The sequence below is a fragment of the Podarcis filfolensis genome (genome assembly GCF_964270895.1).
Source record: "Podarcis filfolensis genome assembly, chromosome: 10".
In the NCBI taxonomy this organism is placed as follows: Eukaryota; Metazoa; Chordata; class Lepidosauria; order Squamata; family Lacertidae; genus Podarcis; species Podarcis filfolensis.
In genome coordinates, this window is record NC_139612.1 from 23,760,604 (window position 1) to 23,832,692 (window position 72,089).

The 72,089-nt window shown below is 42.4% G+C and overlaps 2 protein-coding genes across 12 annotated transcripts; both read left to right on the forward strand.

Annotated features, from left to right (window-relative positions):
• The first annotated feature begins 24,474 nt into the window (after nt 1–24,474).
• On the forward strand, nt 24,475–31,311 carry SMIM30 (small integral membrane protein 30). 2 transcript variants are annotated; one of them, XM_083573535.1, is made up of 3 exons: nt 24,475–24,625; nt 24,947–25,040; nt 28,104–31,311. In XM_083573535.1, the coding sequence occupies exons 1-3, from the start codon at nt 24,532–24,534 to the stop codon at nt 28,327–28,329; spliced, it is 414 nt and encodes a 137-aa protein (XP_083429661.1). In that variant the 5' UTR covers nt 24,475–24,531; the 3' UTR covers nt 28,330–31,311. The 2 variants fall into 2 exon arrangements, with proteins under 2 accessions (XP_083429661.1, XP_083429662.1); XM_083573536.1 differs by having other exon boundaries at nt 24,517–24,625; nt 24,950–25,040.
• Nucleotides 31,312–45,194: 13,883 nt separating this feature from the next.
• Nucleotides 45,195–50,150, forward strand: GPR85 (G protein-coupled receptor 85). Of its 10 annotated transcripts, none has more exons than XM_083574680.1 (3): nt 45,298–45,734; nt 46,008–46,155; nt 47,282–50,150. In XM_083574680.1, the coding sequence occupies exon 3, from the start codon at nt 47,466–47,468 to the stop codon at nt 48,576–48,578; it is 1,113 nt and encodes a 370-aa protein (XP_083430806.1). In that variant the 5' UTR covers nt 45,298–45,734; nt 46,008–46,155; nt 47,282–47,465; the 3' UTR covers nt 48,579–50,150. The 10 variants fall into 10 exon arrangements, 9 of the variants coding, with proteins under 9 accessions (XP_083430806.1, XP_083430808.1, XP_083430804.1 ...); XM_083574682.1 differs by having other exon boundaries at nt 45,298–45,666; XM_083574681.1 differs by lacking the exon at nt 45,298–45,734 and adding an exon at nt 46,994–47,124 and having other exon boundaries at nt 45,961–46,155.
• The last annotated feature ends 21,939 nt before the right edge of the window (nt 50,151–72,089 follow it).

A 72,089-nucleotide genomic window follows, 5' to 3' on the forward strand; every position in this document is an offset into this window, starting at 1 on the left:
TCTGCTTTGGTTACACCAACCTAAAATTATGGTGCATGAATGAATCTCTCCTGCAAAATACTGGCAATCTGGAGGCTACCTTAATATAAGGCAGGTTCTTATTGTGACATCCTCAAATGTGCCTTCAGAGCACATGCACAAATAGGCACATGTTTTCAGAAAATAAAGTAAGGAGTAGATTTCTCCTTCCTGTTCAGGACATCGTTTTATCTCAGATCAGGCTAACCTTGCCACCTCTAAAGATGCTTTGGCTTTAATGTGTGATTTTAGTGGGCAACTCTGAAATACGTTTTGACAAGCCTTTCCCCTTGGAATTTATCGGAGGCAAGGGCTTTTTTCCAATTTGTGATTCAGTTTCAAAATTAGCATAGAGATTCAACAATAGCTGGTGCCAACCTCTCCCCGCTCCCCCCTGCCATTCTTTGTTTGGTTACTACTGCATTTTCCTATCTACTTTTTGACCTTTTTTCCCTTTAATGCTGGAAAGATGTTGGACTTGCTTGATACAGCCAGCATCAAGCCAATGCGTTTCCTTAATTGAACCCCTCTACAGTTTCTCCAACGCTGCATTTTATGGCAGGTGATGAGTGTATGCATGCTTGCTTGGAAAATTCTCTGTATTATTGAAGCCAGAACCAACTTGTAAGGTTTACTTATATTACTTTACAGGGGACGCGGGTGGCACTGTGGGTTAAACCACAGAGCCTCTTGGGCTTGCTGATCAGAAGGTCGGTGGTTTGAATCCCCACGATGGGGTGAGCTCCCGTTGCTCGATCCCTGCTCCTGCCCACCTAGCAGTTCGAAAGCACGTCAAAGTGCAAGTAGATAAATTGGTACCGCTCTGGTGGGAAGGTAAACGGCATTTCCGTGCGCTGCTCTGGTTCGCCAGAAGCGACTTAGTCATGCTGGCCACATGACCCGGAAGCTGTACGCCGGCTCCCTCGGCCAATAAAGGAAGATGAGCGCCGCAACCCTAGAGTCATCCGCAACTGGACCTAATGGTCAGGGGTCCCTCTACCCTTTACCTATATTACTTTACATGCTGCAAAATAATTAAAGGATTGTTGGTTGTGTAGTTACTCACATTAAGCGATTATGACTAAAGAATGGATGTTTTCTTCTCTTAAAGAAGTATATACCATGGTTCTCATGGATAAGCATTTTTGCATCAAATGGCTGCAGTCCAGTCCATAAGATATGGAGCATTCCACTGCTGCCACGAGAAAGCACCACGTATATGCATAATCACACCTATTGAATACAGCAAAAGCAGCCTCATGCACGTGCCAGTTCTCTATGGGTAAAATCCAGAGGTGTCCATCTGTTAATGGAATGGAATTCCATTTGTGCAACAAGACTTCTGTTTTCTCTCCTTCCCCTCTGCATAAGCTCTGGAGTTGATTTGGGTGTGCAGAGGGGGAAGGATAGGAAGCGGAAGTCCCATCATGGAAGCATAATTCAGTTTGTGTAGTGTTGGATGTTGCCCAGTGTGCATGTATATTTCAAATATTGGGACGCACAAGACATCAGCAGTCTGAGAAGATCCAGAGAACTAATGTAGCATTGTGGCTAAGGGACTGAACTATCAATGAGTACCATGAACTTTCTAGCTTGCGTTAGGTAAGTCACTTTCTCTTTCTCAGTTTCCCCATGTGCAATATGGGGGGTAATAGCAACGACTTACCTCAGCAGCTTTCTGCTGGTTGAAAGACTGGCTACTTCTGGAGAATACAGATATTTTGGACCTAGAAGGGTTCAATAATACTTTTGGGTGGCATGCATATTTGTGGTACGACAAGGTTAAAGCTCATAAAGCTTTTAAAAACCATATTGTCAGGAAAGCATTGTATAATGTCTGGATTAAGTATAAAGACTTGCTGGAGAACAAAACTCCCAGGTGGTTGTCCCCAATGGAGGCAAAGGCTGTGAAAAAACTTAATATGGAGTCTAAATGGCCAAAATATTGGGAAATTTTGGAACAAGAAGGGGATATACTGAAATTGCAGAGTTATGAGAAATTGAAAGATAAAGTGCGAGACTGGCTCCATTATTATCAAATAATGGAGGTTTTTAAGTTAGACAGGAAAATTGGTTTCCAGGTGGAAAAATCAAAATTGGAGACAGAATTGTTAGAATCCAAAACTAAGAACTTGTCAAAAATGTATAACTTGCTGTTGGAATGGAATACACAGGATGAAACAGTTAAATCAGCTATGATCAAGTGGGCACAAGATATTGGTCATAACATTATGTTTGAGGACTGGGAACAGTTGTGGACCACCGGTATAAAATTTACGGCATGTAATGCCTTAAAAGAAAATATTATGAAAATGATTTATAGGTGGTACATGACTCAGTCAAGCTCGCAAAAATTTACCACTTGCCTGATAATAAGTGTTGGAAATGTAAAGAGACTGAAGGTACATTCTTTCACCTTTGGTGGACATGCCCAAGGATTAAGGCTTTCTGGGAAGTGATTTATAATGAAATGAAAAAGGTATTTAAATATACCTTCCTGAAGAAACCAGAGGCCTTTCTCCTGGGCATGGTCGGCCAATTGGTGTCAAAGAAGGACAGAACATTTTTTATGTATGCTACAACAGCAGCAAGAATACTCATCGCAAAGTATTGGAAGACAGAAGATCTACCCACCGTGGAAGAATGGCAGATGAAGGTTATAGATTATATGGGACTGGCAGAAATGACCGGCAGAATCCGAGGCCAGGGAAAAGAGACGGCGGAAGAAGATTGGAAGAAATTTAAGGACTATCTTAAGAAACATTGTAAAATTATTGATTGTTAGAACGATGTTGATTCAGAAATTAAGTGGTTATAAGCTGTAATGATTATGTAATCAAGAAAAGAAAGGTCAAAAATTATATAGAAATTAGGGGAAGGATTTGCTGAATTGAATTAATTAGAGATTGGAATACAGAAAGGGGAGGTATGAGGAGGTCGGGAAAGTAAGTTTTATGAATATAAGGGATTGAAATTATACTTGTTGTTGTATGTGTTTTGTATGTATTTTTGCTGTTTCTGTTTTTTGTTTTTTCTATTTTATATAAACTTTTAAAACTTTAATAAATATCTTGTAAAAAAAAAATAGCAATGACTTACCTTACAGGGTTGTTGTAATGAATACAGCTGGATCAAGCTTGCAACGTGCTTCAAAAACATCTGCATCTTCCTTTCAGGTTAAGTTGCAGTAGTATTACAGTCCCAACAGGGACATGCCACATGCTTCTTCTGAACATACAACTTGGTTCTTCGTGCCTGTTTCACATTCTGTTTTCACTGGAGAAGCACAGACAATGTAACTGAAAGCCACATGCCGGTGGCTCTATATTGGCAACCCAATGCATTTTTTCACAGCTTCCAAGCCACACTCAATAATGGAGTGCTCCAGTGCACACTGTTATTCCATCCGTCTAAGAACCTGCTGGAAATTCTGGAGAAATCCGTCTAAGAACCTGCTGGAAATTCTGGAGAGAGGAGTAGAAACCCTGCCATCTGATCAGTTGGTTTCTTGCAGCAGCGAGAGGTGGAGGAATTGCACGGTCCTGCTATATCCTGGAACATGGAGACTGGAAGCAGCCATCGGAGCATGGCCTCGTCTTTTCATCTCAACGCGCTGCTGCTTGATCTGGGCCAAAGGAAAGATGTATTCTGGTGGCTTGTTTTCCACAATACTGTTGCCTTGTGATGGCCCAGATGTCTAAACCAAGGGGAAGCTGGTCCGTTTGGGCAAATGGGCCACTACCCAACCAACCTCACTCTGCCCTCACCCAGCCTCCACTTGCCTGCCTGCTTACTTACAACCAGACCAGTTAGTGACACTATTTGTCAGCTTTCTTCTCTTGTGGTCTCAGTGTTCCCCTTGTAGAATTCAGAAGGAAGGAGGATGGGGACAAAACTAGAGTTCATTGGATCGGCCTATCATTGGCTCTGGCCCCACCTGCCATTGACTCTGGCTCCACCTACTTTTGGTCTCCACCCTACCAGTCCCTCTGGCCACTGGCCACCATTCTCTGAACCTCCTATTAGACACCAACTACTATGGACAGAGCATTATGTATTAAATATTCTATGGGTGTGTCTAAACTCAAGAGGGGTTTGCACGCTGAGACATATAATAGCTCCTCTTTCAGAGGATTTAACGATCAAACTTGTCAGTCCTGAGAATCCTGGCTGAACCACAATGAAGCTTTGTATTTCAAACCTGCTAGTAAACTAAGGGCCCGAACACAATATCTGAGGAAAAAATCACTGTTGTCTGTTCCAATTCATTTCCAAGACTTCATAAGCAAGTGATTGATGACACTTTTTAATTATTCTCTGAAGCTGCTGTGTGTTACGTCAGATAAACAAAATTAATTTGCTGCTGAGAAACACGTAGCGCTTTCCAAACATACTAGAATAGAAAAGATGAAAGATGCATTAATAGGACATGTAGCTTTGCCCGGATCTTTAAAATATGCACGGTCTTCCTGTGTTTACTGTGGGTGGGGTCCTTGGCTTTTTTGTAGAAACATAATCAGATATCAAATCTTCATCACACAGTTTCCTGATGATACACCGTTAGTTTATCTTCATCCCATGACATGGAGTCTTGACCTCATCTCTGCGGCATCCAGTATCAATCCATCAAAGCACTAGACAAATCAACTTCTAGTTCAGCTGAATGCAGAGTTTTCCAGAGCTATAAACAGGGCTTGTCCTAGTACTTTACTGCATGTTAACTGGTCACTAAAAGAATACCTAATTAATCCTGCTGCCGCTACAAGAGAAATATGCAAGGTCCCTATTTCAATTTTACACATTGGAGAACAATATCGAAAGGTTAAGTCATTTCTCTAGCTGCTGTGGCAAGAAGCCACAAATCAAAGGCATGACTGCTGCAAAGCTGCAAAGCACTTCACTCATAGCCCTCCCACACAATCATCCCTAGCAGAAATCCGGGATTTATTGCCTGCTATAAAGAAGCAACAACAAAACTTCCCTCCATTGCACAAAGCTTGCCCTTTAGGACTTTTTCCTCGCCAGATGCAGCAGTGGCAGACAGCGGTCTGAATAAAGCCTGGGGAAAGAACCCAAACATGGGGTGAAAAATAGGAATCTTGGAAAGCCACAATGAAATGTACATCCACATGCACCTTAAAGTCTTTGTCTGTAAGCATTTGCCAAGGCATGTCCCCAAGTCTGTGTTTCTGGATGCGGCTTCAGGGCTAAGCGGGAAGGGACTGTAGGAGGAGAAATCCTCCACACCTCAGGACTGAGGACCGCTTCTCCCCATATGAACCAATTTGGACCTTGCGATCATCATCTGAGGCCCTTCTTTGTGTGCCTCTTCCAAGAGATCCCTAGAGAATGGCAACACAAGAGCAAGCCTTTTCTGCAGTGGCTCCCCACTTGTGGAACATTCTCCCCATGGAGGCTCGCCATGATTACATATCTTTAGGTGCCAGGTAAAAGCATTCCTCTTCTACCAGGCCTTTGGCTAATTAAACAATCTATGGCCTTCTAAACTGGGGGGAGAGTTATTGGTTTTGTTTCTTACTATGTTGTGTATTTAATGATGATGATGATGATGATTTATTTCTACCCTGCCCATCTGGCTATTTTGAGGGTTTTTAATATTATAAACTGCCCTGTGATCTTCTGATGAAGAGCAGTACAGAAATTTTAATCATCATCATCATCATCCTTACAGGCTGAGCAGGACTGTCATTGACATATTTCCCCCTTAGCCCCTCACCAGAAGTGTCATGTGAATACTGAGCATCAGATTTAACTCCGTGGAATAAGTTTCAAGGGAAGAGCCATGATAGCGAATCAATCACTTGATAATTTAGGGGGGGGGGTTGTACTACGCTTAAAGTCCACTTTAAGGAACTCAAGGTGGCATATGAAGTTCTCCCCATTTTAAGCTCATTACAACCCTCACTGGCTCAAGAAGACCCACTGAGCTTCCTGACTGAGTGAAGATTTGAACCTGGGTCTGTCCAGTGCTAGCCTTACCACCCCATCATACTTGAGTAAATGATGCCACGTGTTCCAAGCTATAATTGCAATAACATAAATGTTACAATAAATGCGACAGCCACACAGTGCAATTTGCACATAAGAAGAAACTGGACCTAAGAAGAGCTAGCATTTCTTTTTCCTGTAACATGGTTCTGTTTTTCTTTTCCCAGCCTTTCTGATTTTAAGAGCACATTTTAGTGCTTTGATGATCTTTAGCACCAATGTGTTGTTTGTTGCTGGTTTTGTTTCGTTTATACTCTGGTGCTAGTTTAAATTTGATCCTTGATTTTATGTCTTTGCTGTTTTTATGGAGTGATGTGGTTACACACACACACACACAGACGCTGCCCAGAATTTTTGTTGTTAAGGGGCAGTGTAAAAATGCTATCAATAAGCAAATAAATTAAGAAGGCTATAGAAGCAGTCTAGTTACTGAGCAGAAATACGAACAGCAGAGTATGAAGAGGTTAGATTCTGCGTATGCTGTATGTGAAATGCATGTTAATGAAACTTGTTCCATCCATAATTTCCTTCTGAGGTAGTGACTTTACTCCCTTTTTCTTGGCTATACCAAGGAAGCAGCTAATGATATGGAACAGTTTGGGGCTTGTGTCACCAGGGAAGGAAAACAAAGCAAGTAGCACGTCTTACACTTCAATACCTCGAGAAATCATTGCTGCCAAACCACAGCAGGAAAGTCGATCTAAACTCGCAAGACAAAGGTAATCTTAACAAGAAAGGAAAGCCAGAAAAGGCTGGCTCCCTTTGGTCCTGGCCAGGCCTCCTGCCCAGCTATTGGTTTCACCACCTTCAAAAAAATGATGGCTGCATACAGGATATGGATCCCCCCATTGCCTCCACGCTGCATGTTTGCTTAGCACACTTCTGTGCCTGAATAAGGCACCAAGCCAAGAATCTCCTCCCTGCTCAGAAAATCGTGTCTTCCCTCAAAGAGGGCATGTCTTGCGGTGCGACCTGACAACCAAACCCTGTGTTGTGGGTGGGTACAATTGGATACCCACAACACCCTATTGGTAAGTCCCTCGATGCTGGGTTTAATCAGGTCAATGGGACGCTAGCCAAATGGATTGAGGGACCTATATATGCCCATGCACGTGACCCTGAGCTTCCTCTTTGGGCCAATGCATCGGAACACCCGCCCACCTCTCCCTATATTTAGGGCTTGCGCTTGGCCTTGCTATGCCATCATGTGTCATCTGTTGTTGGGACAGGGGCATGGCAGGAATTTTCCCCACTTGATTGATTGGCTGTTGCCATTTGGGTTTCACCTGCCGCGCAGCAAATTGTCACAACTTGTAAGCTTGCAGAAGGCAGTGGTTCAGGTGATAGGGATGGGAGAATGCTCTCGCCATCCCTATGAGAAGGGTATTCCGTTAAAGGAATCCAGGGACTCAATGGTTTGGTCAACCCTGAGAGGGGTTGTGCCCGTGCCTGAGTCCAGGGGGACATCTGGGTGGTGGACTAGCCTGACCCCGGCTTTCCGCTGTTCCAGGTGTTCACCCTAGGCTGACCTATGCTGGTGCCCTGGGTCAGTGCTACCTGCCACAGTGCAAGGAGCTAGTCGAACCAGAGCCTATGCAACCACTCACTTGATGTAATCAATAAAGTTGTGGCCTAAATTCTGCCAAAAACCAAACCAAAATTTGAGTCTTGTCTGAATTTATTTAAGGGGGAGGTTAAAAAGTCTAAACACGTGACGTGGTAAGCATGCAACAATACATAGCCCTCATTCACACATAAGGCTAGGCTAGTGTTGCCAGGTCAGGAGCCTCCGAGACCCTGAGATTTCAGGGCCCAAACCTGAAACCTAGGGACGGCGCCTGGTGATGTTATGGGAGTAAGCCCTGGAGACAGAGGTTAATTGGGAGATGGGAGCAAACCCCCAGGGTGTCTGTGCTTTAATCTGCAGCCAGCTCCTGCCCAGCTGTCGCTTGCAATTTGCATGCACAATTTTCTAGATGTTTGTTATTAAAGGCCCTCTTGCCAACCTGGAGATTCAAGGCCTCCACCTGTCACCTGGAGGGGGCCAGGCAAACTTCGAGACTTCAGGTCAGACCTGGAAGTCTAGTAACCTAGGCTAAGCCAAACTGTGACTTATCATGAGTGAGCAAACATGCAGGCTCCCAGACAAGAGATGGTGTCTACTTTGCTGTAAGGAGACAGCCGAAAGGCTGTTTTCATTACCTTCCTACCAAATGCAGTTATACACCGAACCGGGTAGGGCGGGGGATGTATTTCACAGCCTTGGGTGAAAGCAAGAATGCAATAGTTTCTTTGGAAATGTTCTCTTTGATTTGCATTGTGCTGTTTGGGAGGTTTGAATTATAATTGCAAATGATTTTAACAAGCAATGCTTTTTGTTTCAATTCTTCAATTACTTAAGATCTTTAGCTCAACTTACCTTATTAGTAGTGCTCAAATATCTTAGCAGGTTGTTGTTTTTTCTCTTTTTTGCCATGATGCTTCCAAAGCACAATCTATACAACAGGAATCTATGCTGCAGTCAATGTGCGTATCTCAGCTGTGTTCTGTACATTTCTCCAGGCAATATACATAATCTCAAACAGGCTTCTTTTCCCAGCTTGGATAGCCTTTCTTCAGGTGGTCAATTCTTCCCTCCCCTGTGATCACAGTAATCGATCCCATGCTAGTATTAAGCTTTTTTCCTAAGAACAGAAGCAGTACGGAGGATAATTTTAATCAGGAATGTGGGAAGGGGAGGGAAGGTTTAAAACTCTCCTCACCCTGTGATTCCCTCGCTGACTGGAAAATAGCTGAGAGTGGGGAAAGGAAGGCGAGACTGTAGAAAAAAAGTCAATATTTTTGAGGAGCTCCATCCCTTCTTCCTGTTGTTTGGTGAATCATTGGGAGAGCATGTTGTAAGTTCTTAGTTGGCCAGAAGCAGCCTGGGGATAGGGGTACAATTAGGGTCACCATATAAGCCAGAAAATTCCGGCTATGTCTGGGGACCAGGGACTAACATGGTTGCCCGGGGGGGGGATTTTTAATTTAAAAGTAAGTGTCCAGGATTTTGTCTGTTCCGCAGCGGAAGCACAGTGGAGAGGTCATTTCCTTGTCACCTCCCAGACAGTGATTTTGGAAGCCCGCTGTCCGCCACTGCTGATTGGAAAAAAACCTCAACAACCTTTTGGATGATCTCCCCCCAAAAAACCTCCCCAGATTTTTACTTATTGAAGTATGGCAACCCTAGGTACATATTACACACTTTGGAACTAGTAGGAGAAATCAAGGACATGTCACTATGCATAGTGACCAAGAATGTGCATATTGCCCAGAAAATATGCAAAATGCAGTCAAGATGCACATTTCTTGAGGCCTCTTGGTGATTATGTATATTGGCCAGAGAACATACAAAATTTTGTTGAGATATGCACATTCCCCAAAGCCTGTTAGGGATTCTAAAAGAGAGAAAGAAGAAAGAACTAGAGAGAATTTTCCAAAATTCATTCTACCCTGTAATATGCAGGATACTCAAGCCCCATCCTCTACAAAAAGACTTACTCCTGAGGAAGTGTGTACAGGATTGTGAACAACGACAGAGCTGAATGACCATCTGATATTCCAGATTGTACACCGAGATTCATTCATATTTATGAAAGGAAGGAGCTGGTAGAAGCACACAAAGACAACACAAAATTTACATTTTAAACACATCTTCTCTTGGAAAGGACAAGCTCTGACCTTTGATGTCTTCATAATGCCAATATTTACTCACAATAAATGCAGCCAAGTTTAAGAAAAGCAAGGAGGGTTGAGTAGGTAATATATGCATTTGTTTTCATTTATTTACATTTTTTCATTAACTCAATTGTTATTGATTTTGTCCTTCATAAGAATTCAACAGGACGCAGGCAAACAAAGTTCAGAAAGAAAGCATTTCCATAACAATATTATATCTTGCGTAATCCTGGCAAATGCGAGGTCTGACAAAAAGAAAAGTTCCCCCTGAAATCAGTATTCTTATGGGTGAAGCGGCTAGTTCCAATACAATATATTTCAAAGTTATGTTGTTTTATTCTCCATAAAATCATATTCTTCTTAAAGCCAGGCTGTGTCATTCAGCTTTCTGTTTCTTGCTTCAAGTTTCCCCATAATAATGACAAATTAGAAGCAACTGGCTTGAAAAGACATGGAGTCTCTAGTTTGTCAGGAGACGTTTTGACTTTCAGAAGCCACACAAATATAACTTCTGTTTCCTTAGCAGCTTTAATTAATTAATGTTTTCTTAATTGGTTTTAAAGTGTATTTTGTGCATCACTTTGATCATTCATATAGAAAGCCAATTTATTTCTGGCAATGCAATCTGAGACCTGAATTGGTTCTTAAGAGTTGTTCAGAACGAGAGTAGGGATTGGCTGATTAAAATTGCCTCAGGTTTTGGAGTGATTCCGATTTAAAGTCATTATAGATCTGTGGAAGCCTTTGAGATAGTTCAGAATCCTTTAAACTGCTTCAAAGGGAGTTAAATGCGGGCCTGGCCATGGCAATTTTGGAGCATCTGGACTGAAACCACCTGAAGAGAAAGTCATCGCTCGAAAGTGCCCCAGAGACCTATTATTTCTGAATCAGAAGTACAATAATCCAGAATAATTTTAAAGCAGCTATTCAGGTCAGCATGTCCTTTTATATTTCTTTATCTGCGCAGGATTTAATTCTCCATTTGTAGACAGAACAGGACCACCCTGAGGCTATGCAGGATGTCTGTAGAGGACTTTTAACGAACAAATCTGCACATGCAACTATAGATTGTTTTCTGGATGATTCTGTATCTGTGCCTATAAGATGGCCAAAAACCTCATATGAAAGCATTGTATCTCAGAAAGCAATAACATAACACATAACAGAGAAACCTCTCAGGAAGAAAGGAGAAGATCAGACCCATGTTTTCTTGTGATCTGCATGTCATTTCCCCCTTTTACACGGCAAGTCATTTCTTAACAACCATCACAGTAGAATCACGATGAAATAAGATGATGGCTATTCTATTTATTCAATTTCTTAGATGTCTTCTACTAAAAATAGTCTCAGGTACAGTACATGCTGCAAACAATGGATTGTGCCCAAGTAAGTTTTACTTAGAGTAAACCCATTGAAATGAGCTAGTCATGCACATTAATTCCTATAAGTCTAATTTGATTCTGACCTACATAAGATACAATCCAATATTAAAAAATACAAGGATGAAAAATGTAGATAACAGCAACCAGCACATTTTTTCAGTGTGATTCTAATAGCAATGCTACTGCCCACCAAGAAAATACAGATATTGTAAGTGGCACAAGGGAAGCCAATTTAAATGCCCAGAAGAATACAAAAATGTTGACAGCCAAATGCCTGGGGAAATGGGGACGATGTTGCCTCATGCCAAAAAGTTGTTAAAGGGTCTCAGAATCTGTCCATAGGCTTCTGGTAGGCTTATGTCAGAAGAGACATTCTGCAAGATAGTGGGGTCTTGGACAACTGTAAGAAGGCTTTATAGGTTAAAACCAACCCTTAGGTTTGGGCTGCAGAAGATACTGTTAAGTGCAGCCAGAACAGCATTGGTATAATACGGTCAGACCAGCTGGTCCCTGCTAGCAGTCTGGTGGCTGTGTTCTGCACCAGCTGCAGTTTCCAGACTATCTCCAAAGGCAGCCCCACATAGAGAGCATTGCAGCTATTTAAGCTGCAGGTCACATGAGCACAGTCAACTGAAGCCAAGCTGTCCCCACCCAGATAGGGATGTAATTGGGCTAAGAGACAGCAGAAGGTTACAGGTGCCATTGAGGCCACCTGTCCCTCAAGTAACAGTGATGGATCCAGGAATCAGGTGACTCTTCGAGCTATGAATCTGCTCCTTCAAGAGGAGTGCAATCCTACCCCAAACTAGTTGACCACCACTTCTCTGGGCAGCATAAATCATTTGATAAATACACAAAACAATCCCACAGGCGCCTTCTCTGTTGTCTTTTTGGCACCTGCTAAAGACATTTCTCTTTCAACAAGCCTTCTAAACTATTCCAACTCGTATCTGTCTTGGAATATAATTGATTTTTATGTATGTGCTGCTGTTTTTAAGTGTTTTTATATTTATAATTAGTTTTTGTTTTGTTTTTGTTTTTAAATATGCAGATGTTCTTAACTACTTTAATATGTGTAACTATTTTATATATGTTCTGTTATTGTAAATTGCTTTGGGATGCCTCATGGGAAGTAGTTTATGAACAAAAATAAATTATTATTATCATTAATTTCATTCTCTTGCACTCCTCTACAAAGGCTTTTGAGAGAGGTTTAATCTCTTGTGCATTAAAAAATGTTGGGTATAGCTACATTTTGGATTCTGGTGGCTTTAAAGCCATATTTCCAAATTATTACTGGGTAACTGATTGTTTATGTCCACCGTTTGGTTTCCTCAGCAACTAGTTGTAAGGGGGAAGGGGACACTTTTGCTATGGCAACCAGAACTGATTGCTTATTTTACAGCTTTGCTGGTCTCCATTGTAAAAGCAGTAGTTAGATAATACGCGCACAAAGGGCCAAATAAACATATGTTCTCTAATGGCATGCATTTGCAAGATTTCTCTTTCTGGGGGATGAGTAATCAATAAGAGCTACTAAGTAGCTTATGGGTTCCAGCACTTTAAAGCGAAAACACCAGGTTTGGTTATGCTTTGCTGCTTGTGGATTTTCATAAAGGCAGAACATGCTTGGAGATTAAAAGCTATTATTTGCTGGATACTAATGATGAGGTGGGGGGTTCTCCTCTCTGTTCCTCCTGAATTAAAGAATTTACTGCACAAGAGCACATTCATGCTGCTTCTTCAGGAATTTTGCCCACCCAGGTGACCTTCATAAATCCCAGAGAAATCGAACTTCTTACATTTTGACATTTTGTGACAGAGCTCTACAGAACCCCAGTTGATACCTGCTTGAGTCTAATCCAAAGTGCCCAGTAATGTCTCTTGCATGAACATTAGATTTTCTGCATGCCCATGCATTTATTTACTTTATTCTATACATTTATATTCCGCCTTTCCTCCAAAGAGCTTGTGATTGAAATTAAATGAAATAAAGATTGAAATGTGTGTGAGAGGGGCTGAGCAAGTGAAGGGTGAAATGTGAAGATTGTGTTTGCAAAAGAACCATGAGAAAAGGATGGAATTACATGTACACGGGAGCTATTACTATAACTGAGGACAAAAACAAGAAAGTTGTTATGCCTCATGATTAAAACCTGTAGAAGCTAGTAGAAAGAAGTATTGTCACATATAATCACCCCTTTGCTTCCCTTTGCTTGTAAGTGTTTAATGCCTGTTGTTGTTATTGTTGTTGTTGTTTTTCTTCATGTTTGAAGTGCCATTGCTCAACTACTTGCTGACAGAGGTTGTGTTGCACCAGCCTTGCAATGCCTAAATAAATGTCCTGTTTGACTGACAATTGGAGTCTGGATTTTATTGGCCGCCCAGGCCGAACCCACAGGGTATTGGGATAGTGAACTCCAATATTTCCCAACAAGCTCAAGGTGGCATACATCATTCTCAATTTGTGTTGCTTTGTTGGCCCAAGGTCATCCAAATAACTTTGTTTGTGTGATTATTTGAACCCTAGTCTCCCAGGCCCTAGTCCAACACCCTAACCACTACACCACACTGGATCTCAGCACCTCCTTGTGATGGATCTGAATCGGCACCTAAAGTCCATTTCATTTCCAGAGTGGAAATGAAGACACATGGGCTGTGGGAAGACACAACAGAGGGTTTTGGTAAGAGGACCTCAGAAGCCTTAGTTCATAGACTGAGATTTCCACATGGTCCTTTGGATTGTGGTCTCCAGCTATTCATACAGTCATGTGGAATAACACAGTGTTAGAACTAGAAGGAATCTTGGACGTTATATCATTCAATCTCCTACCCAAATGCAAAAATCTTCCAATTACACCATCACTGTTAGATGATGATCCAGGCCCTACATAAACACCACTAGCGAAGGAGCATCTACTACCTCCTAAGACAGTCCACTCCTCTCCATTTCCCCAATTCAGCAATGAAGCAACTCACACTAGGAGCTTATATAGGATGTGGAGGCCCCACTGTTTCCTGGCTCTCAGACAGGCCCTGACTTGGGCAAGTGCCTTCATGTACTTCCCCACCTCTCAAGTAGCCTAATGTGCAATTAGTTCTGCCTCATTCTCCCCTGGGCAGCAAGGTTGGCATGGTGTAAACACACAGGCGGGAGCCCTGAATTGGCTCCAATGGCATGTTTGCACCATGCTGGTCTCTTCCCTCCGCCACTCCATCCAGGTATGCAGCAGCACCTCAGCCCAAGGGAGGTCAGATGAGTGGTGCAACCTCACCATGCCATCTGTTGTGGGTGGTGAGGAGAATCTAAGTCAGTCAGAAATCCAGGCAGCTAGTATGGGGGCCTTCAGTCCTGCAGCAGGGATACTCAGATCTATTGACTTTTCAGGGACCCTGGCAGTGGGGAGCTCTGTTCCTCTTATGGGGCTTCAGGCTCAAAGTCTGAGCAGGGCCACACCCTGATGACTCCACTAGCCTCTCTTCTTGTTAAGACGTTCCTCCTAATGTTTAGCCCAAATCTGTTTCCTTGCCATTTTCACCAATTAGTTCTAGTTCTGGCTGCTGGAGCAGCAGGGAACAAGTCTGCTCAGTCTTCTACGTGACAGTCCTGCAGATATTCTGAATTATTCCTTTTCCTCCCACTCCAAGGCAGGCAGGCAGACTGAGACCCATTTCTCAATCTGCAAAATAGCAATACTTATTACTAAACCTGACTGTTGAAAGAATGTATGAGTGTGATAAAGCAAGTCGCATATTAAAATTGCTACCTCCCGTCAGATAACACTGTATCCATTATGCTTTTGCTAATATATGGTACCAGGAAGACTGACGGCTCCATAACACTGTTACATTTGTACACAGAAGTTCCTCATATGTAGAAAATTGTGTGATTCCTGAATATGACAATCCACCACCTATGTAGATTGCTGTGGGTGACTAATTGATTGATTGATTGAGTTTACTTATATGCTGCTTTCCACAATGAGCTGTGCTGTGGCTGGTCTTATTACACTTATTATGCGTGTATATGTTTTCTGTTCTGTTCTGCTCATGCGGAAGCACTGGCTGAACACAGCAAGATAGGCTGCAAGTGGTCAGCACCACGGACAGCTCAATGTGTGTGGTTGGGGGCAGCTGATGGTTATGAAGTCAAACCAACAAGCAGAGAACTTGGAGCGTTACTCTTGACAATTATCATGAGCCAACTGCAAGATTAACCTGTCCCACAGCCATGTGGGTATCTCAAGCTTTGCTTTCTTATAGGAAAACTGCTTGGGCTTAAGTAGGCTATGCCATATTCTGTATGTGCCTACACTGCCAAGGAAGACACTGGTGCCCCTATAAACCATAGTTTGTTCTAAGAATGAGTGTTCTAAGTCAGAGACGTAGGATATGGCAGGACTGCCTCCTCAGGCATAGCAGATGGCAGTACTGCAACCCCCCAGAGCTCCCCTTCCAAGTCAGCCTCTGGCAGTGGACTTACTTTGGAAACTGTCTCCTAGGTTGGTTCCTGAACCCAGTTTTCTTCCCATCCTGTGTCATCCTCTGAGGGAGCCTGAGAATTGGTCCCTAACTAGCTGGTACAACCCTATAGGTTGTGTAGAATTTTTCTACATAAAAGCGGCATGTAAAAGTGACTATGTAGGGATTTTTCAATGTGTGAAGGATCCCTGATTTCCAATCCTTATTCCAAACAAAAATTATAATGATTAAAACCATCACTATCCAGTACTTCATTCGTTAGTGTGTTGGGTTTCTAATGTTCTAGCCCCTATGAACTTTTGCCTATAGATTTTCTAGGAGTAAATAAGCCTCATTGGATGTTTAACATACATGGAGAAGCAGAACCTTAGGATCTTTGTTGATCATTTGAAACTCCACTCAAAGTGGCCCAAACTTTGCAAAACTATAGATCCTTTGCAAGTCCATACTATCCTTTGACAATACTCAGAAAAACCAAAATCACAACTGGTATACCAAATAAGGATCATGTTACTTCTTTCCTTAGTAATTCCGAGTACAAATCTGTGTCACCCAGAAAAGAAAGTACTATCTATGCAAATTGTTTCTTACATATGGCAATATACCTAAATAGAATATAGGCCAACTTCAGAAATGCAGCTTTCCTTTATTGCATAAGTCCCCCTCTTGCTTAGGAATTAGGTAGGAGAAATGGAGGGGAAGGCTCAGAACACATTTGCTAAAAGAAAGATTTGGCCAATTGCAGAAATGACCACAGCATGGCCCTTAAACTGCTGTTCCTTGGCTGTGTCATTGCAAAGGGGGACAAAGAATGGGCAGAGGGAATCAGCAGCATTAGGCAAGCAATGTGACAAAGCCAAATGAAGGAGAAGGGAAACAAACTCCTAATAATGACACGGGCACATATGCTAATATATTTTATGGCACGCGTGCAGCATAATTTCACACTCTCAGAAATAAGCCCAGAGGCAAACTACACAAAGGAAGAGAAGTCTTATTTCCAGAATCATTATTATTATTCTTATAGTTGTTCCAGTGGGAGTATGCCACAGATGCCAAGTCCTTTCAGAAGTACATCGGTAAGCACAAACATTATTCTGTGAACTGCCCTGAGACCCCCGAGTATAGGGCGATATATAAATTCTAATAATAATAATAGTAATAATTGCTGGAGTTGACAAAAGAGTGTACCATTACTGGCAGGGAACTGGGTCTGTTTAACATGCTGCACATCTGCACACCTTCATATCTGGTAATCTCTTTCCTGCTAGCCAGGGAAATGTCAGCCCACTTAAAAGCTGCAGTTCCCCCTTTCTGGATAGGTGAACAAGCTTTCATCATCAGCTGAGCTTGGAAGCAGCTATTTTTAAGGTCAAGCCTGATGTGTAGAATACTGGTTGGTTGGTTGGTTGGTTGGTTGGTTGGTTGGTTGGTTGGTGTGACAATCACAAAGCAACCTTCTTTCCACTTTCCCACCCAGCTATGCAGAGCACTGATTGGCAGGCTCTCATGGCAATCATGAAGCCACTTATGCTGGTCACCCAGAGCTTTCTGGTGATGGTGGTGGTTGTTGGCAGTGCTGGTGAAGTCTTGGAAGCAAAGACAGATAGGTTTGGCAGTGATGGTGGAGTTGGAAGATGTATGTTTCTCAGTAAGGAGAAGCTGTACCCAGTGTTGGAGAGAAACATGTCTGTCTCAGGCCTTAGAAAACTAGGAAGGAACGGGAGGTATAAATTTTAGAACTGATCAACCATTTCTTCTTTTTTTTGAGAAGGAATATTTGTTTTACAGGAACCAGATTAGAGAAAGCTGAAGCATAAACTGCTGTTGCATAGAGTTTTAGCACTTAGTGATAGGTTGACATGCAATTTGTCTTTCTCGAGTAAAAAAAAAAATACACACACACACACTTGATTCGGCATCTCTAAATTATTTAAATGATTATTCAAGCTGACATACCTTTGTTCTTCTTCTGTGATCGGAGGAAGCCAAGCTGACAGTAATGTTTTGGAGTGTCACAATCAGGTGGTGACGATCAGGCTGCCCACTTTAAGACAGGCGAAAATGTACCAGCCTGACATATTCTTACTGGCAGCATCATTGTTTCATCTCACACAAAAGGAACATGCTGCCATGTTATGGTTTTGACAGCCTACCTAGGGCGAGGGGGACAATTGCACTTAGCTAGCAACTTATATTGCAAACACGCTGAGAAACATAACCCACTTTCGCAAAGATCAACATAAACCTTTTTATTATAATTGACAATGCAGTTGGAGCAATATGGATTTTTCTTCCACGCGTTCTGTTGTTAGGATATGGTTGCGGGTGCTGTGACTCTGAAATATTTTCCTCCCTGGCCTAATAAATAGCGGGAGACACATTAAAGACGTGAATTTTCCAAACTAAAAGCTGCTGGAGGATTGATTTATTTCCATGTGTCCTGTGAGCAACAGACTGAAGACACAATCTACCCCCATGTTCTTCTGCATAAGTCCCATTGAAATGAATGGGGATGGTGAAAGAGAATTATTGTCAATCTCATGCAAGCACTTCTGCTGCAAAGGGGTTATTAGATTAAATGCAGGTCCAAATATTGGCCATTCTATTCCCCTAGCTTTGGTGCATTCAATACAGTGGCATTGGAAGAGGATGGAATGTCTCTTGGTACCTTGATCTTAAAGGAGCAGACCAGCAAGCTCAATGCAGCCCACTGTGGCGATCACACAGGGTCCCCGAACGTTTAACGGTCTATTGATCCCTGTGCCACCACTGTGCTCGCTTCCCCGCTGCCCCCAACCTGTTACTCTCGGGTAAAACACTGAGTCCAGACAGTTGATAAAAGTGAACCAAATAAACAAGTTTATTTTATAAACATTAACAAGTTTGTGGTTTCTCAGATAATATTCCTGGTCAGTATCTTAACTTTAGTTTCTTTACTGGCCTATACCTTCCTAATACCTTCTGACTGATTAGCTCAACTGTTTGACTGACTCCTCTTAACAAATTCTCTTGCTCTCTCCCATCAGACTAGCCCAACCCACAGACTTATCCTCTCTGTCTCTTCTAACTCCAGACTGTCTTCTCAACAACTCTAACTCTAACCCCTAACTCCTCCCCTTGGCTTCCCATTGGTTAGTCATTTTACAATTAGTTAACTCTTTCCTTATGAACCCAGTATGATGTCACACACCTAGGAGGGCAAACGCCACACCCACTGTCTAAAAACAATATGCAAGTTGTGGAGTGTGTGTAAGGGGTGTGATGCCCACAGGGTTCTGTGCAAGCAGGATCCAGGGTCGCCTGTGGTGCTCTGGACATACAACTGAATTGTGAGCATAACATAACATATCTGTAACTATGCATCCACACAGGGGCAAAACTAGGCTTTATTTCACCTGGATAAAAGAGCCAGTTTGGCAACCCCCACATGCATTTGTGAACACACACACACAGGCTGGGAGCCTCAATAGCATCCCTCTGGAGGCTTCACCTGGGGCCCAAAACCCAGCTAGTCCCCCTGTGCCTACAGCATTGCATCCACACTGCATTGCTCAGTCTAGCTCCAACTGCTTTGATCCTTTTAAAAAAAAACACACCCAGCAAGAAAAAACAAATGGACATCCTTATCTGGGACTGAGAGTTATGTGCTACTAGAGCAGGACTGGGGCTATAATATCTAGGCATGCAGCTTGGGGAATTTTCTGCCCCGAGCATAAAGAAATGATAAACAGATATCTGTATGCCGCCGCTGCCGCCCCCACAATAAAACAGTTTTCTTTTAAATGATTTAGCTACCAATATCAGTTTTGTTTCCATAATATTAGCTATAAATCTGGATTTACAATTACTTTTAGGTATAATATCCATACCCTTGCTGAAACAGAGACATAAGCCTACTGCCAGTTTAAGAGCTTTGTCATAAGAGTAAATTATTCTGATACGATTTCATATTCTCTCTCTCTCTCTCCACCTTTTGTGAAGAGAATGAATATTTCTTAGACTCCGCTCTGCCTTTGCTACAGTCTGTCACCAGAATGAGTTATCACCAAATTTTAATGCTCCTATATTGAGCATTTTTATTCTCATTATATTCTCCCTCCTTTCCCCCCCTTAATCTAGTGAGAAAAATTATAATAATAAAAGAGGAAAATAGGAGGACATTTATCCATTCCCTTGACACTCTTGACACAGGAGCCTGGACAGAAAGTACATCAAACTATATTATACTAAATATAATGATGCAGCAAGAATGAAGGTTAAAATTAGTTCATTCTCTTGGTTCACCTTCAGGGCCTGAGAAGGGACTTCAATGGCCAGCATCACTTTCAATTAAAGAAAGAGACGGGAACAAAATACCATCAATGGCTACTTTGAAGTACACTGTGGAATTGTTTTTTAAAAAAATTAAGCTGGACTTTATTGGCCACTTTGGTGTAACAAGGTGGAGAAGTGAAAACATAATATTATTTCTATAACTTCAAAGTGGCAATCCTAATCATCCATCCTAGGAAGTAAATTCCTTTGAAGTTGGGCTAGGAAGGTGAATGTATGGCAGAATATACACATTACCAGCTTACAAGACAGCTAGGTTGTTCTCCCCCCCTCCCCCATGTGGATCAAAGCTGGGGTTATGGGGTGGGAACGCATCATTACTTCATAAGAAATCATAGCATGGATATGGATCATGGCTAATGTTGTATGTACACCACTTCCCAAAGAAGCGCTGTAAGCGCACTGAATGCAGAGCAAACGAGAACGTGTAATGTACACACCCTAAGTCTGAAAAGAGCCTGTGCTTCTTAAAATATGACCATGTGTCAGAGCTGCCCGAGGTCCCAGCTCACAAAGGACCAACGCCGCTTCGTTGTTAAGTACGAAAGTCTTTATTGAAGTTCAGTTTCACTTCCAGAGCCGCAGCGTGCAGCTCTACGTCTCAAAGTCTAGACCGCTGAAGCTCCGTCTGAATCTCCTCCCCCCAGACACCAGTTTAAGACTCTAGCCTTGCTCCACCTGTTCCTCTGTTCTTTCCGCCTCTGGTTCCGCCTGTCCGTCGGGGTCTCGCCCTTTCTAGACTCTTCTGACGCTGAATCCCCTGAGCCTTCCCCCTCCCTCCGGCGGGCTTTAGGAGCTGGTTCCCAATCCGGGTCTCCTGCTGTCCCCCGCGCCTGTACATTTGAACTTGGCGCGCGCGCCCAGCCAGCAACTTTCCTCCTGACCGTTTCACTGCTGCTGTCACTGCTTCCCCCTTCGGGGAGGCTAGCTGCAACTGACCTCCCCTCCGTTCCCCCACTCTCCGTTGGAGGCGTGGTCAGCCCTGACTCATCTTCTCTCCCCGCTGGAGGAGACGCTGGTCCTGACACCTGTGACTCTTCCCCCCCACTACGCTCTGGTGGGGAAACTGGTCCTGATCCCCCGCTGCTGCTTTGGGGTTCCCCGCTGGCTCCTTGTTTCTGGTGCGTCCCCCCTGGCACCCCCCTTGCCCTGACCATCGGCGCCCCCTTCTGGGAATCTTCTGATTCGCTGGAGAAGCTCATGGAATCTCTCGGGCCACTGTCATACTCCCCTACGCTGCCCTTGGATTCTTCCCCTTCGCTCTCCATTTCCTCTCTCCCCTGTGCTCCTGCTCCCGAGCCCCTGAAACCATGTTTACCAGCCCTGTTACATAGGGGTCTATTGGGTGCTAAGGATCTTACAAAATGTTGGGTAAATTCAGACAACCATCAGACCCCCCCCATCCCCAAAGTGTCCCTATTTTCCAGGGACAGTTCTGGATTTACAGAAGCTGTCCCAGTTTCTGATTTGATTCCGGAAAGCCCTGCTTTTCCTTAGGGCCTCCCTATTCTCATCAGAGAAATGGTGGAGGGTTATGCGACCTCCGAGCCAAGGAGATAAGTAATTATACAACCTTTAGAAGATATCTGAGGGCACCTCTGTATAAGGAAGTTCTTTGATGTTTAAAATTTTATTATGTTTTTATATACAGTATGTCGGAAGCTGCCCAGAGTGGCTGGGGCAACCCAATAATATGGGTGGAGTATAAATAATAATAATAATAATAATAATAATAATAATAATGTAATAGGATATCCCTATTTTCATCGGAGAAATGCTGAAGGATATGTAACCATTTACCAGAGTGTACCTGTGCAACTTGGTAAACTGGTTGATGTCCTGTCAAAATGGGTTGGCATAATAGGCATGGTATCAATTTTATTTGATTCAGTAAACTTATCAGCTCACATCCTGGCAAACGTCAGTTTGGAGGGGCCTTGGCAACATGATTTCTGCTGGGTCTCTCCTAAATCAGTGAGTCGCTAGCCCAAAGCTTACCTGGCAGTAGCAGTGTGCAGCTCTAAACCATGATTTTTAATTTCTTTCTGGATGAGGCAGCATGCTGGTATTTTAAATACCCAGCACAGGGGACTAGAACTACAGATCAGAATGACAAGCAGAAAATATTCAATTTAATATGTCAATTAGGAAATCAATTCAATAGGGTTTGTTTAAGATACAAAGTACAATGTTGCCATAAAGAACACAGGTGAAATGTAAAGTGTTAAGTTCACAATACAGTATCGAAATTATACAAGTACTGTAATTTTTATTAAAGGGGCAGGGGGTACCAATAAGTTTGCTTACATGTTATACCACTTAGCTGTGGGGTGTGAAATGGTTTTGGTTGATAAAATGTGAGTAAACGTATTTGACACTTTCTAAAAGCTGATTGATCAGGAAGTCAGCATGCCCTAAAATATGGAAAGAGTTACCTGAACCCAGAAAAGCACAAAGGTGGGAAGCAATGATACCATCACCTGTGGTCACTTTTTATATCCTTTGCTCTTTTACCGGAGCAATTTTACAAAGTCATCTCTCAATTCTTAAAAGAAAATAACACTCCAGGTATAGAACTCACCACCATCTGGGACACCTTTAAATGTATTTCCTAAGGGTGATTTATAAGTGCCACCTCACTCATTAAAGCAGACAAAGAATCGGCCAGGGACAGCTTCCTGCCAGATATTAGAATACGTAGAAACTGGGCTTAGGTACTATGTCTACAACCAGAAATATGCTTTATCATTCGGAAATTTAATAAAACACGAAAAGGCCCTCCATATTCGCAGAGTACAATATTATGAACATGGCTGTAGGCCAAGCCTTCTATTAGGTGAACAGTACAGGGCTCGGAAACTGTGCAAAATGATGCATTTCATAAAAATAAAATCCAGCCACTAAATCAGAAGATATGTGTATGATTTCCTGAATTACATAAACATCTCTATCAATCAGGCAGGCCAACTTTAGAAAATATTAGTTCATATATTTATTAGATGTCTAGCCTGGCTTTCCGCCCAGGAGCAGAATGTCCAAGAATCCCTTACCAACTCTTACCAGGAGGCTCTATCAATGAGTCCTTCCCTTATGGATGTTGTGAGTTTGCAGGTGGTTCAGTCTGGGTGGAACCCTGGGTCCCTTCCCAAACCTTCATTTTTGTATCTGTGAAGGTAGAATGCACAAAAGGAAAACTGGTCCTGAAAACTGGTCCCTTTACCAAGGTAAAGGCTGTAGCTGGCCAGTTAAGTGCTCATCAGCACCTGCCCTGTGGAACTCCCTCCCACCAGATGTCAAAGAGAAAACCAACTACCAGACTTTTAGAAGACATCTTAAGGCAGCCCGGTTTAGGGAAGCTTTTAATGTTTCATAGACTATTGTATTTTAATATTTTGTTGGAAGCCGCCCAAGTGGCTGGGGAAACCCAGCCAGATGGGTGGGGTATAAATAAATTATTATTATTATTATTATTATTATTATTATTATTATTATTTTCTCAAGGAATGATGGCGCTCTCCAAGAAAGGGGGTAGGCATTCCCGCCCACTCTCCTCACCTGGCTGGAGGCTAGTGATCTCAGGGAAAAGAACAGTAGCACACACACAAAATTAAGTAAATAAATAAAAAATACTTAACTAAAAATAGAAATAATCAGAATATTTGAGATTGAAATGCTCACTGCAATGGAAAAAAGGATGAATTTTGAGAAGGGAGTGCTGAAAAGGTTTTCGGCAATTCCAAGAAAACTTGTTTTGGATTATATATAATTTTTAAAAAGATGGGGGGAAAGTTGTGTTCTTTGTAATTTTGCTAAACATACTTGTTAACCGCACGGAAGGTACTCCCTGATGTTAATTTTATTTAACTTCCTAGTTTTCAAATGACTGAAGATTTGGACAGATTTTTCTGAGAAGCTGGGAGTCGAAAGAAAGTGAAAACAACTGTTGTCGAGACGTCCCATTCCGAATCTGCAGCTAGACAGAGCCGGACGGAGGTTGATGAAGGGTGCGTTTCCTTCTCCCCTAATATAGATCCTGACTATGCTCATGGTAGGGGTGGCTGGAGCTGGCAACCCTAAAAGCGTATCCCTGTAACCTAGAACTTGGACAGTATGGTCGCAACGCCAGAACCAAGAATGCAGTGGGGAAAACATCCGCTTATGTTGGCTTATAGCTCTTTTCAAGCATTGCATTAGGGCGATTCCACACCCACCTTCCACTTGCCGTACAGCGCTTTCTTTTCACAACATAATTATTAGGCTCACGGAGTCTGCTGCTGCTCCCACGCCGGTGTCAAAAGCCGACAATGGATTCAATTAGTCGGTCAGCAGAAATCCGCGAGCCTTCAAAAAGCAGCGTGAAGTCATCACGCAAACCTCCTTTTTTTATTTTCTGTTTCTAATCCTATCCTCAAGCAGCGCCAAGCAACCGAAAGCTGGAAGGGGGAAAAGGCAAGCATTGCAAACGGCTGCTTTCCTTCTCCTCTGACTTCATCATAATCCAGCAGCGCTGAAAACCCGCTCGGGATTTCTAGCAAAAGCCCTAACCGGGGCGGTTAATCAAGGGTTAACAGGAAAGCCCCCGCAATGCATGACGGGAGTTGTAGTCGCCGGCGGTTCCGAAGGGCGCAAACCAATCGCTCGCTCTTCCTCTTTCCCTGCTTGTAATGGCCGCTTCCAGGAAGGTAAGGCGAGTTTGGCTCCCGTGCTACTCAAAAGGGATCGGTGGGCAGACGGGGCGCCGGAGGATCCGGTGCAGCCGCTCTGGGGTTTCAAGTTGCCCGAATGCTTTTCAAATCGCCCTTTTCCCCGTTTGGAGCAAAAACTTGACAGGTTGAGCCCCCAAGTTGCTCCCAGTTGCAGCTTAATTTAAGTTTCTTTTCTGGCCATGTCGTGTGTCGCTGCGCGTGACTCCCAAGCGCGGAGCTTTTCCCTCCTGGCCTCGGGTGGTTTCAGGATGATTTGATTTGCCTGATTTATGTGTTTTCTCCCATATTCTTTTTTAGTAGTAGGCGTTGTCCAGGACGGCTGTCAGCTTCCTAAGATCCCAGCGCCAACCACTCCAGGAAATACCCTAAATACACAGGCTGTTACCCCCCGGTAAGGTACTGCTGATTGTGTGTTCGTGGGACTGCCGTGTTATCCAAGGATATAGCTTGCTCTCTTCCTACAGGGGTAGTTAGCCATTTTGGTTTGCTGTAGCAACAGAAACTGCAGAGTCCACAGTTAGGGCATAAACTTTCATGGGCTGGAATCCCCTTCAACCAATGCTTCCTTAAATATTAGGCATTGCTTACTTTTAAGAGAAGTATCGAATTCCTTGTTGATTTGAGAAGGGGAGGGATCGCAGTGTGCACACCTCACCTTGTCTACTTACAAGTAAGTTGAATTCAGTGGATCTACTCATAGCTGTCAACGTTTCCCTTTTTTTAAAGGGAAATTCCCTTATTCTGAATAGGATTCCTCGCAAGAAAAGGGGAAAGTTGACAGCTATGGATCTACTCCCAGGTATGTGGGTTACGGATTGTAGTCTTAGCCCGCCATTTAGACCTTGGCGTTTGCTTTGTTGCTAGAAGAAAATCCTCTGTTATTGTATCCTTATATATACACCTGTCAAAATGTTTTGCTGTTTTACTGTTTAAATGTTTTACTGTTATTCTGGGAGTCAGTAGGAAGAGGATAGAGAGTTCTGTTCCCATTGCAGAACCCTGCTGTATTTTTATGAAGCATGTGGATGAGGGAGCTTTTCCTGCTGTGGTATAGGAAGTTGCCGTATACATTTCTTCCATGTAGGTCAGCTGACTGCTGGCACCTCTCCAGGGTTTTGAGCAGAGAACCTTTCCTAACCAACCTGGAGATGTTGTGAATTAGACCTGAGGCCTTATGAATTCAAAGTTTGTGCCCTACCGCTGACCCCAACCCACTTGGGGTCTCTGGCAGGCACAGAGGCAGTGGGGTACTCCACCCTTCCTCCTCCCGCCTGGACACTTGCCTGCATGAGTTTCTTGTATTTTATGACTACCAGGCTAGTGTTTAAATACATGGCTGCGAAATATAAGACTTCCCTTATTGTAAAGGGGTGTCCCTCATTCTGAAACACTATGGCCTCATATGTTGTAATGGCCATTGTTTATCTCATGCAGCATAGCCCTTGAATACATTTTTTTAAAAAACTTTGGTCTTGAAAATATAAGTTTGCCCCCTCCATTAAAGGGGGGGGGGTAGAAAGGAAGTGTGCCCCTTACTTAGTGGACTATATTTGGCATCATAACAATAGGCCCTGCAAATATATCTTTATTTCACCAAACAGTTACTTGGCCTAAATATTCTTCGTTAGGAAATTTGATCTGGCAGTATTGTGTGCATGTCCTCAAACATGCATACTGATGAATGTGAGGGTGCTTGAGGGATGGGGATAATGAAAAGCAAAAGGACACAGCTTAATTTGCTGTGTTTAAATAAAGCATTGTATTAGTAAACTAACAGGGAATGTCTGTTTTTAGAGACCAATAAACATTTTGTTTTTTAAATAGTACAGTTTACGAGTTTGGACCTATTGTGCCAAAAATGGGGCAAAATCACATTTTGATCCACCATCTTGGATCAAATTGGTGCCTGGCATCCTAATAGCAACTAAGTCTGCCGCCCCCATCTCGGAAACCCTCATGCAGAGTTTCGCAATGCTATCTCAACAGAGAGCCAAGCCTGTGCCAAAAAATGGGTGCAGTCACAGAAAAGTCATGTGTCAGCCAGCCATCTGGATTCAAAATGGCAGCCAGCAACTAAACATGGACAGGTAGCACAGCCCCCACCTCAGAAATGCCTCGTGCCAAGTTTAGCAATGATATTTTGAGAGGCGTCCGAATGTGTAGAGAACAGCGGGACAGAGAAACCCCTTTTCAAAATATATAGTAGATGAGCTGTCATTTGTATTGTAGTTCTTTTTTAAAAAATGTTAATGCAGATTTCACTTCAGATTATCAATCTGCAGTACCTGTTCACTGTTTCAGTCAGTCTGCTGTAGCCTCCACATTAATCCATCCATCACCCCCAAAAACAGTTGTCATGAAGAAAATTGTCAATAAATGAATTCTCAATAAATGCATGTTCTTTCATCAAAATAGCTCAGTTGGTAGTACATAAGATTCTAAATCTCAGGGCCGTGGGTTCAAGCCCCGTGTTGAGCAAAAAGATTCCTGCATTGCAGGCGGTTGGACTAGATGATCCTTGTGGTCCCTTCCAACTCTACAATTCTAGGATTCTAGTGAGCTGGGATTTCCATAACACATTAGCTATTCTAATAGTTGCTGTGCAAACCAATACATTTAGCATAGTGGCACAAATAATTTGGAACGCTGTATTGAAATGAGACAAACGCCCTCCATTGTGATATTTCACCACCTGCTGAAAACATTTTTATTTCGTCGGGTGTTCTTAAGAGAATTAATTTGATTTGGTAATGTGCTCTCTACTTTATGTTCTTAGAATTTTAAGTTGTTTAATTATTGTATGCTGCTATGATTTATTTGCGGGGGGGGGGGAGATGACAGTTTTTAAGTATTTTCATCAATAATAAACTAACTTTAAATCCTGAGATAATAAGCAACCAGTAAGTATCTCACTCTGTCATCTTCTCCTTTCTCCCTATTCTCGGCATTGTTCAACTAATCATTTCTGATGCTCAGGCACAAGTGCCTGTTACGTAGGTAGCCGAAATGGCAACTCTCATGCACCAGAGGAAAGTTTCAGCAGACTTGGCAAAGCCCCAGTATTTTCTGACGTACAAAAATTATGGTGAAAAGCTCCTGAGAGGAGGGGCAACCCCAAACACAGCTCAGGGGAGACTGAGCATGCTCAGTGGTCAGAAAATACAAAATAACTGTGGGGAGGTGAACAGCAAGGCATGCATGAGGGGAGGGTGGGATGTATCGTCGTGTTGAAGGGCATGGCTGACTGGAATAGTGAAAACGCCACACTGAAACATTTTGTTGCTGGTCCGACTTGTCTCTTTCTGATGGCTTGAAAGGTTCCTGCCAATCATAAGCAACACCTCACAAAGTGGGTGGGAGCAGAAGTACTACATTTTTTTAGCAATACTCAAAAGTCATGCCAGTTGTGAAGTTGACAAACTTTCCCTCTCTTTCCCACCCCTCTTGTGTTTAGCCTTTCGCTCAGGTTCATCGGATCAACAATGATTGGGAACATGGGCGCTACCAGGAATGCTTCCCATCTCTTCTTGGTGCTTTTATCACTCCTGATCGGGCTGCCTGTTGTGGCAGCTATGGATACGGGCGATGCATTAGCCCTACTCCTGGTTATGTTTCTTAGTTGCATTGGATTATGTGCCTGCCTGGGCTTATATGCGAGGAAACGCAACGGAGAGCTATGACTGAAGAAAACGATGTCCCGGTCAAGCATAGCTACCTTGTTTGATGAGTTTCTGGCTGTTTCCAATACTGGAGTACGACTCATCGAATCCTTATTGCCATGTGGTGTTCAGGAACAAGGACTGTGTCTGACTGGAAGATTTTGGAGAATTGCACCCCATGCTCATAGGAAGACAAATATTTAATATTTCTTGGGATTAAGATGCTGCCTTAAAAGGGGGGAAAGTCTTGTTTTGATTGAATAGGGGAAATTATCATTTCTGAATGTGAATTTATATTAACTGAGGTACAGTGGAGAATTTGTGGCGGGGAGGAGAGGCAGTCTGGATGGAGATTAGTGTAAAGAAACACCAGACTATACAGCACTGGAGAATAAATAAAGACGCAGAACTAGTTCATTTAGAAACTACTTTGATTAGCTTCCTGTGATTAAATGTGTATCTCTTTTAACTTTCCCCAAATTAATATATATATATATATGTTTGTTTGTGGTTAGGTTTAGCTACTGTGTACCTTCCTAGTTTTGTTATGTATTCATTTTGGGACCGTCCTGGTATAGGTAATTTTGCAGACTTTGGTTGTTTTCGGGTACAATCTATTGGGAGCATATGTTACTCAAGCTTTGTTGAAGCACAATTATGGGTTTTTTTCTGGTATGCTTCCTTTTCTTAATTTCAGTAGAACTTGCATGAAAGTTTCTGATAGATTAGGCTCTCAATTGTTCAATCAAAATATTTCCAGGGGAGGATGTTTGAATGACCAAATATATTTTCTATATATCCTTTTTTATTATGATGTTTTATTGTTTGCAGCGTCATGTTCAGTATTTTAAAGATACTCACTGTGGTGGAAGCTTTCAGTATTTTAAAGGTGTTTAACAAGGTTAAGGGTCACTGATAACTCAACCAGATGATTATCCTGGGTCTTCAGCTGTAACTAAATCAATAAACTCCACAAGTTGTATGTTTTAAATGGCAGCATGCAAGCTTTCTTAGTTTGTGTGCTTAACTCTTCAGGGCTTGAGGAGAAAGTCTGTCTAAATTTAGTCAAGATCCCGACTGAATCCAGTGCTTAAAAAAGAAAGAAACCAACAAATAGGGATAGTGGGATAGGCATGTTTAGCTAGATCTTGTAAGGCAGTTGTTACTTTCTGTTACACAACTGGAAGAGTCTGAACATGACATAATATAATTAAGTCAGGAATAAGCATGGGTAGGCAACCATTGACCCTCCCAATGTTGAGCCACATTTTCTGTCATCCTTGTCCATGCTGGCTTGGGTTCCAACAAAATCTGGAGCTCTGCAGGTTCCTTGAACCTTTTCCAGTGGAAGGACCTCCAGTCTTTGGTCCCAAGAGCCCAGTAGGTATGTTTGCTGTGAGATTGTATGAAGTTTTGCTCTTTTGCAGAGGCAAGGTCTAGTCACGGTAATGTCAACCTAAGAAGACAGGACAGAATAGGAACAAGCAGAGTTACAGGTTGGCAGTCTTGGTGAGCGACTCCAGAACTTGTAGGAGGCCACTAGAAATGGGTTACAGAAGACTGAAACCACAGAGGCAGGGTGCGCCTATTCTTTCCTCTGCCATTACAAGCAGTTGTGTTTAGTAGCACCTTTGGAGTTGTTGCAAGTCTGACTTGCAGAGAAGAATCAGCCATAGCATTTAAACAAAGAGCCTCTGAGCTGCTTTCTGGTATCTTTGTGGTAACTCTTCAAGATGTTGATGAGAGCTGGTTGAGTGGGTTATGAAGCTTTGCCTGTTACTGGTCTTGCAGTCTGCCTTTCTTTTGTATTGGGTCTCATGCAGGCCTGATGTACATAGGGAAATGTAAACATCCATCAAGGGCAAACCTTCCTGCTGCAGCTATTGACCAGCTGGTTTTCATTTACTGCATATTTTTCTAGTTTCAAAGTCACTAGAATACGCTTTCTAAGGTCCTTGCTCTAGCTTTGTCTCCCAGTAAATTGCCTCAAGGCAAAAACTGGTGTAGCATCTACCAAGCGTCACTAAGAGGTATGGTACAAGGAGTCTTCCTAAAACTTCACTCCCCACTTTTGAAATCAACTCGTATTAGTATGCTTTCAAGAAATTCTGAAATGTATCTGTTTGTGTCCCTCCACTCATGAAAGGCTCTTTGATCCACTGGAGCAGCTTTTCCCAAATTTGGGTCTCCAGCTGTTTTCTGGCTAAGATTTCCATCATCCCTGACCACTGGTCTTGCCAGAGAGGGATGATGGGAGTTGTAGTCCAAAAACAAGTTTGTGAAACCCTGCATTGGAGGCTTTAGTGAATAGCAGTGAGAGTTGATGCTCACTTACTCTCTTCCCCTGGTAGCCCCTACTGTAAATTTGTTTCAGGGTGTGGGGGCCCTTTGGAATAGTGTGGGAAGGGGCACAGGGGGCTGCAGAAGAAAGAGGAAATTTGTAAAAGCCGTCTCCCTCCTTCCATTCACTGAAAGGATTTTAGGGAGCCAAGAACTTTCCATGAGCAGAGGAACACAATTTGATACAACCCAAAGGCTTTCCCAGCCGTGGTTCAATACAGCTTAAATGTTGTAGGTCACCGTAGAGATTCACTTAGGTTGCTTCTCAGTGTGTTCCTTTAATGTGAGAATCACTGGATATTGTGACTTCTGTATGATAACCCTTTCTAAAGCAAGCCGGAGGGCAGCTGTCTTTTTCATCGCCTAGTAGGGACTATGAAGCCAAAGAAAAGTGTCGTTTTCCTTTCCGTGGTTTGTTTTTGTGCATTGTTGAATTAGTTTTTCCTTACACAAGCGTCATACTTGCAACCCCCTCAAATGCTATCCATTTTCAGAACAGGCTTTTGATCAAAACAATGGTTTCTCTCTGTGCCCCTTCATTTGGTATCTCAGTTCTTACAAGCTACAAGAACAAAATCTTGGCAGTTGCGCTTGCTAGCCTGTGAGATTCTCCTCCCACCCCGGTTTTGTTTCTCATATTTTTAATAAAAATTATTCTTTTCATTCTCTTTATTTGAGTGACTTGGTTGTGACAGAAGTGGGGTAATTAATTGCAAATGGCAATAATTGGAAATACTACTTTTTCTTCTTATTGGTCTCAGGCTGTGAATTAATTCTTTTTTGGCAACTTCTCTAATGTGTTATAAGACCTGACTGCCCACATTCTTAATCCCTTTTATTTAAATAGTGCAGCAGGCATAGGCTCCTGAATTTTTCAGGGTTGGGGCCCCTGTGTCAGATAAGACCTTTTGCCTTTGTGTGACAGTGTACGTGGAATTTTTGGTTATGAAATTCATTTGCAAACACTTTCATTAGGGTGATGTGTAGGGGCTGTTTAAACCTTCCCCAGATTGCACAATTAAATTCCATTCCCCTCACTTCAATAGTCGCTTAACCCTGGTTATTGAGAGACAGCCTAAATGAAAAGATTTACAACTATATTCGCAAGATTCTCAAACTCTGGCACATCTCCAGTGGAGGGAATTTTATAGTTGTGGGCAGACACAGAGAATCCTTCTCTGCACATCTTTCTCACATTGTCATTTTGCACAGATGGTATCCTTGGGTTCTTGGTTGATGCTAGACGCATTGGGAAATAAACATTTTGAAATGTGCGCATGAGGTTTTTACCATTTTTGGATCTAACACTCTCCCCACCCCACCCCACATGAAATGAGTCCGTGCTCTAGTGCAAAAGTATGTGTTTTGCCAATGCCGTATGTGCTGTGTCCCTCCCACCTGTGGTCCCAAAGGGGGGCCCCTTGACATCCCTAACACCCTAGGCCACTTTATGCATTAAAACAAGCAATTCAAGATTGAAAATGTGCTCTGTAATTGTGCATATGTTAAACTAATGAAAAGAGATGGGTTGTTGTTTTTTAAAGACCCACTGTTGCGAGAGCATTCTAAGTTGATTTATTGAAGCATGCAAATGTCTTTTTCTTGTATGTTTAAAAAGTGTATTACACAAAATAGATAGCTGTACATTTATTAGGAATCTCTTCACTTCTGCTATCTAAAAGCTTCCCATTGCCCTCCTGCTGCTGAAATCAAGAGGCTGCCCCATTTTGGATTTTTTTTAAAGAAAGGAATGCTTCAGCATGTGTGCTTCATGTATACACTTAGAAGCCAAAGAAAGAATGCAAAATCTTATTACTTTTTAAGTAGTACTTGAGTGGTCTAAGGCCTTGGCTCACAAATTTATGTAAATGTATAGCATTTTTATTTACACAGGTAACAGAATTCATATTCCACTTAACTGCAAAAGCCTCTAAGCAATTTACATAAAATGCACATTGGAATTATCAATAAAAAGTCAGAAGTTAAGAACAAGTAGACTTAAAAATTCAAAATGTAAATAAAACAAGCAGTAAAAAATATGCATTATTTTTTTAAATAAACTATATATTAAAATGTACGTCAAGGTTACATATCTGGGTAGGCTTGCCTGAACAAAAACAGTTTTTAGCAGGCACCAAAAACAGAACAGCAAGTTGTGCAATTAACAGTTTGTTCGCTGCAAGTGGCTTAATATTAAATGTTCTAGGTGTTGAGAAGGTTGGGCATAGTGGAAATTGATGGCACATGGAGATGCATGATGGGCTTGCCGTGTCACCTTTAAAACTGTAAAAGAACCATCACTGGCGGAATGTGGCAGAGGCTTGGGTCAAGGTTGTGGTGCATGAGTCCTCACAGGTGCCAGTATAAAACCTACTAACAGTTGGAATGGGGGCAATTTTTGCCAGATGAATATTGTTGGGTTAATACACATCACAGCCGTGATCTAATGCAAGGGGCCACACAGGCACTTTAAAACTTTTGTGAAAAAGACCTTAAGTCATCACTAGTCTTCAAATGTTGTCCAGCTGGCCCTGAAAGAATTGCTCAGAAGAACATTTGGCAATAGCGGGACGGGAAATGTTTTGTGCCGTTTGATACCTAATAAATAGCAAGGTTGCCTGTTTTGGGGAGTGTTCCTCTCCTTTTTGATGTCAGCAGAAGTCCTTTTAAGCTCAAAAGTACAGCTCCAGCTGTTAGCCACTTAGCAAGGAGGATATAGATTAACATACACTAACAACAATAATATCATTACATCCCTAAGTGGCAAAAAGTATTCACTCGAAACTTTTCCTGACCAGATACACAGATATTCATGGTCTTTCAAAAGATTAAGTCGTATGCTTTATGAAATGCATAATGGTGCCTCTTCGCCGCAGAAGCTGTTTAATTTTTTTAAAAAAATAATTTTTATTAACTGGCCAATCACATCAAATTAAATCACATCACATAAATTCCAAATTACAAAGCCAAATTTTTAAATTTTGTTGGGGGAACCCGTACTTCAAGATCCAAAGGGGGATTCAGATCATCTTCTTATTACTGCGTTAATGTCCAAATCAGTCCCAATCAGTCCAACAAAATTCATAATTCTATCCAGTCTTATCTTGGTGTTTCCACATCATATCTTGTTCATATAATTTCTATTTTTCCTTTACGATCTCTTCTGTTAGTCTCCTTAAGCCGATGAGCAAAATAATAATCCTATGTGGATTTCCCGTTCCTCCACTAAGTCCAGATGGTTTCCATATATCTCCTTCGTAGATAACATCGCTCTTTCCATCATAAATTTGGCATTTGTCGCTCTTAAGTCCCACCGAGAAGTTGATCCACGATATGTAAACAACTCTATTTCTCTCTTTCTCCTCCCAGACCCAAGAGCTCCAACAATGCCTTCCAAAATGGCGACGGCATTTTTAACTGCGTCATTCCAAAACTCTTAGCTTTCCAGCTTCATCTTGAAACATTGCTTTGGTTCGAAAGTTTATCTCCACACAGCCTTAAATCCACAGCTTAAGTCCTTAGTTTCTGACTCATTAGGGGAGGGGATTCTTGTTAAATCACATAAGAAAAAGGAAGGCAGGTTTTTTTCCCCCCTCCCCCCTCAGTCATACCGTATCTTGACATATCTTCTCATATTTTATTCTTTTCTTGTTATCAGAGATCTCTTCTGTCAGCAGTCTTTACTCCCCTTTTTCCTTGAAGCATGTGCAATTTATCTCGTCCAAATTGTTTCTTTTGAAGATGCTTGCAACTAGCGGCGCGAATCAGGGACGGCGTCCAGGAGTGCCGAAATCCCACAGGAGGGCTTTGTGCCTAGTGCCCCCACCCCCACAAATTCGGGGGTGGTATAGGGCACAGCAGGCAAGGGCCGTCCCGTCCCCCCCACAATCCTGGGGGGGTTAAGGAGGCTAATTACCCCCATCATAGCCTCCAAATTACCTCGTGTGGGTCGGAGAGATGTTATTGTCAGCCATCTTCCGATGCGCCACCTAGTGGCCCCCCCGCAGAAGCTGTTTAAAATGCAGACTCGCTGTGGTATAAACACTTAGTGAAGCCCAGAGATGCATTAAATGTGTGGGCACATAATAGCCTGCTAACAAATATTAATGGGAGCACACACACACACACACACACACACACACACCGTAGCAACAAGAAAACCCTCAAACAACACACTTGTTAGCAAATGGAACCTACCACCTAAGCTGACGGGAGGGGAAGCTGTTGCCCTCCAGAAGTTGTTGAATTCCAATTCCCCTGCCAGTTCGAAGTCTTTGGAGGCACACAGGATTCCTGATTTAAGCTGTCAGCAAACAGAAACCTACCATCTTTCAGTCCATAACTTGTAAACTGGCTAAATAATAGAGAAACTCTAGATCAGCTAAAAAGTCAATGCTTAATGATACAGGCAGGCCCAAGTGAAAGGCCTTTGCTGGGTTTGTGGGCCTCTGTCATTAAATGCATCAAGTCTTCTATAGAGTCTTGTCACCCACTCAGATGTTGCATTAGCACACTTCGTTTTCCATAGCCATTTCTTGCCACCTGAAGTATCATAGCATTGAATGCATTGATTAAGGAGTCCAGACAGTCCCTCTGGAAAATGGAAATGTGGCCGTTGTTTTCTCCGGAACGAGCATTACTAAAGCAGAGCACAGCACCATTCATATTGACTTATGTCGAAAATGCACACCTGATATCTTTATCATGAGATGTACTCAAGAGTTCATTATCTCATGCTTAGCCCCTCAGGCCAAAATTCTGCTTTGCGTTTCTCTTTCTAATTTTGGTACCTCGCAGATGATTTGTTTTGTGGGAATGGAAGCAAGCTCACTTGATGGGACATGGAGATAAAGAAGTCGACTGCTCCTGCTTGCATGCGAACTGGTAATTACAATGATTCATAACAATATGTCTAGACCAAAAGGTTGCAGAGATCTGTATCATAGCGTTATGGGGACCAGATGCATCTGTACATATTAAGAATAACCCCCTCTCCTTCACTGCGCAGAAGTTCTGGCTCTGTGGCATTGATTTCCAAGAACTGGATTCTGCTGCTCAACTGATTCACTTCCCAGGCTAACGGTTTAACGGCACCACTGGCTTGTTCTTGTGTTGATGGTGGTGGAAGCATAACAGTGCATGGGAGAAAGACAGCAGGAGACCACAGAAGGAAAATGGACAGGTTTTCAGGCTGTAAACCTGTGTTTGGGCTGTATACGTTCTAGGCTGTACTGGGGAGCTGGCTTACTTGAATGATTTTCCATATAAAAACATTCCACATGTCTTAGGGAGAAGGATTCTAGCTTAGTCTTGCAGCCGAATGGAAGATGTAAAACAAAACCTCATTCTCTCCTTTATCTATTCAATGAAAAGAGAACATTGCTGGAATTTTAGCACTGATAAAAGTTTTTAAAAATAATTTTATAATAAGTTTACAAATGTATGGAATTAAATGGAGACATTCACACAGAACATCCATAGGGGAGTCATAGCTATGTTCATATCACTTACTCATTATTATTTTCACAAAAGGTAAAATTAAATATTACTGTATTGTGATTCACAACGATATAAAAAGAATCCTCACTTGTTCTCAAAGCGAACATTGTAATGAAAGATAGCAGACCCACCAAGTGTCCCTGTTTTCCAGGGACAGTACCAGATTTAGAGAAGCTGTCCCAGTTTCTGATTTGATCTCTGAAAGTCTCGCTTTTCCTTAGAACGTCCCTATTTTCTTTGGAGAAATGTTGGAGGGTATGAGATGAGTGATCTGAACACTTGTATTGCTTCCTAGCTGGCTTTATCATTTGATTCTGAGCAGCATTGAAGCCTCCATGAAGTTTACTAAACAAGAAGTGTGTACTTATGCAACTGTTATGCAGTCATAGACTCATACGTCACATGTTTAATGTTACTAAGAAACTGGGCCTAAATAGTAAAACCTGCCTGTTTGTTTTTTTTAAAAAAAAGTGGCAAAAGGTCAAACCAGAAGCAAAAATGGTGCAGAGAAAATGGGTTCACTAGTAACACAATCCGCTGCTATACTACTTTGGGAAGTAATGAATCAAGCTGACCCATCCACTTTCCAAAGAGATACGTTTTCAATATTTCATTCTATATATACACAATAAATACACACATGTTTGAGAGTCCCTCATTCTGGAGTTGGGAGATGCTACATTTAAGGATAGTCCTCACGATGGCATCAGAGAAAGACAAAAATATAATTCTTAATCGAAATCCTTCTCACCTGTACCTGAGATTTGATGTCATTACGCATTGTAACATATTATTTTGGAATGTTATCTGTTTCTTATGATAAAGGGTTTTTTTCCAAGAGTACCTAGTTGCATTAAAGCAATACATTTTAGGGAGAAAATATTGGATTTTTGGAAAGGAAGGAGAATGACCTCATTCCTTACATCACCCTCAGATTAAGCTGAAAGCACCGCTTTGGCTTGATAGACAGGTCAATCAAACACTTTTATGCAGAGTGTCTTTCAAGATGTTGGCAATTACAATAGGAAAAGTGTAGGAGCAGCAAGCCAGATTTCCGGCATTCGACTTGCCTCAACCCTTTGGCCTGTTCCTAATATTGTGTGTGTGCACACACGCACACACACAGAGTGTTATGAAACATGCACACGCAGACATCAAAGGATGGCTTTATAGCAGAATGACTCATTTGTTTCATTTGTTCTATCCTGAAGTTTAATGAATCCAATTAATCATGCATATTTTAGTAGGCACTTCATTACCAAATGGCTTTCTAGGGCCACAAAGAAGATAGCTATGCCTAATTCATAGGGGCTCAGGCTGCAGAGGCAGTGGAAATCTTTGTGACCTTTTGTACAGGATAACTGGTCAGAGACTTCCATATATATATCATAAAAAACAATCCGGCTAAATTTAAGCACATTTAACTCCCACTGAGTGCAGCAGCGCAGCTCGAGGTTTTGAGAGGCATTGGAGAAAACATCCTCAGAATTGGGCAGGGTGGGGATACTATCTACAAATTTGCTTGTGCTACATCTCTGGTGCTCCATGACGTGGTGGCAGTGATATTGCTATTGGTGGTCTTTGACTGCATACATTTAAGGTACGTTTCCCCACACACTGGGAAGTGTAGTTTGTTAAGGGTGATGGAAGTTGCAGCTCTATGAGAAATGAACTACAGTTCCCAGGAGTCTTTGGGAGTGCTTTAAATGCATGGAGTGCATACAGCCATAGGTGCTTGCAATTTCCCATCCTTGCCACTTCCTGGTGCTAGGATACAGAATTCCTGGAAGAGGAATAGATATTGTGGGGGGAGGGGGAGAGAAATTGCCCATAGAGAGGGAACTAGCTCTATATTATCCTAGCGCAAAGTCATTACTCTTAGGAGCAGCCCATCTAAACTGCGGTGCTAGGTCTGGAACAGGCTGAACATGGAGCAATCTGCATAGCTATTACCATATTTTCCCATGTATAAGACTAAGTCCCCCCCCCCCCGAAAAAATAATGTCAAAAATTAGGGGGCATCTTATACACAGATACATCTCCCTCCCTCCCATTTTCTTAAATCTGAGTTCTCAAAAATAGGGGGTGTCTTGTACATGGGGGTGTCTTATAGATGGAAAAATACGGTATAAGCAGCCCTATTTTTGTAATTGCAAAAAATAGGCTTAAATATACATTCACCTGCAATGGGTCTATGGCAGTGTGGATGTATCACTGATTGGTGTGCATTAGATCTCCTGTGTTTGCATTCTTTCTCATTCTCCATTATCTTTATTTTTTATTATTATTTTTATCATATCCATCAGTTGCATTTTTGCACTAAGGTGTCTCAAAGCAACTTGCGCAATAAAAACAAAAATGTTAAAACCAGATATAAAAATAGCAACAAGCAAAAACTAAAATACTCATCCAGAAACATATTCTCTAACAATGTCTTAGCAATCTTCCTTACTGACCATTTCATTGTGGGTTTTTTACCTTTTTTGGGGGGTGGGGAGGGAACCCAACTTGTATAAAAGCAGGTCATTATAAACCAAACAGGATATAAATAAAAATTGAGATTATTCCCGCCCCTTTGGTGTAGGCTTCTTATCAGTGTTACTCTTTATCACTTGCTTCATTCCTGTTGAACCTGGCCTCTGTTCTTCCTGTTCTGGCACAAACAGCGCCACTGGAAACAAGATATCTTCATATCTTCCAAGACTGTCTGCCCTGGAGTTGTGTTATGAGTTGGTCCCTGTTTACTAGCGTGAGATAAGGAGGGTCAAGTGATATACTTTACTGGATTATTTTTATGAGATCTTGTATATTTGACGGCAATGTCATTTACAATGTGATGAAGAAACAAGCTGAACATTGTACTAGAATTGAAGATGATTTTTCAGCCTACAGTTATGAGTCACTGTGCAGGAAGTGGTACACAGGTTGCAATGCGAAAGGTCCCTCCCTCGGGGTAGTGACAGTGAAACAGAAGCTATTGATGTCTCTGCAATTGCAATTGTCCTTTACTGCTAGTGTTGCACACCCACAGATGGACACATAGGCTGCAGTCCTATAAATACCTGGGGATTAAACCCAATGGCCCGCCCTCAGAGGCTGATGGAGCTAATGGATTTCCAGACAGCCCTGGAGGATTTTCCAGCTGCTGTGACTGGCGCTTCTGTCAAAGCCCTGGCTGACCTCCAGGACATCTGAATGGCTTGGGCTGATCGCCCCTGAGTGCCCTCTTCTGTAGGGATGCCAACTTGAATAAAATATTTGGGGGGAGGCAGGTAAGCCCCACCCTGTGTAATCAATCACATGACACAGTGCACACCCACCATTTGAATGGGAATGCCCATCAATTTTGTGGCAGCCCAGCCAGCACAAATATTTTATTGTGGGGACCAAAGCCCCCATGGCCTCTAGAAGTTGGCTCCTATGTTCTTCTGCTTTGTGGGGCCTGTTTGACTGCCTGGTATAATCCAGAGCTTAGGGCGAGGAAACAAGCTGGGAGAAGGCTTGAACACGAGTGGAGGAAAACCCCAGTCAAATGCAATCGGACACTGATTAAGGGCTCATCGTCAAACCTACCTAGTGGCAGTGAAGGCAGCAAAGAAGGCCTACTCACTGTGTCATCCAACAGAGGTTTTCCAGGTATTGTTGGGGCTTTTACAGTCTGGCCCAAGGGGAGGTGGCAGAGCCAATGGTAGCTCACTGTGACTTTTTTGCAAAGCATTTTTGAGGATAAAATTGCTTGCATCCACCGGGATCTTGACTTCGTTATTACAGGAGATGAATCTCAAGGGACATCCAGAGCCCTGTCTAGTCCTCTTGTGCTGGATGAGTCTCAGTTAATAAACTTGAGGATGTGGACAAGGTGTTTGGATCGGTCAGGGTGACCACTTGTGCTTTGGACCCTTGCCCATCTTGGCCAATAAAAGCCAGCAGGGAGGGGACAGCTGGATGGGCCACAGAGCACATTTCAGGGATACTGTCTATGCCTAAGGATGCATCTTCAGACATAATATGACATTTGCCAGGCCAGACTACCCTTTTCATTCCTCCCAACATTCTCATTCCTCCCAGCAGAGCCACAGCTTATAGCAATCATCCTGTAAAATGTTTCCTAGTAGCACAAGATTGTAATATGCACTGTAAATTTGATACCATTTTTCCAATGTACTTTTAACTAACCGAGGACACTTAATCATTCCAGGCTTGTATCAGCAATGTAGTGCTCCTGAATATTCGACTTTGATGAGGAAGGTAATTATTTACTGAGTTTTGCGAGGCCATATGTGCGTGGTCCGTGTGTTTTACGTGCTCTGAGGAATTAGGCTGGAATACCCTGGACCCTGTATCGGAAAGCCAATCCATATACTTCAGTGGGAATAAACTACATTATATCCAGACAGTCTGCCTTGACAGACTTGGATGTAGCTTCAAATGAACAGTCTGAGTTACAATTAGATAAGCTATGTGCGACTGCATGGTAGCAGTTATGTTATGAATTGAAAACTAACCGCAGCTATATTAAACTGGAACCAAGGAAACATCATTTAGACCTGTATAGAATCAGAGAACTGGAGAGTTGGAAACGGACCCAAAGGGTCTTCTTGCAGTGCAGAACGCACAGCTAAATAATCCGTGGCTGAAGTCCATCCAACCTCTATTTAAAAACTCGAATGGAAAAGAGTTGTCCACCACCTTACAAGATGGTCAGACAGCACTTATTGTGGGAAAGTTCTTCCTAATGTTTAGGTGGACAGCCTTGGGGAACTACAGGTGAAACTCAAAAAATTAGAATATTGTGGAAAAGTTCCTTTATTTCAGTAATTCAACTTGAAAGGTGAAACTAATATATGAGATAGACTCATGACATGCAAAGTGAGATATGTCAAGCCTTTCTTTGTTATAATTGTGATGATCATGGCATACAGCTGATGAAAACCCCAAATTAGCAATCTCAGAAAATTAGAATATTCAAGGAAATCATCAAAACAAGGATTACAAATAGAGCAAGATTGGGCCTCTGAGTAGAAGCAGATCTCGCTTTGCATGTCATGAGTCGATCTCCTATATTAGTTTCACCTTTCAAGTTGAATGACTGAAATAAAGGAACTTTTCCATGATATTCTAATTTTTTGAGTTTCACCTGTATTCAGAGATCAAAACGTCTGCGGAACACACTTAGTTCTGCAGTTTGCACATGATCAATCTTCATGGGATGGCTGTTCTACTAACCAGCGACAGTCTCGGACATGACACAGGCAGAACTTCCACATTAAATGCAACGTTATTCAGTGCAGTCAGTTCACACATTCAGCGGCCCGTCCATCAAGCTTATTGCAGTCAAGTGGCATATATGCATGTGGGAACCAGGCCTTCATCCCTACCTGCCATCAAGTTAGTGGGAGTACACTGCACTCCTGCCTTAGGATCTGTGCTGGCCTCTTGTTCCCTTTCAAATGCAATTCAAAGTGCTGCTTTTGACCTATAAAGTCTTAAAACAGCTTGAGCCCTCCACATCACAGGGGGAAATCTTTTCTGGTGAACTCTCAGCTTAACTAGTGACGACCTCTTGCTAATGCCTTCCATCCACAGATCGTGAACCATGAAAGCACAAAAAAGGCAAGTATCTTCTGTGCTTTGGAAAATCGGTTTCTCTACTTTTGCACAAAAGTCCAAGCCTGAGCAGCTTCCCAAAGTGATGGAAAAACTTTCTAAGCAGACACCTGGCAGGTAGATGGTTATCTGGAGTATTTTTTTAATGAACAGAAAAGTTGCTGTCCACCTTGAACCTAGAAGAATAAATCTAATCAAGCAATTAATTAAATGCAGTAAGGGCATAATTGCCTATTTTTCCTCTGTAGTCTTAAGGTCAATATCATTTCATAGTATAACAGAGTTGGCAGGGACCACAGGGGTCATCTAGTCCAACCCCCTGCCATGCAGGCATCTTTTTGAGGAAGGTGGGTGCTCAAACTCAGGATTCTGAGTTTAAGACTTTCATGCTCTACCTGACTTGATCTTATTAATGAATTATTATTATGTTTATATTCCACCATTCCTCCAAGGAGCTCAAGGTTCTTCCCCTCTCCATTTTACCCCCATAACAACCCTGGTAGGTTCAGCTGAAAGACAGTGACTAATCCAACATCTCCCAGCGAGCTTCGTGGCCAAGTGGGGATTTGATCCCTCACCTCCCAGGTCCTCGTCCAACATTCTAACCACTACACATTTTTATATCGCATTTTGTTCTGATTTGTCCTGCTAGAATTCTTCACCTCCTCACTTTACTTTCATCTAAAAAGGCCGGAGAAGAAAGAACATTGGAATATTACAATCCCACACATGCAATCCTGTTTGTTAGGATGAAAACAGATGTACATTTACAACAACTTTCTACAGCACATAGGTAATCTTCTTAGCAAGCACTGAGACTCTGGGGTTGTATCCAATGTCAATTCTACTCAGAGTAGCCCCACTGAAATGAATAAGCATGCCCTACTTAGGTTCATTAGTTTTAATGGGTCAACTCTGAGTGTTGGATACAAGCATTGGTCAAATTTCCACTTCTAATTTGAAAATGGAGTGTTAGGGAAGTGATACAGCTCTTCTCCCACTTGCTGTGTTATTGAGGACCATCTTGTCAACTGCTTAAATGCACACTACGGTAAATTAGTAACTTGATAAATTTATTTATCATTGTCAGGGAATGTGTTGGCAATTTTGGACACATACCCCCACTCTCTTGTTCTAGGTGAGAGGTGGGCAGACTGAGTTGTAGTGGAAGATCTCTGGGTTATCTGCAGTTGGCTGGCAAAGATTTCTGACTCCCAAATGTTTAACAAAACAATTCTAGCTTTTCCCACCCAGTGTGGTGCAGTTGTTAGAGAATCAGTCGAGGACCTGGGAGACCAAAGTTCAAATCTCCACTCAGCCATGAAGCTCAAGGGGGGACCTTGGGCCATTCGCTGCCTCTCAGCTTAACCTACCTCACAGGGTGGTTGTAGAGAATTAAATGAGGAGTGGCAGAACCATGTATGCCTCCTTGGAGGAAAAAAAAGGGAAGATTATCAATGCAATAATTAAATAAAAACAGGCTGCTGCAGTGAAGAAGGCTAGCAAAGAGTGGCATTTTGTGGGAAAGAACTGTGTCCTCTGGTGCTGCAAATGAATTCCTACACTCAGTGTGGGCTCAGAGACACCTTGTTCTTTCACTCCTTTGTTTTCTACACCTGGTTCTGCTTTAGAGATCTTGTGGAGAGGAGGTGGGGGGCGGGGAGTGAAGCCTAAAATCTACTCGCCCGTATTGTAATCCCATAACACACATATATGTTCCTTGTCAGATTTAAAAAATAACCCTCAGCTGTATGGTCCTAAATAGACCATAATTAATTGATAGTGCAACATCAAAGCTGAACAAGAAGCATAGATCCCTTCCCACACCTATTAAAAGAAGCTTGGAAACTCATAGCTTTGAAATGCACATCTCCCCTGTGCTCCACACAAAACCCTCACTTATTTTCACACTGTCAGGAACTGGCGGAGGCAGGCCATGCTCTTTCACCTCCCCAAATGAGAATGTTTAGAATTCCTAAATTCAAGACCTAAGTGGAGAGAAATGCTGTGTAAAGCAATGACAGCATGGGAGGCACCAGAAAGGGACATGTGTGGTTTCCTAAAAAGCACCCCCACACACACACACATAGCAAATTGCTTTTCACATTCAAACTGTATCTAAAAACATATAATGAATTTTAATTGCTACTTCAAATGCTTACTTGAAAGTTTGCTTCATTGAATTCAATGGAGAAAATATTATTGGGTGAGAGTGTTGTGCAAACTATGCCATTGTTTCTTTTTCAAAATTCTAGTGTGGGACAAAGCTCCCTGCTTTCCCAAGAAATGCATCTTTCCCCTTCTGTACCCTAAATAATAATAATAAGGTATAATATTTATACCCAGCCCGATGGGCAGGGAATTATTGTTTTTGTTGTTGTTGTTATTCCCTGTCAATTATTATTATTATTATTATTATTATTATTATTATTATTATTCCCTGCCCATCTGGCTGGGTATAAATATATACAGTCATACCTCATGTTATATTTGCTTCATGTTATGTTTTTTCAGGTTGCTTCCCGCAACGACCTGGAAGTACCGAAAAGGGTTACTTTTGGGTTTCACTGCTCGCGCATGCGCAGACACGCAAAATGACGTCATGCGCAGAAGCGGCGAATCGTAACCCGCGTGCTGCTGCGGGTTGCGTTCCTTTCATGTTGCGAACGGGCCTCCGGAACGGATCCTGTTCACAACCAGAGGTACCACTGTATATTTGCTTCAGGATAAGAACAGAAATAGGGCTCCGGCGGTGCGGCAGCAGTGGGAGGCCCCATTAGCTAAAGTGGTACCTCAGGTTAAGAACAGTTTCAGGTTAAGAACAGACATCCGGAACGAATTAAGTACGTAACCAGAGGTACCACTGTATATATATATATATATATACACACACACACACACAGTGGTACCTCGGGATGCAAACAGGATCCATTCCGTCACATTTCGCCGCTTCCGCGCATGCGCGTGACGTCATTTTTTACCGTCTGCACATGCCCGTGCAACAAAACCCGGAAGTAACAAGCTCTGTTACCTCTGGATCACCGCGGAGCGCAACCCGAAAATACTTAACTTGAAGCACATTTATCCCAATGTATGGCTGTATACACACAGACACACACACACCACCAGAAGGTGGGACTTCTACCAGATAAATGTACTGTATACATTTCTAAGACTTGCTTCATTTTCTGGAAATGGTTTCAGAACTACCACAAAAAGAAGTGGGGGGGGGAGAGATAATGAGGTCCAGCCTGACCACCCATTAATTGATTAGCTACAACCAGCAGCGTGGCACAGAAGGTCTTGCAGCCTTTTTACGGGGGGGGGGGGGGAGAGGGAAAGGGAAGAAATCAAAGGATAATTTTGTGGGGTTTTTTTGCAATTAAACCAAACAGCCGTGCTCCCTTTGCCAAGGGGAGAACCGACGGCATACCGAGTTTAGGAGGAGCAGGAGGGAGACTCCAAGAATGCCTGTCCCTGCTCCCTCCCCTCGTCTGCCAAGTGCAATAACAATGCAGTCATCATCAGGAGGGATAGAGAGAGAGAGATTAGGGGAGGGGGTGCGCGGGGAGCTGCTCCTCCGCCCCCTCCCTCGAAAGCGGGCGGGTTCAAAGGCGGCTGGCTGGCTGGCTGGTCCCAAACCCCGCGCCCCGCTCCGACGGCCAACGCCAGACTCGGCGGCGGCGGCGGCGGCAGCAGCGTGCCACCGCCGGAGCTGCTACTACCGCTTGCCGAGGCTGCCTTGCCCTCATTGAGCCGGCGGCGTCGGCTGCTGCTGCTGCTGCTGCTGCGTTAGTGCGAGAGCGAGAGCGAGATTGTGCCGCTGCGACAGGGGAAGACGAGGCAAGGAGCTGGAGGGAGCGCACTGAGCATGCGCCGCCCGGACCCACTGGCTCCAGCGCCTCCGCCAAGGTACCCTGCTGGAAAAGGAAGAAATAAAAGCCAGGCATGAAAATACCAGCAAATAGAAAGGAGATCTGGTGAGGGAGAGGGGGGGTGGGGAGGTCTGGTCTCTCTCTCTCTCTCTCTCTTCCCCCCCCCCCACACACACCAACACCAACAGGTATTGCGGGGGGAGGGGGGCTTTGTGTGTTTGTGTGTGTATTTGTGTGTGTGTGCATCATCTCCTGGGCAGGGCTGGATGGGATGTGGGGAGAAGGGAATTGGCGGCTGGAAGGAGGCTGGCTCCGTGAGTGTGTATGTGTTTGTGTGTGGTGGTGGTGGTGTTGTTGTCTTAAAAATTTTTATCACAGGGCTGCATAACGGAAGCGTAGGGCAGACAACGATGCCTGCACGGCGGGGCTGGCTCGGAGATCTGGCGCCCCTGGGCAAGTCTGAGCATCTGGGCTGGGGAAGAAAGAAATCAGGCAGCCAAGCAAGCAGCCCTCTTTGCTGCCTCGCGTATGTATGTGCATGTATCGGGGTGTGGGAGAAGCTGGTTTCATGGTGTGTGTGTATGTGTATTGCCTGCGTGTGTAACAATGCACTCATGATCTGATCAAGGCTCTTGTTTACGCAGCAAGCAAGCAGGGAGGCAGGCAGGCAGGTGGTTCCTCAAAGCTGAGAATGGTGGAATCTATTGTGAAGATGCTCTGTGTGTGTGTAGTGCTCAGAAGAGACAACATAGGAGGAACCCTCCATGGGGATAGGCGAGCAAGGCTGCCTGACTCCGCCGCCGCTGTGGAGTGGCTGCTAGAGCCCTGCAAGCAGCAGAGTGGGTCTTTGTTAATTACATTTTGACAGGCGGCATTAGGATAAATCCTGGAATTCTGACTAGCCAGACGCAGATCCTCGCATTCCGTGCTGGTCAAAAATACAACCCAAATCAAACCGGAGCAGGCGGACGTTCTTCCAGGGGTGCGTTTCATATTTAGCTATGTAAATACATAGCTGGGTGGTGACACACACCCCACTGCAATGAAGTGGGGGGGGAGAATATATATGCCCATATGGCAATTCTTTAGCTTAGGTATTTATTTAAAAGTCTAGTGGGGGAGGGGAGCTCTGGTTCATTGCAAAACCAGGATTCCTGTTGTCTCCTTTCAGTGTGCATGAACTAGCAGGGTGTGATTAATATGCTTTGGCGAGTTGGTTAAAAACATACATTCTGCAGGGTTTCTTTTGGATGTGTTCCATATCAACACAGCATCTGCCTCTGAAACACACACAATATCAACAGAAAAGGTGGGCATTTATGGGCAACCATTCTTCCTTGGCATTATTTTATTTTATTTTTAAGCTGCCAGTACCGGAATGATGATGTAGGAATTGGGTTGCCTCTGAAGCTTCAGAGACAGGAACTGTACAATCCTATACTCTGCCAAAAAAAATTGATTGTAAACAAGAAGGAATAAACTGAAGCAATGCATAGTAAGTGTGCAGTTCTCACTGAATTTCCCTCAAACAAATAATAGTACTCCAACTTGCAACTTCCTTTGGCTCTCCATAAATTAACATATTCGTTAGCACCTCCCAACACCATTTGTATGTTAACTTAAGGACTGATAGCTTTTTTTGTTTCCCCCAGATATTTTGATGGCATGATAAATCAGGAAGCGGAAAAGAGGATGTACTATGTGACTAGACAGACACCAGATCAGATCTGCTTTTGGAATATATTTTCAGTAAGATGTATGGATCTAGTTTTTCCTTACACATCTATCTAGATCATGAGACTTGACTGAGGCAATATTCAAATCATTCGTCCATCTATGGCGAACTACAGCCATGCAGCTGACAACATTTTACAAAATCTCTCCCCTCTAACAGCGTTTTTGAAATTGACTTCACTGGGTTTCATCATAGGAGTCAGTGTGGTGGGTAACCTTCTGATCTCCATTTTGCTAGTCAAAGACAAGACCTTGCACAGAGCTCCGTATTACTTCCTGTTGGATCTTTGCTGCTCAGACATCCTCAGATCTGCAATTTGCTTCCCATTTGTTTTCACTTCCGTGAAAAATGGCTCATCTTGGACGTACGGGACTCTCACTTGCAAAGTGATTGCCTTCTTGGGGGTCCTGTCTTGTTTCCACACTGCTTTCATGCTGTTCTGCATAAGCGTTACCAGATACTTAGCTATCGCCCACCACCGCTTTTATACAAAAAGGCTGACCTTCTGGACTTGTTTGGCTGTGATTTGTATGGTGTGGACCCTCTCCGTCGCTATGGCTTTCCCTCCAGTGTTGGATGTGGGCACCTATTCATTCATTAGGGAGGAAGACCAGTGTACCTTTCAGCATCGCTCCTTCAGAGCCAATGATTCTCTGGGATTTATGCTGCTTCTCGCCCTTATCCTTCTAGCCACACAGCTTGTCTACCTCAAGCTGATCTTTTTCGTTCACGATCGCAGGAAAATGAAGCCAGTTCAGTTTGTTGCAGCAGTGAGCCAGAACTGGACGTTTCATGGTCCAGGAGCCAGTGGTCAAGCAGCTGCAAATTGGCTGGCTGGATTCGGAAGGGGTCCCACGCCACCAACCTTGCTGGGGATCAGGCAAAATGCCAACACCACAGGGAGGAGAAGGCTACTCGTCTTGGATGAGTTCAAAATGGAAAAACGAATCAGCAGAATGTTCTATATCATGACATTCCTCTTCCTAACCTTGTGGGGCCCGTATCTGGTCGCCTGTTACTGGAGAGTTTTTGCAAGAGGGCCTGTGGTTCCAGGTGGATTTCTAACGGCTGCTGTTTGGATGAGTTTTGCCCAAGCTGGAATCAATCCTTTTGTCTGCATTTTCTCCAACAGGGAGCTGAGGCGCTGTTTCAGCACAACCCTTCTTTACTGCAGAAAATCCAGGTTACCAAGGGAACCTTACTGTGTTATATGAGGGAGCATCTGTAAAATCTTTAGCCTTGTGAAAACACTACCCTTCTCTGCTAAGCAATTGTGGCCTGTTGCCATGTCTGGAGAAGAAAAGGAAAAAAGGGGGGAGGGGGAAATCAAACAGGGGCTGTCAGCGGTTGTAAGGATTTGGGCAACGACGTCCTGCAATCTTTGCAATAGCTCATCTCTAATCCTATTTCGAAACCTAAACTTGTTTCTGCTGGCCACTCGCGAAGGTTTGTAAATTAAGAGTAAAGGACTGAGCCACTGTCCTGAAATGCTTTGATGTGGTGGAAAACCTAGATCGTGATTCAGAAAGTAGCAGGTGCTAAATATATCAGCGCTCAATGCTGTATATATCACTACATAAAAGTAAGACCATCACAAAGAGATTAAAATTGGACATCTGAATCAGTTAAGTTTGACATGAGGTTAATGTGTTGATGAAACTATTTAAGACACTGGATGACCTTTAGATCATTTCATACAATTATTGTTTTTCAAATACAAAAATATGGGGACTGTGTTAAGTCCTGTAACCAATGGGAGATGTGCCATTTAGTATTGGATTATCACCCCACATTTGCCTTGTGAGTTCTGGGGAGCATTACAAAGCAGTTTTGTGTTTTTGGGTTGTTGCTGGGGAGGTTTTCCCCTTGTTTTTTCAACTTAGGTTTTATTTTTCTCTAAATACATTCTTCGTCTTTCACCCACCCACCTGCTGCCATTCGCCCCCATCCCCCACGAAACGAAATACTGGTTTGTTTGTTTGTTTGTTTGTTTGTTTCCAGGCTGAAGTATTACTGGCATATAATTGTGTTCTATGTCTCGTTTGATTTTTGTTGTTTTTTTAAAAAAAAATCACGATTTGCTATAATTTTTATTGGATGCATTTTATATTTTCGAAAGCTAGATATCAGTCTGTTAGGCAACATCAATGAGATTATCCAATCATGACAAAGGAGTAATCATTACGCAGAATAAACCACATGTTGCCTTAAAGGGTTATCTAGTATCTTCCATTTTGTTTAGCATTTTAGAAATAAGCAAAGAAAGTGAATCGGTTAACTCCAGTCTGCCATTTGGGAGTGCATGAAAGATCACTTAAAATCCCTTCTTTCCTTTTTTATTCTCATGATTCCCCAAATCAGTATGCTCATCACTAGAATTATATTCCCCCGCCCTAAGGTATGTTGCCCATTCTAGTTTGTTCTGAGAAACACAGGCAGACAATGTATGTTTATATTTTTAAGACAACTGTCATGGGGAGACCGCAGCCTTAGTAAGATATATTGCACAATTTGTGAAGCATCTATTCTACTGAAGGCACAGTCTTGTTTATACTTTCTGCACATTTTGGTGTATTGGTTGTTTCAAATTATTTCAATTTTAACTTGTGAAAGCATATAATATGATTTCTAGTATTTTAGAAAATACATTAGAGTCTGTGAGTCTTTCCTTCTTTTAGATACAGATGTGTGGATTTCAATATAAAGTTGCATTTGCCAAAATTTACCTGTGTAGCCTGTTAATTTTCTTGGAATAAAATTTTACATTTTTCCAGTTATACAACAAACCTTTTATTATGATTATTATTATTACTATTATTTTGTTTAGTGAGCATGACTTTTTGAGAATGTAGCCATTATGGATTATTATTCTTTGAAGTCACTGTATTCCCAAACTGTAAAATGCATGAATGATGGGGACCACAGGATTGATAAATGATATTCTCGACAATAGCACTGTTGTGTAGTTTATCATAATTACCCTGATACCTATTTGTCAGTTCTGCTGAGAGGTACTGTTAATTTGGGGATCATGATATTTGAGATCCATGGCCCAGGGCAATTTTTCACACAGTGTATAGCTGAAGAACACCATCCTGAGTCTGACAAGGGAAACCTTAACTTCAAAGAAGGACTTGCTCCAAATTAATGCTGTGCTCTACATTTCACTATAGCTCTAGAGCAATCCATCCCAAAATACACAAGAGTAGAATCCAGTTTGTGTTGCTCCATAAAGTATGAGTCGAGAGAGGCTGTTTTCAAGTTTCCTCTTCCCATTTACAGTCCTTTGCGCGCACACACCCAAACAAAAATATATATTCCACAAGGTTGAGAGACCTTTTGGAGTAGATTTTATGGCTCTGCAGGAAGGAGGAATACCTGCGTCCCTGTTCACCTTTGGTCAATGTAGTGGCACCAACTAGATTTCACCGACAGCTAAACTGCTGTAAGCATATGTAGATATTCTTATTAACAACAGAAGTAGTATTGTTTCTGTATACTAATAGATTTTAAAAAACAGGTTGAAGAATTTTGGGAGGGGAAGTGGCATCTTGATTGCACTGGTGTTCACGGCAAGCTTCTTAATTTAACCCTCATGTACTTCATGCTAATGTTGATGGGTTCAAAGATTACATTTAGCATGCAGTGTTAGAAGCACTGCAATAATCAATCTTCATGAATGCAAAAGCATTTCAGGTCACCATCCCCAAGAGGCTTGAAATGAATTTAAAGTTCCAGGGACCTGCATTGGTTCCTGATCCACAAGCTACAGAACAACTGTAGTTCTTGGCTATGTGTCTGATTTAGTCCCACGTCATAATTCCTAGACAGCTAGGGCCTTCATCCCTCCCCTTGCACAGCTGTATGAAAATCCTAGGTTTATCCCCATGCATGTAAGAATCATGCATGTGCCCACACTGTCTTGAGGATATGTGTTGCGCATGTTCAAGGCCTCCACGTGATAAAACAGAAACATGTCCATGACAGCACACATGATGTTCTGTGTGTTGGCCTGTGGGGTGGTGTTCTACAGCATAACAGGAAAAACACCCATGTGTGAAGAGTGATCCATAGGATGTTTTCAGAATATCTAACTAGAAAAAAAGAGAGAGGCCTAAGTAGGGATGGACAAATGCAACAATTTCACTGTATCTCAGTTCCTCATTTCCCCAATCTTAAATGCAGTTCTCAACATGAAATCCTAATGAAAAATTCATCAGCGCTTTAGTGTGAACTTCTCCTAAGGACACATTTTTGTATGCAGTTCTGACTAACACACACACCTTTGCAACCAAATTTCCATAATGTCATGCAGACATGCATGTTATTTCACTAACGTATGCATTCTTAGGCACACTTATCCCTGATACATGCATCTTTTAGGTATACATTGCTTGGTCAGGGAACTGCATCGCAAAATTCAGATTTTGAATTTCTAAAGATAACTGTGTTTTGTTTTGCATATTGGTTCAAGAAGTATGAATTAGGCAGTTTCTCCTTAAATTGCAAATGAAAATTGATTTTCCTTCCCATCCCTAGACCCACCTTGACCACATACTCAAGCCGAACTCCCAACCATAGGATAGCAAAACAATGTTTAGTTTCATATATGGGAAGTATTTAGAATAAAAGATATTCTCCTAAGACCATTAGGATGCATTGGTATCTGACTTCTATACAATAGTTACTTTCATAACATGCACTTACGATCACATATTTTAAAAACATCAATAAAACTGCAATTCTTATAGCAGTTATGCAGATGTCAATGTCTCGAAGGCCAGAAACTTTCAAACACTCTTCTCAATTGAGTTTTGCAATGGATTTTTATTCTGAGAATTGTTTGTAAGGTGCTTGAAGGGCCTCTCAGAGCAATAAAGCAGATTATAAGCATTCTAAATAAATAATATCATAGACAACGATAACCTATATATTGTATAGTTTGGGAATATAAAGTGGGCATTGTTCTCCATTAATCAGTTTACAGTTTTACAAATAGTACATTATAAAAAAAAAATCAATGGAAAAACAGTTTAAATGTTTAAAATATTCAGGCTTGGTGTTTTTTCATTTTTTCTTTTGCATGTTTTTGGACAGGTTTTCCTTTTATTTTGCTTCAACAAGAAGAGCAGAGGTGTACCAAATGAAATTAAAAGGCAACACATGAAATATTTTAGCATATAGTTACTTACTTTGCAAAATGCTCTGTGACACAAAATTATTCAGGCAAATGTCTTAATACAGCTCCTAAAAGGATTATATGCTTACATGGATTAAAATGGTGTGTGGGGACAGCTGTTATAATTTTGGGTAGTGTATTGTTCAGCGAATGAACGGGTAGAGATCAAGAAGAAAATTATGCCTGTGTTGTTGCAAAGCTGGCTTCTTACAATGCGAGTACTTTATTTCCTTCTAAACGTTGGGATGTAGGCCACTGACAGACAAAGCAATGACACGCTTTACTCAAGTTTCATATTTAATTTTATTTTCTTGATGTCAGCATTTATCTCTCCCCCCCCCCATATAACCCAATATCGGAGTTGAGCTTTGCATTTAGAAGTACCACATGGTACAGTTCCCGTTGGACTGTACTACTTCAGACTTTGGTGAGGAGGGGTCACATATTAAAATGCCTGTCAATGTGCATGGAAAGCATACAGTACTCCACGGTATTTCTGAATGTGCAGTTTGATTTCAGTGACTTCAGCAATTGTAATAATATCTCTAACTAGGCAGTGAAATAAAAATGTCTCTCAATCTGCTCCTTCCCCCCATAAAGTTACCCCTTCCATACTTGGCCCACCTTTATTAAATTTAGGAGTCACGACAGCTACTTTTGGTATGTTCCACTATGATGACTGGGTTGCAGTTTTGAAAGGCATTGTGTGACACTGTCTCACTAGACTGGCCAAACACGCCCAAGCCCATTTTGTAATGTGTACCTACTAAAACCACAACATGTTGATCAAGTGTCAGCGTCCTTCTTGAACTGTGGTGCCCAGAAATGGACACAGTACTCCAGGTGAATTCTGCTCTGGTCAGACCTCACCTGGAGTACTGTGTCCAGTTCTGGGCACCACAGTTCAAGAAGGACACTGACAAACTGGAACGTGTCCAGAGGAGGGCAACCAAAATGGTCAAAGGCCTGGAAACGATGCCTTATAAGGAACGGCTAAGGGAGCTGGGCATGTTTAGCCTGGAGAAGAGGAGGTTAAGGGGTGATATGATAGCCATGTTCAAATATATAAAAGGATGTCACATAGAGGAGGGAGAAAGGTTGTTTTCTGCTGCTCCAGAGAAGCGGACACGGAGCAATGGATCCAAACTACAAGAAAGAAGATTCCACCTAAACATTAGGAAGAACTTCCTGGCAGTAAGAGCTGTTCGACAGTGGAATTTGCTGCCAAGGAGTGTGGTGGAGTCTCCTTCTTTGGAGGTCTTTAAGCAGAGGCTTGACAACCATATGTCAGGAGTGCTCTGATGGTGTTTCCTGCTTGGCAGGGGGTTGGACTCGATGGCCCTTGTGGTCTCTTCCAACTCTATGATTCTATGATTCTAAGCACTATATGCACAATGATTGTGTAGTGTGTATCATTCCATTGACATTTTGTTCTATGATTTCTGAAATACAGTTAGTTGAACCAGTGCTATTTTACTAGAAAAGGAGGTATACTGGAATTCACCATGAATCTTGTTCTCTTATAATGACAATGACACCCACATGAGAGGTGCTGGAACTGAGTTTCAATAAAAAGCCCTGAGTTTAACCTTTTAAATGCTTAAACATTGTAAAACCTCTGTGACGACCCTCCCTCCTTTTTTTCTTAGAATGATGAAGGACAGGCAATTTTCCTTACATGTCAAACTCCATACAGTGTTTATCTCTGTGTGAATATATCTGTGGCCTGCCCAGTAGTGAATTAAAGCTCAAAAGGTTTTTTTCTTGCTCTATGGCCTAGTGATTAACTGAGGGATTTCTTTTCCCCCCTTTTGGTACTAAAGCTGCGGTTGATTAATTTACTGGTTAAGCACTGATTAAACTTTGCAACCTATGCATATACCATGATATATGTTGTTCTGTACTTGGCTGACCTGCAAACCCATATGAGACAGGGTGGCAAGTGATTAGAGCATAGAATACAGCCTCAGGGAAGAACCTTAGCTCATGGGGAACAACCATAGCTTAGTGGTAGAGCACAGGTTTTGAACACAGAAGGCCTCAGGTTCAATTCCCAGTACTTCCAGATAGGGCTGAAAAAGCCCAGTTCCCTACCTATGACCCTAGAGAATTTGCTGCTAGTTGGTGTAGACAATACTGAGAGAATGTGTAGACAATACTGAGGTGGCTTAGTAAAAGGCAGAGCTCTGGGTTGTTCCTTGTATTATGGATCAAAGCTAGAAACTGCTGTGAGCTAACAACAAATGTTTTACTGAATTCTCCACCTCAGATGACCCTTTGGCTTCTGCTCTTCCACTCTCTTTCATCTTTCACTCCTTGGTCTTTCCAATCATTCTTTATTCCTTCCAGCCCATCTCTTAATGGAGCCTTGCTCTCACTTCTCCCCCTTTCTGATAATAACGATGCCATCTATTCCTCCTTTATGACTGCCCATCTGATGTGGAGACATTGTATGATCATGGAGCCTCTTCCTTAGTAACCTTTGCAGTCAGTTTCCATGTGGAGCCATCATAAATGTGCAGCTGGCTACAATATTTTACAATATTCTGCAAGTCATTGTCATAGTATGCCTTTTCTTTAAATTTCATAGAGCCTTTTTGGAAGTGTATTTCAAACTACGCCATTTCCACAACCTTTAATAAGTTGGGCAACATTGTTCAACTAATCCTTCCAAACAGAAGCACTCCAGGTGCTTTTCCATGTTCTAGTGGAAATACCCTATTATTCAGCAATGCCAGGTTTGGGTCAGTGTCTACCTCCTGTGCTTTCCTTCGCAATTTCTTGGCAATTTGTACTCCATTTTCAACAAGGACATTTGACTGAGATTATCTGAGCCTTGAAACGATATGGAGAAACCCATATACTTTTGAAAAGTTCTTAAACAGATGACAAGCAAACTGAGGGCCATTAGCTAGCCAAACCACCTCAGAAATGCCATGCCCAGCAAATATGAACTTGGATTTGTTCAGTCACCTGAGAACCTGTGGTATAAGTTAGTAAGACAACTTCTGGATGGTGAGAAAAATAGTCTACAACCATCACATACTATTTCCTGCATATGCAAACATATATGTGACAACTTTGGTTCAAGCTGATACATGCGTGTCTGGCTTGGCTCTTTCAGATCAGCAACAAATGCTGCGACGATTCTTCATCGTGTTGTTTTCTTTTATGAAAAACATCTATCTCAAAAGTCTATTCCTGCTTGGTGTACTGTGTCCCTCAAAACTTCTTACCCGCAATATCGTATTTAGACTTTCCTTCTGCAGTTAGTGGGAAAGTGTTAAACAAATCAATGGCTTGGAGCCCTGCAGGATTCAATTAAATAGCTACCTTCCTTTTTATCTGCCTTATCCACAGCTCCACTGGCTTCCATGAACAGGCCAAACTGCTGCTTAACTCAACTGGAGCATTGTTTGAGAGATCTAACATGTCTGGGAGAGATGTTCCATCTACCTTCTTTCTCACCCTTCCAGTCTTCACTATCACCTTGTGGATCTGGACTCCACTCCTGGGGCCATGTGTTGTTCATTATATTACGGAACAAAACTAGAAAACAACATTTTAATTGTGTTCCAGTACAAGAGATTTCCATCTTAGATGCTTGTGCACTTCCACTCCCTCTCTGAAGCCGTATTCCTTCTCCTCCTTATTCCTTCCACCCTGACTCTTCATGGAGCCTTACCTTCACAGAAGCTTTCTATATTCCTGATGAGCATGGGGCTTCTTTGGTCTGGCATTGCTTTGCTGCAACAGGACTCCATGGGTAACGCTGGGGAAGTCAAAGGTAGACATGGTATCCACCTTGTTTTTGTACTGAGACACATGCAGAGAGAGAGAGAGAGAGAGAGAGAGAGAGAGAGAGAGAGAGAGAGAGAGAAACCTGATAGGAAGGTTGCCGAAGGGGACTTGCCAAAATACAGAGCCTTCACTGGATTTTCTGAGATTTACAAGCACTTAACTTGTGCAGAGCAGGGGAAATGTGCAGGCAGCATTCTTTCCAAATGCTCAGAACCTGATTGACAAGCCAGGAAAGCAATGAAGTCCAGCTACATTTCCTTCTGCTTGTACAGGGCAATGAAGCAGGAGAGCTGGGGAGGATTTCTGAACTTCTCTTCCTTGTCAATTATGGCAGTTGTTTTTCTCCATTTGGCTGTGGCTGCATTAATTTTTCTGGTTGCAAGGATTGACATTGATTTTCCTGACTTGGGAACAGATTGGGTACATGACATTATTCATTTATTTTCGCTTGTGTGTAGCTTTGTTGGTATTTGGTACTTAGTTTTTCCTCTCTAACTTTGGAATAAAGCGATGGGCACTTGTATACTATTGTTTTTAAACAGATATTTTTAATAACAAATACATTTTAATTACAATAAATTATTTAAAACATAATGGATTGCTTGCACTTAGGTTTTTGCTATTATACAGATACTTGCAATGTAGGCTCTTTGCCTCTCCTGCCTTGGCAAAATTTCTGGCTATGGGCTTGAAAACAAATATATCATAAATCTCACTGGTTTCTGTGGTTAGGTTGGGCAAAAAGGCATGATCTGAAAAAGGCAACAGGAGGGCACAGGTTCCTCAGTCCCGAGGAAATCTATTTTTTAAAATAATAACAAATAATATTGAGAGAGGGACTAACTTCTGAGTAGACATATATGGGCTTAAGCTGTTTTCTCTGGATTTCTTTCTCTTTCATTTTTTCTTGTTTTTCTGTGGTGTAAATTGGCATAGCTTTGCTGGCTCCCAGTGGATCTGTGCTGGCATGTGGACTGGTGGAGAATCTTTCACCACTTAGCGAATGAAAGCAATGTATTCCGCAGAGCTACAAAATACTGTTACAAAACAGCATTCAACCGACCTTTAGGCCTTAGGGGCATTGAAGTTCATTGAATCCTTGCTCACTGGCTCTTTCCTTTAAGAACATTATGTTTGTTCAGTTGTCTATTGTCTGCCTTTTCCTGCAGAAGAAAGTTCATTTCTATTTATATTATGAACCCATTGCTGGAGCAGCCAATCATTACACATGAGTAAAATGAGCAGATTTAATTATTTTTAAAGTGAATTACAATGCACACATTTGATTTTAAAAAATGTTCTTTAATAGCAGTAAGTTATCAATCCTGAATCTGCAACATCTTGAGAGACTTCAAACAAGGAAGGGAAAGTGATCCTTATCCATATTTTCCCAAAAGGATCACTCACAGTAAGAATGGACAATAATATAGTACTGGGGTTTTTTTGTTTCTTTGCCATCTGTAATAATTGAATAGGATCTTTGTCAATAGGGATACAGTCACTCCTGTCTTATACTTGTCTTTCAACTTTTGTCACATAATCCTTGGGATCTAAAATGACAATCATACCCCTTCTATCAGTGGGCTTAATCACAATAGACTCATCCTTCTGCAGAGCTGTCATACCATCTCACGATGTTTCCAAGAGAGAGAGAGAAATGCCAGCAGTTCAGTCTCTTAGACTGAAGTTTCTTAAGATCCATCTCTCAGAGAGATACACATGAAGCTTCTATAAACATCAATCCAATAATTTTAAACTTGTGTGCATTGGATCAAAGAGTTTTCTTGAAAAGAGCTCTCTGCTTTTATGCTCTTAAAGTTGGTGTGCATTGATTTGCGTACCTGCATTAATAGTCATTCCTCTTAATAGCAAAGTGGGTGTTTCACATGTATATGTGCTGGGAATCCAAACAGGCTTTGGAAGAGGGCAGTATTGGGTCCCAGCTGAAGGAGCCCCCTACCTTGTTTAAAAGGCAGAAAGAAAGGAGGGGAAAGAGAGAGAAGGCCTGCACTGTTAAATAAAGTAAACAGCGTGGGAAATTGTCAGATTGCAGATACCCAGTTAGATGAATAATGGCAATTGAAGGCTCTGTGCAGGTGCAAGAAGAGGGAATACAGCCAATTTAGGGGAGGGGGAAGTACAGTGAACAGAATGTGGGCAAATAATGCATGAATGTTGTGAGGGAGGAGAGAGATGCTATGGGGAAAGTGGATATTTTGCAGAATAGAGGGGGGGAATCAAAAAAGGAAACCAGCAACATTATCAAATGCAGAGCTCATGTCTACATTTTGAAACGTGCGGAGACACACAAAATGGGAGCAGAGAAGGGTGCAGGCTTTGCGAAAGGAAGGGCAGTTATAGGCCAAAGCAGAGTCACATTTCTAGCATAAAGTACAGTGGTACCTCGGGTTAAGTACTTAATTCGTTCCAGAGGTCCGTTCTAAACCTGAAACTGTTCTTAACCTGAAGCACCGCTTTAGCTAATGGGGCCTCCTGCTGCTGCCGCGCCGCCGGTGCACGATTTCTGTTCTCATCCTGAAGCAAAGTTCTTAACCCGAGGTACTATTTCTGGGTTAAAGGAGTCTGTAATGTGAAGCGTATGTAACCTGAAGTGTATGTAACCCGAGGTACCACTGTACATCCTGTTCTCACAGGGGCTCACAAGCAGAACCTGAGTGCAACAGCACCCTTCCGCACTTGTGATACCCAACGAGCAGTATTCTGAGGCATACGACCTGCAACAGAATATTGAACATGGGTAGCTAAGGCCCCAGTGATGATTCAGTACTGGATTTCAGCATGTCAGGCAGAATGGCACCTCACAGAGATGCCAAGTCTTTACTCCCCTTTCCATTCTACCGAGTAGGGCTTCAACCCGCTGTTCAGACAGAAAAACGTATCACCTTGCTTCTATCAACACCTATCAGTCCATGGAAATATCACCAACTGGAAGTGTCTGGTGTGGGTTGTATGGCTTCATCCATGCACAATGTGTTCAGCTTTGGCATAATGCTTCTCAGTTCCTTTGCAGCTTCTCACAAAACACCACAAAGGGTTAGGGCAAAAATTGAACCATCTTCCTTTGTAGATTCAAACTCTTCTTCTTCTTCTTCTTATGACTTTTATTTACAACTCTTCAGCCATTCTTCACAATCCACTCACATCCCAATCACAACAGCAAGTTATTTAGCAGGAAACGCAATAGGAAGGAAACCCGATAGATCGGTGGGGTCTGTCTGCTAAAAATGCTCATGATTAAGAGCACAGTAGCACAGAGTTGTTTAATTTGTTTTCGCTGGATGTAAACACGGATTCGGTTATTCTAAGCAGATTTTGCTTTCCGCTTCAAATGCTTAAAACAATTCATTCTGTCTTTTCTTCTAAGTCGTTTCATTCCAGAGATGATGAGACAGCCAGTAGGGACACTCTGCCTAATATTGACACCTCTTGATCCATGCCGTCTAAAGATAGATGCCAACTGCTAAATATTTTATTAGCGTAAAGCTCAAAGGAGGCCATTATTTGTAAGTCAAGTTAACTACAGTGGAAATAAAGCTAATATTCTATAGCGTCTTCAGTACATTAGACTTTACTCCTGGTAGACTGGATGCTAGCTGGCACGTGCCACACACACTCACACACACACAAACACACATTGAGAGAAAGGAATACAGCATCTGTATAAATTGCTTATATATGTTTAAGAACTTATTTCTAAAACTGATTACTTTTTGAAACAGTTTTGCAACAAAACAAACGTTTCCAGTTTTCCCTTCTCTCAATTTTTCCAGAAAATAGTAATAAGAGTGGCAGGGATGCACATCAAATATTTGCCTTTTTGTAGCACCTTTCAAGGTGCCACAATACTTCTTGTGCATCTTGAGGCTGTCAATATTTTGCATGAGGGATTCAAGTGCATACCTGGAGATTTAGGTTTGTGCAATTAAAACTCATTAAAGCCTTCTGTCATCCAAACAAAGCAAAATTATTTTCATTCAAACTTTTGGCCTTTTATCTTAGAGATTTTAGATATTGTTGCCTCTTTTAGTAGGGTGGGATGTGTTAGACTACTTTTTAATGCATGTCAATATTTTAGCTTCATATTAGTTTTATTCTTTTATTATAGCGTGAGTCGCTTTGAGTGACTAATAAGTGCAATAAATAATAAACAACAATAATAACATGCTCTGTTTTAAGCCATATTGGCTTCAAGTGTTTCTAGGGAGGTCACTAAGAATGCAGGAAAACTGTATTTGTTGGAGTCCAGAGCCAATCCTGCAAGTCTACTCATTTGTCTCTCTTGCAGTCCCAGTCCACCCAAAATAGCAGAACTGACAGTTTTCATGTCATTATTAGTGAAGTCATTTGTATGGCCTTCTGCCTATATGAGCCACTTTCCACCTTTGTCTGCAAACCTGGGGTTTAAAGGCAGGGTGAAGCCAAAAGTCCCCAGAAATTCCCATCAGAAATTCCCATCCAACAAATACTGTCTGGAGTACATTTATGCAGCAATAATATGAGGCACTGTAAGAGCCCTGTCACATTCCAAGCCCTGGGAGGTAGGCTGGAATTCTCAACTGAGCATAAAGAAATTGGGAGCAGTGAAGGCCTTCCATTTTGTGCAGTCCGAGGGGAGAAGATGACAGACTTCCTGCCTGCAGACTTTGGTTCTGTTCAGGAAGACGAGAGTAAATTATGGGGTTCTCTTCAGGCTCCTCCTGTACCCCGTCAGCAGGGTTGGGAAATGTGAAAAAAAATGAGGCTCATTGTTTTTTGCTGCAGTGTGATTTTAGTGCACATGCTCTTACACACAATTAAATTTATAAACCATTTAATAATAATAAAAACACTAAGCAGTGTATATAAACTCATAAAATATTTATCGATAGCATGCAGATTAAATGAACAGAAATTTAAAACAAGTATTCATGACTGAATTATATGTCCAGACTGGTTTGCTGATTTTTTTTCTTTTGAAAAAGGTTTTAGCAGGCACTTAAAATTGTATTAATGAAGGTGCCTGTTTAATGTTAATATACAGGGAGTGCCAAACCATTCTGAAAGACTGATTATTCACAGATTTCTGGCACTAAGGATTTTTTACTTCATCCTGAGTGGCAGAGCCAGTGGATGAGCCAGGGTGGGTGTGCATTTAATATTACAGCGGATTTTCTGAAAGTGGTGCTGAGATGAGTATCTGTACAGAAAACCATGGATTTTGCCTTGTTTCTTTCAGTTTTTGGATCAGCATTTGATTTGTCCTCTTTGGTAGGGAAGGGCAGGCCATTCCTTGACGGTTGTAGATGCTGATGATGACTAGCTGTTGAGTAATTTGGATTCTTTACCTACTTTTCAGAGGAAAAGCCTCTATTTGAAAGGCTGCCTTCTATTTGAATGAGTCCCACATCAAAGGGCTGTGTGGTCCAAATGCAGTTTAAGGCTAGAGAACCACAAAAAGGGGAGTGCATCTGGGGTACCCATCAGAAGTTAGCACCAGGGCAATAGAATAAGCAGGCAGAAACATAGGTCACCTGGTCAAGGTCTTTCCTACTATGGTGAGATGTGGTGTTTCTCTATTTAAATCAGAGTTTTTTATTTCTAAATTTGTAACTATACATATAAATGGCCGCGTGCACATTTTTTATCAGCTGGTGTCCTTTTTTATGTTTTGTTTATTAATTTCAAATGTATAACACATCCTTCTACCCCCAAAAGAGCACAGAGGGGCTTACAAGAATAAAAGAAGCACAACACAATTCAAAACCATCTTATAACGTATTGCAGAGAGGAGTTAAACACAACAGAATAAAAAACTTCATAAAACCAATGACTAAAACCCTGGATAAACTAATTAAAGTGTTTCCACATTTCCTGAATGCAGATAAAGAAGGGAACTGCTTGATTTCCCTCAGGAGAGAGGCCCAAAACATTTTTGGTGATATGTGTCCACCCTAACTCCAAGGCCCCAGTTGCCCCATGTCCATGTCCATATATTTAATATCATCTTAGCACGAGTATTTCTGGACATGTACAGTTTTAGTTCATTGACAGCTTTTGAGATGGAAGAAATTCGGGATCAGGTTCATTTAAGTGCTACATTTCATTTCCTTTGTTGTTTTAACACAAACAGATCATTATATTTCATTAGCATGTCCATGCCCTACTTCTTTTTTATTTGCATGTTATGTTTTCTAATAGAAAAAAAATGTATATTTTAGGCAGATTTCTATCTGGAAGATAATAACAGAGGGATTTGGAAACATTTGAAATAGTAGCTTTTACCCACACATCCTAAATATTATGCAGATCAAGTTTAAAGGTGACCCCTCGGTCGCGCTTTACTGTTCATTTCATTTAAGGGTAGCAACCTTTTTTTCAATATTACAGTTGAATAAAAAGCCAGCTGCTGTTACATTATAAAACTATGGCCTTGTCCTTATTATTTAGCTGTTAAGCCACTTCCCCCCTGTACAAATTAAACCAGAGTAGTCCACACCCTCACATATTTAAATTTGTATATGACAGAAGATTTCAACTTTTTTGAGTCCACGGCTCCCTTGACCAGCTACATTCCTTCTGCAGCACCCCTGTGGAGCTCAGGAGCCCATTTGTGTCACCCCTTGCCTGCCAAGCTGGCAGCCTCTCGCCCTTTTTCAAACACCCTCCTCTCCTTTTTTCAGCCTCCTCTCCTTGGGAGTCCTCTGGGCAGCTGTTGAGCTGCCCCCTCTCCACCCCAAAGAGAGGTACCTCCTCGCATTTCCTTACAGGAGCCTGGGGAAAGGATGCCTCCAGTTGCCCAATGGAGACTGGCCAATGGTGAATGTGAGGCTAGCACCTTACCTTGGGAAGCAGCAGTGATAGCAATGGATGTTTCCAGGCCTGCATGGTGGAAAAGCACTCAGTTCCCAGGCAGGCCTTGCACATAGGAAGCAGAAGAAAGGCCAGTGCAGCGCCTGCCTCACCTCGCATTTGTCTGTCCTTTCCCAATAGCAATGGTCGGTCGACTGGCTGGCTGGGCTCCTTCACCCCATTTGCTTGCTTGCTTACTCCAAGGCTGTCTCAGCTCCTGGCAACCATCACCCGCTGGCCAGCCCCAGAGCCACCATTTGCCTGGGGAGCTTGTAGCCAGGGCTGCTGCAAGAAACAGCTGTGCAAGCCTTTGGGAGGCAAAGATGTAGAAGGAAATGACTGGAGCAATCTTTAAAGGCCATAAGTTGCTCCCCAAGTTGTTCAGCAGCTGTGTAATGTCTTATCTGGGATGGGAAAATTGTGTCGTCGTTCCATTGTGTTTTTTAAAAGTCAGATCGTCTGAACTCTGGGGTGGTGGTGGGGGGAGGAAGCTGAAGGAGGGTAACATGGGAGGCTGGTCTTTAGCTCACAACATCACATACGTGCCTCGTAAAAAGTGAGTGAACAACGCATGTCTATTCCACAGTGTGTGCCCCATGTGGAAGCAGCCTGAAGACTTCCTCCTTGCGTCATCCTCCTTGCGATACTTGTCTAGTAAAAAGGAATAGGCATTGCATTGAGTCATTCATTGTGTTCTTTTTTGCCTATTTAACCGCAACAGGCCCACTGGAATAGGTCTTTGAATAGGACCTTGAGTTTCATAAAGGATTCTGCAGAGATCGGGTGGGGGAGAGAGAAACTGTTACCCTGCATCCCTCTCCAAGGTGAAACAAACTTAAAAGTAGCAGTTCATGTCCTCTCTGTTGGAATATAGAACCATGGAGTTTGACAGGACCTTGGATTCCAGCCCCCTGCTCAATGCAGGATGTGACCACAGTACCTCTGCTTTCCCAACAAGCCTCATTTGCCATGGAAACTGTCCATGACCAACAACACGAAACATCCTACAACAAAGCACTCATTGTTCATGCTGCTACCAGTCAACCCGCATTGTGTCCACTGGATGAAGCAGCCATACCTATTTTTTTTAATGGCTGCAGGTCTTCCTTTTCATATTATAATAATTTTTATGCTGTCGCAATGTTTTTACAAACAACAGTAGAACATTTCATGTGCATAAGCAAGCTGGGTTTTATTTGTTCCCAGAGTATCAACATCCAAGGCCATCCCGGTTGTTTCTGCAGGTCTGGGTATTAGCAAATTGCATTCAGGGCTCTAGATGCCCAAGGAATTCAAATGAAGGCCCCACCAAACTAAAAGCTCTCAGCACAAGACTGTCCTCTTCAGCCCCCTGAATCACTTTGTCCACATTTGAAACAAATAAAATAAAAGAGAGAATGCAGGCAAAGGCCTTGACCTGGGTTGTTGAGATGAATGGCAGACTGAGATGAGTAATGCAACAAAAACCAACAGAACTACACTATATAAATTTTTTTACGTATTTTTTTTTCAAGCCAAAGATACCAGGAACATTTTTAATTTAAATGGAATACACAGTGAAAGTGAGAATTTTCAGGAGGAGACTATATTTTAGGGGTGTTAAACCACAGACTTGCTGATCAGAAGGTCGGAGGTTCGAATCCCCGCGACAGGGTGAGCGCCCGTTGCTCGGTCCCTGCTCCTGCCAACCTAGCAGTTCAAAAGCCCAAAGTGCAAGTAGATAAATAGGTACCGCTCTGGCGGGAAGGTAAGCGGCGTTTCTGTGTGCTGCTCTAGTTCGCTAGAAGCGGCTTAGTCATGCTGGCCACATGACCCGGAAGCTGTATGCCAGCTCCCTCGGCCAATAAAGCGAGATGAGCGCCGCAACCACAGAGTCAGTCACGACTGGACCTAATGGTCAGGGGTCCCTTTACCTTTACCTTTACTATTGATTATAATATTGGGTTTGAACCTCAATTCAGCCCACCTTGGCCCAAAGCACTTTGGAAACTGGCAGATTCAGCTCAGGGTTCATCTGAGTCGACTTCATGTCCTCTCTTCCCCTGCCCTGTTAAGAATGTTCATTAAAGGGCTATGATTTTCCTCTTTTCAAAAGGCAGATGAAATTTATAGGCATATTGGCCCCTCCAGAGTGGACAGAGCCTGCTAAATTACAGGCAAATAGATCAGAGATTTGGCGCTCAGCACCTTTAAAGTTTGATTTTTTTTTAAAGGGACCTTTTTCTTTTGCTGCAGAAGTGGGTGGAATTTGTAGGCCACGTTGAACTTTGAGGGCACGACTCCTGCCAAATTTCAGAAAGGTGTCTGCAGTGGTGTTTTTTTTTTTACAAAGACACTCATTAGAGTTTTGGGGTGGTAGGGAAAGGAATGACTTAATCTTCTTTGTTTTTCTAAGCATAGAGAGGTGATCCTGGGTAAGAAAATTGCCAACTTGCAGACAAATAGGTCTAGAGATGTTTATGATAAGCACCTTTGAAGTTGATTAGGAGGGGAGAATAACTGAAAGGGATTAGCTTTCCCGATAAAATATTCCCTCTGATTATAAACTTGACCTGTCAGTCAAAACTCCCTCCCCCCACATTAGTCTTCTATCTCCCTTCTTCTATCACCCCACCGTGGTATTTCTCTTACATCATAATCTTAGAGATGTTTGGTTTCTCTTTTGACAAACCCTTGTCTGCATTTTGTTGTGGTGTTTTGTTTTACATCTGGTTCACTGAGGCACCATGAAGCACCCCAGAGATTACGGCTTTGACTTTGCCACCTCATACAGATTGCGTTTTACCTCTGAGAAGCCCAAAACTCCTCTGATACGCTTCATTTCATTTCATTTCAGGATTGGCTATGTGCACCCCTTCTGCTTAGAAAATCCTTTTTCCCTTTAGGGATTATTAGTCCAAATCAAATAAAATGAAAAGAAAAAAACCATCAGGAAACATCTACTAAATGAACCACGCGAAAGAGAGACTATGTTTCAAGATACTGATAAATGTTTAGGTATCTCAATAAGGGCGGGGGGGGGGCAAGAAATGTTCTTCTGGTGGTTTTTGTTGGTTTTTTTAAACCCACACACAGCTGTTACTGCATTTGAGTAAATGAAAACAATATTTTCCAGATATCTGTGCAAATATATATGAGTAATTGTGTTTTTAAATAGCTGTAGATATGCATGCATCAAAGTTTCTAATGGAGGTTTTCTTTCTTTATTCAAAAGCCTTTCGAAATCCCTTGCTATTTAAAAATCTGTAAGCAGTATACAAAAGGACAACATTCATACAGCAAAACAGTATCATAAAAACATAACTAGTGAAGTATTGCTATAAAAAAACAGGAAAACACAGAAATTCAGTAAAACAGGGTCCAGACTTGTGGATTAAGGAAAGCCTGGGCAAAAAAAGATACATCTTTGCAAGAAATCTGAAGCAACTGATGGATGCTGCTTCCTGTGTGGCAGAGAAAAGAACATTCCAGAGCACAGGGGCAACAACAGAAAATGCCCATTTTTGGGTCACCACCCTGTGTTATTCAGTATTACAACCAAGTTTATTATTTTTCTTGTTCTTTTTTGTAACTTTCGGGGCCTGTTTAATTGGCTTTCTAGAGGAAAATATAAGTTTTGGGGTGCGTTATGGATAATGTATTAATATTATAATTCTGAGTTGCTCATATAATCACTGCCATACAGATATTATAACCGTTTTCTATCTCTTATAGAAAACCCTCCAGAAAAGTCTTTTTCATAGAAAAGGGCTATTCATAAAAATACATCAGTATATTAAGATAGTGATCTGTCTTTTTGGCAGTGGCGTAGCTAGATGCTCGGGCGCCCGGGGCAGCACAAATGCCCTGCACCCGTGGGCGGGGCAAGCCGGGGCAGAGCACACTGCGCATAACCTCCATGGAGTCCGCAAGCCCCATGTTGCTGTTTTGGTCAGTGCGGGGCCTGCAGGTGCCCAAGCCACCGTGTCACTCCCCAGGAGAGACGTGTGGCTCAGGCGCATTGCAGACCAGGCCCTGCGGTCACCCCCCCCCCAGTGCACCCACCGCACCCCCCTTCCTACGCCACCACTTTTTGGCAGCCAGAGCAAAGCCAGTGCTTCCATGGGGCGTGGCGAAGCAACAAGACTCAAGTAGCAGATGTGGTTTGACTCCTCATTTCCACCATAGCACCACTGCTGCCGCTGCAACGACCTTGCGCCTTCTGTAGAACTGGCAGCAGCATGGGGGCAATGGAGGGGGCAAGGAGGAGGCCAGGATCTGCAGGGGGACAGTGTTGGGGGATGCAGGGGCATTTTCCCTACAGAGTTAATATTTCCCGGGTTTCCCCTGGTCCAAAGCAAAGAAAACCAGATGGAAGTCTAATTAACAAAAGCATTTCAGCTGGCTGCATCCTAGGTAGTTTTCTACCTGAAGCAGAGCAGCAAATGCCCCACCCAGTGCCTGGATTCAAGGTGCATATGGCTGGTCAAGTTACTCTGGCACCACCTGAGACCGAAAATATTGTAAGGCACATTATTATTGTATCTCATGTTTCATGGAATTCTGTAGAACATCTGGAGTGGGGCAGGGACGGACGGTAATTGTGCCTGAATGGGGGCTGGAGTTGCTTGGATCCTTTCCCCTTATACCTAGTGCCTTCCATATGTTTTGGACTACATTTCCCATCACCCCCAGCCCAGCAATTTACATCAGTCCCAGGAGACCTTAACTATCCACTTTCCACACTAGCTCATGGATTTTCATCTCCAGCTATGATGTCTGCTCTTTGGTAACCACAAATATAATAGCAGATGGAAAGCTTTCTCCTCAACTCATAGTTTTAGTTGGATTCCAAGGTATAGGGAGGAGCAATTAAGTGACTATATGGTATATTCAAGGTAAATGGAACAACTCGTTATATGCTTGCATAAACTAGTACCAAAAATTCATGAAATATGCTCATCAACTAAAGCAGGGATAGCCAACATGGAGGTCTTATGATGTCATGAACTACAACTCCCATCATCCTTCACCATTGGCCATGCTGGCTGGGGCTGATAGAAGTTGTAGTCCCAAACACCTGGAGAATGTTGTGTTAGTTACCTAAAGGATTAGGATAAGTATGTTATTTATGATTAGGTTTATGAGTTTGTTTCTATTTATTATTGCTTGGACATATTTCAATGTTGTTACATTTTTCTGGTTTTTTTCTTTTTCTTTCTTCTTTTTTTTGTGTCACAGTGAAATGTTTGATTCTTACATATTTCCTATAATCCCAAATGATTTCAGAAACCATTTACCTGCAGCACGACAGTATAGAAATATAAGCATATTTATTGCCAAGAAACATCTTGCAATGAAATCATGATTTACTACCATGAGATACTTCTAGTGCATCCTAACCTACATACTAATCTGCTTATATATTTGTGTGTTGCAGGCTATACATGTATAAATTTGAAAGCATTCCATTATGCTTTGGGGGACTCTGATACAAATCAGTTTTGCCGATACTGAATAACTGACACCAGAATTTGGCTTTGATTGAAAGGCTATTGAAGCTCTAATGGCAGCTGTCTAAGCAAATATGCATTTTACTTACATTGAAGAAACCAGCGATTGTAGATGTGAAAAGTGATGGTTTGCATAAGTGGAGATGACTTTTCACTTCTTACAATTGCACTGGGGTATCTGTACCATAAGGTCAGACCCTCCAAGTGTGCCTATTTTCCAGGGACAGTCCCGGATTTACAGAAGCCGCCCCGGTTTCTCATTTGATCCTGTAATGTCCCAATGGTCCTTAGGACGTCCCTATTTTCACTGTAGAAATGTTGGAGGGTCAGGAGTTATGCGATCCCCGGGCCAAGGAGATAAGTAGCTATACAACCTTTAGAAGACATCTGAAGGCAGTCCTGCATAGGGAAGTCACACTGCCCTAAATCCGCTTCTGTTGACAACCAGCTTTTCGTTCCCCTGTTTGTTGCTTGGAGTGGCAGTTGAGCAGGATGGTGATGTGAGAGAGAAATTTTAATTGTGTGTTTCACATCCAAAGTAATGCACATGGCCATCTGAAGCACACTAGCACACCTATTAAACCCACCAAGTCCAGGCCTGAAAATTACCTAGCTGCAACAATGATGAACAAACAGGAAACGGCAGCAGGAAGTGATGGGTAAGGGATGTAGCTAAATGCTTTGTCCCAGCTGTCTGCTGCCAATCAATGTAGATGGACCAGTCTGGGTTGGGATAAGGCTAATTCCTAGGTTCCCATTTCCAGCTTTGGAGTTACAGCTATTGCTGCTGTTTTTGATTGAAAATAGCTCACCTTTATCCCAGCTAGTTCACATAGACTGGAAGCAATTGGATCTTGCAGCCAAACCTGTGGGTTAGGGGCACTCGACACTCTCCTTCAAAGCATCAGCCACCCTCATAAGGCATAGCATTTATTTTCTTTCTTGTCTTTACTAGATTCTATGCTGCAGTGAAACTCACATGTTTTGAATTGCCTCTTCCTAAACTCATTGTTTCCCCCTATTCCCATTTGAAAGTGTTTATATTTTAAATATCTGTGTAAGTAACCTGGGAATGTCTACTGGGTAAATAGAATATTTAAATATTCAAGCTGCAGCTGTGCTGGGGATGAACACATCTTGCTTTAAGTCCCTGCAGCTGCAAAATATTTTTTTTAAACACACACACTTCTGAAGAGAAATAGATTGTGACAGTAATAACCAGCCTGGGGGACATGGTTTTCAAGGCATTGTTTATATTTATCATTCCCAAAGACAATCATTTTAAGTGCATCTTATTATAATTCCTTATCCAGCAAATTAATAACAAGCTGGAAAATGTCCTTTCTAACGACTAGTTCTAGAAGCACTCTATTATTATTTGACATAACCCCTTTTCAGCAATAGCAATCCATAAACAGGGTCGTCTAAAGGTTATAAAGGGCACTTGAGCAAGACATGAGTAATCCTCCCTCAAGCAGCTAACAGCCATTCAAGTAACAGCCATCTAGGAGCTACGGTTCCCAGTTCCACCTCACAGAGCTACAGTTCCCAAAACCCTTAACAAACTACTCTTCCCAGGAGTCTTGATGTGGGGTTGTGCTTTGAATGTACTTTAAAAGGTATGGTGTGGATCTGCCAATTGTTAAAGGAAAAAGACAGGCCGCTCACTAGACCCTGGTACCATCAGGTAACTGCAGGTAGGCTTGCCATACATTGGGAACATTCCTGACATGTCCTGGTTTTCAGATGTAAAAATGGCATCAGACGATAATTTTGCAGAAAGTGGCAAAACGTCATTTAAAACCTGGATGTATAGCAACACAATGGAAAAAGCAGCGAAAACCTCTCAAAAAAGCTTAAAATCACTAATTTGGGTTTGTTCCCCCCCCCAAGCTCAACAATTCCTTAAAAAAACCTTTTCCTTCCAGTAGCACCTTAAAGACCAACTAAGTTAGTTCTTGGTATGAGCTTTCGTGTGCATGCACACTTCGTGCATGCACACGAAAGCTCATACCAAGAACTAACTTAGTTGGTCTTTAAGGTGCTACTGGAAGGAAAAAAAATTTTTTGTTTTGACTATGGCAGACCAACACGGCTACCTATCTGTAACTTAAAAAAACCTCAACAACTTTGCGGGTGTCAGGAATTTTACTTTTTGACATATGGCAACCCTATGCAAGGGCCTGTCAGTGTCAATGCCTAGCTGGCTCAGGCATCTGAATTTATGAGTTACTACTTTAATCCCCACCCTAATCACCACGACTTAGCACCAGGACCACCATTTTGATTTCCTACAATGCTCCAGAGAGATACTGTTGGAGGCACTGTGAGAAATTTAAGATGGGGGTTTGTCACTGCCACCAGAAGGCAACAGCCCCTCCAAGTGTCCCTATTTTCCAGGGGCAGTCCCGGATTTAGAGAAGCTGTCCCGGTTTCTGATTTAATCCCAGAACGTCCCTGCTTTCCCTTAGAACAGTGGTGCTCATCACCAGCATTATAGCCACCCCTGATAGACAGGGCTGGGCCAAGGCATTTTGCTGCCTGAGACAGAACAGCAAAGGGCACCACCTCCTGCCCAAATCAAGGTGCATGTTTTCCACAGCTGGCCAAAGTATTTTGGCATCTGAGACATAAAATCCCACAGCAGCCTTTCCCTGGGAGTGAAACTATAACCATATTTTTTAAAAACAAAAACAAAACACACACAATTTGCTGCCATTTCCTGACAACCAGAACCAGCTGTCTGAGGCAGCCACCTCACTTTGCCTAATGGTAGGGCCAGCCCTGCTGCTAAAGAGACTGCGAGTCAGAAGATAAGACTGGCAGCATGAGGCTGTATCAGTCATGTTGCGTGCACACAAGGGGGAACTTGGTGGTGGGCAACATGGCGAAAGGACATTTTTGCATGAATGGAAAAAGAGCGCGTTGCTAACACTTCTCTTCTCAGAACTCAGGTACATGGCCTCAGGGCCCCGAACACAAATAGCAACTCCTTCAGTTGGGGATGGAAGGACAAGCACCACACACAGGTAAGCAAAAGGAGGCCGGAGTCTGTGTATCAGAGTACTAAAATGGCTAAAAAATGCATGCCAGTTATCCATAATCCCATGCGAGCAATGGAAACTATGTCTTTGCTATGGTGTACGAGGAGTCTAATTCACTCCACATTTTGGAGCAAACTTACCGAGCTTGCCCCCTCAGACCCAGGCACAGATCAGAACATAAATCTGCAGATTAAGCCCCATGTCTGATTATTCGATCTGCGGATGGGTTCATTCCGTAGCTACAAGGTGATCCAAGGGCTGCCTTTTTTCTTTCCTTAACATTTCCCACCGGCTTAGAAAAGATAACACTTCCTCCGTGGCTGTGCAGTAAAACAGCTGCTTTGAAATGCTCCCAGGAAG

Excerpts from the sequence above, each read along its gene's own strand:
- SMIM30 (XM_083573535.1), top strand. The coding sequence starts at position 24,532 with ATGACGGGAGTTGTAGTCGCCGGCGGTTCCGAAGGGCGCAAACCAATC. Across the intron at positions 24,626-24,946 it reads TAATGGCCGCTTCCAGGAAG|TAGTAGGCGTTGTCCAGGAC; the intron begins GTAAGGCGAGTT and ends ATTCTTTTTTAG. Across the intron at positions 25,041-28,103 it reads ACACAGGCTGTTACCCCCCG|CCTTTCGCTCAGGTTCATCG; the intron begins GTAAGGTACTGC and ends TCTTGTGTTTAG.
- GPR85 (XM_083574680.1), top strand. The coding sequence starts at position 47,466 with ATGGCGAACTACAGCCATGCAGCTGACAACATTTTACAAAATCTCTCC.